This window comes from Leptonychotes weddellii, chromosome 6 (assembly GCF_054177405.1).
Source record: "Leptonychotes weddellii isolate Sample4059 chromosome 6, ASM5417740v2, whole genome shotgun sequence".
Lineage (NCBI taxonomy): Eukaryota > Metazoa > Chordata > Mammalia > Carnivora > Phocidae > Leptonychotes > Leptonychotes weddellii.
In genome coordinates, this window is record NC_138374.1 from 6,657,352 (window position 1) to 6,729,210 (window position 71,859).

The 71,859-nt window shown below is 40.0% G+C and overlaps 2 protein-coding genes and 1 long non-coding RNA gene across 7 annotated transcripts in view; 2 read left to right on the top strand and 1 right to left on the bottom strand.

Moving 5' to 3' along the window:
• Positions 1-2,981: 2,981 nt before the first annotated feature.
• ABRAXAS2 (abraxas 2, BRISC complex subunit) lies at positions 2,982-31,201 on the bottom strand. The gene is made up of 9 exons (XM_081823321.1): positions 31,085-31,201; positions 26,637-26,727; positions 22,615-22,651; positions 19,928-19,994; positions 10,816-11,006; positions 9,897-10,016; positions 9,086-9,170; positions 7,404-7,518; positions 2,982-5,181 (listed from the first exon to the last, which is right to left on the bottom strand). The coding sequence occupies exons 1-9, from the start codon at positions 31,181-31,183 to the stop codon at positions 4,712-4,714; spliced, it is 1,275 nt and encodes a 424-aa protein (XP_081679447.1). The 5' UTR covers positions 31,184-31,201; the 3' UTR covers positions 2,982-4,711.
• Positions 31,202-37,393: 6,192 nt separating this feature from the next.
• Positions 37,394-71,859, top strand: part of EEF1AKMT2 (EEF1A lysine methyltransferase 2) — a 69,236-nt gene continuing 34,770 nt past the window's right edge. For 2 of the 5 annotated variants that reach the window (XR_014146138.1, XR_014146139.1), the window contains exons 1-6: positions 37,397-37,577; positions 38,545-38,610; positions 39,614-39,728; positions 53,867-53,974; positions 56,231-56,447; positions 59,957-60,143. Coding sequence is in view for 3 of the 5 variants with exons in the window: in XM_081823322.1 (XP_081679448.1) it covers positions 37,441-37,577; positions 38,545-38,610; positions 39,614-39,728; positions 53,867-53,974; positions 56,231-56,447; positions 59,957-60,051 (738 nt within the window). In the remaining 2 variants the exon portion in view is untranslated. Of the gene's footprint in view, positions 37,578-38,544; positions 38,611-39,613; positions 39,733-53,866; positions 53,975-56,230; positions 56,448-59,956; positions 60,602-71,859 lie in introns of those variants that run through there. The other 3 variants (XM_081823322.1, XM_081823324.1, XM_081823323.1) reach the window with 3 other exon arrangements.
• LOC145722112 (uncharacterized) lies at positions 41,768-43,186 on the top strand. The gene is made up of 2 exons (XR_014146140.1): positions 41,768-42,428; positions 42,868-43,186. It is a non-coding gene; the product is annotated as an uncharacterized LOC145722112 (long non-coding RNA).

Sequence of the window (71,859 nt, forward strand, 5' to 3'; positions counted from 1 at the left end):
AAGATGGAGAACGTTTTAAGGATTCAAGTTGCATAAATCTCACATGTGCCAGCTAACTACCTTGGACTTACTGTTTCTAGAGAGCAGTTAGGTATGGCCTCCAAATTCCTCCTACACACCACACCCTGAAACTGTCTAAAAGGTCTTTTACATGGTCCACATTTTAGTACAGCTAAAGCGTATCTGTTTCTTTTTCAAGATTTATTTATTTGAGAGAGAGGGAGAGAGAGAGTGTGTGTGCACACATGGTGGGGGGCAGAGGGAGAGGGAGAAGCAGCTCCCCGCTGAGCAGGGAGCCCAGTGCGGGGCTCAATCCCGGCCCCAAGACCACGACCTGAGCTGAAGTCAGACGACTAACCGACTGAGCCACCCAGGTGCCCCTAAACCACATCTGATTCTAATCAATCAAGACCAGCGACTAGGAGCCTCGAGCTCTACCGAGCGGTATCCACAGCTGGTTGACCACAGCAGATGTGTCAAGCAAGCATATATTTGCTTTGGAGTCAAACACCTCCAGACCTGTTTGTATGTATGTCTACACCTGTTAATACTCAACACAAGGTAAGGTTACCCGAGCAGGAAGGATACCACACTGAAGAGTAACAGCAAGCAGGACACGTGAATCTAGTTCTCTGCAAGATCAAGGAAATCACTCTTACAGTTTAATACCCCAAAATCCAAATTGGGATTGTAGGAAGCACATTTGCCTTAGAGAAATATTATCATAAATAACTGCTTCAGTTTTGAATCACTTTCAACCTCCGAAGGCCTTTCTTACGTGCTTCTTAGAAATTTAGGAAATGGGTTCCCAACAAAGAAAAATAGAATTGGCTCTAGTTGTATTAGGAAAAAACTCCGTGCCAATGCAAAACAAAATGTAAGTACGTGATTTCATCTGGAAATGAGATAAAAGTTGAATGCAGGGGTGGGAGGAGCAGGATGGCAGAGGAGGAGGAGACCTGGATTTCGTCTGGTCCCAGGAATTCAGCTGGATAGGGATCAAACCATTCTGAACACCTACGAACTCAACAGAAGATCAAAGAAAAGAAGAGCAGCAACTCTCTGAACAGAAAAGCGACCACTTTCTGGAAGGTAGGACGTGTGGAGAAGTAAATCCGAGGCGATATTCGGGAGGATAGACGGCGGGGGAGGGGCCTCCATCGGTCGCTTCTGGCAAGTGATAGAGCCGCGGAGCACAAAATCGGAACCTTTAGAAGTCGGCTCCGCTGAAGGACGTCGCTCCAGTGGTTAAGCGGGGGGGTGGAACCCTCGCTGGGACAGTGTGGACTCAGGACCCTCAGGATCACAGGAAGACTGGGGATGCCTGAGTGCAGCAGAGCTCCCAGGTATCGGAGCGGGGATACTAGAAAATACAAACGGGTGGGGAAAAAGTCACCTGCATTGCCCTGACATCGGGACAACACTGTTGATACTTGGGTGAATATCCTTCCAGGTTGTTTTCTATCAACAGCAGTTTACCTATTTTTCCCCCGTAAGTTTCAGACCATGACTTACACACCACTTGGAAACCTGACTTACTTCACATTCCTAAAACCTATCTTTCCATGGCAAGACATCTTTTTGACTTCTACATCTGTATTTTTAATGGCTATTTCTTCTGTGGGTGTACTACATCTAACCATTCCACTACCATTAGCATTAATTTCCAGTTTTTTTGCTGTTAAGGCAAATACTATGGTGAATGTCCTTTTGCTAAATCTGAGCACACATAGAAAGCCACTTCTCGGTATACATTCTGGACCATGTGTGGCACCTGGCATTCGAGGGCACATCTCCCTGGTGATGTTCTAAGGCCTCACTGCTAGAGAGGGGGTGCCCCTTCCCCCATCCCCAGGGGTCAGAGTAAGTCAATTTGGATGTGCCCTACGTCCGGACTGTCCTGCTTTATTTAGGACATCACGAAACGCACTGTGAAAAGAAAGACAATTTAAGCGAAATCCCAGAACTTTTCCAAATCTGTTTGCCATCAAGTTGAAAAGTAAACATTTTCCATTATTTATTAGCACCGCATTTGCAGAAGCAATTTCCCTTTCAGTCTCCCTGTCTGGCAGAATTACGGTTTGCCGTGGGAAAGAGGGATGCAGAATCTCGTAGGACGATCGTTTAGTAACTGAAATGAAACGTATGCTCAAGGCAGAACACAGCTAATAACCATTACTTCTTTCTATTGTATTTTTATTTTACGCTCCCCAGGCTTTTTTTTCACCTCCTTAAGATCCGGATTCACAAGACGGTACATTGAAATCTTTTTATTAAAGCAGTTATTGTCACTGTTCCACTTTGTCTGGAATTTTAAAACCTACATCCTTAGGGTCTGAATGTTTGGGGAGATTTCCATTTTTCTGTTTTGATCCTTCTCCAGAAAAGCCAATTACAGTATGTTATTAAGTATTTCCAGACTTCTAAGTTAAAAGAATCCAGTCTTCTCTTCTCTCAATAGCTGGAGGAGACAGAGTAGAATCCCACATTTTAAAATCCCCCTGAAAACAGACTATGGCCTCAGATTTTGGAAGAGATACATTACTCACTGGGAACGGCCTCCACGGAATCCAGAACTCTCTTGTTAGCCAGCAGAGCATCATCCTAAGGTGGTTCTGTCACTCCAAAGACACTCTAACAGCACCAAGTTCTCTCAGCTCCAGATGGTTGACTCAGGCTGAGCAGTCTCTTCAAACAAGCTCAGCTCTTACTCGAAAGTTGCCTTTGGGGGACTTTCTAAGACTATGTGTTGTACTCAATACTCCTCTCTCTTGATACTCAACACACGCTCCTTGAAATCAAGAGAAACATTTTAGTAAATTGTGTTCTTTGATTTCCCCCGAAACCAGCCTTACCAAAACTCTGCGTGCAGATGAGTTTTTGTGACCCTTACAACACCGTATCAAGTCTCCTGAGAGTGGCCTGAATGAGAACACCGAGGCGAGACCTTTCTGGGGGCGCAGACACACAGGAAACAATGGTACCATGATTAAATAAGTTTTTATTGTCACATTGAACTGCTTTGTCAGATATACACTGTAGGTTTCAGTATGGCATAAAAATAAAGATATTTTCCTGAATGTCAAAATCTGAACAGAGAAGATGGCAATGGCACTTAAAAAAAAAAAATAAATTCACACTGGCGCTGAATTCAGCCGCTAGAAGGGAGCTGATAAAAACCGGAACACGTTTGCAGATAAAGTGGTCTGCAACCTTTCAAATCCAATGGCAGTGGTGTAAGGCCAACAAAACCATGAGAGCAGGAAAACACAGACCCCACAGCGTGGCTCTCTGAAGAACGGCAGTTTGAGTATTTCATGTTTCAGTCTACACTGGGTAACTGTGCATTGGAACTGAAGCTCAGGGAGTAAACTTCTTTCCAACAAAATGAAACTACTTTTTTGGAACCTGGATTTGAAGCCTCTTTGACACCTTCCTTATTCTCACAGGTTTTAGCTAGTTCAAAGGAAAGGCAGTTATGTCCCAAAGCGTTAACTTTGTGGGCTGACCTCATCACTGTATGGTGGGTCTTGTCATTTCCAAACCAGGAGCCTAACGTGCTCACGAATGTCTTTAGTGGTTTCACACATTCTGGGCAAAACTAGAAAACAAGCAGTAATTAAATAAAAATATAAGTGCAGCCCAACAGAAAGCCTCTACACATTCTGCAACTATCCTCCAAATAGCAATTAAAAAAAAAAATAAGTATGGTTATTTGGATTTAAAATGAATCTTTATTCACCAAGATTCCCAAACAGTTTATTAAATGTCTTTTCCTCCACAAATAAAACTAACACTAGGATTTGTCAGAAGAGCTAAATGAATTATATCCCTTATGTATGAACTCAGCTAAATCCACTGTGTCTGGAATCTGTTCATCATAAAACTCAGGTCTGGAGCGTAACTCCTTTTTGTTATCCACTGCTGTGCGTCCTTCATCTTTAAGACTCCAGAACAGAGACCATAAACGTGGCTAGTGCAACATAGCAGTCACTGTAATTCCCCGAAAGAAAAATAAGTAATTTATTTTATGACATACTTATTTGGATGATTACTTACTGGTAATTAGTATTTCTACATTTTTTTTTAAAGGCAACCATTTTAAGTGACAATATGTATCAGGCTAGTAGAAAAAAGTTGAAACAAAGCCCTCTCTTTTGATCTCACAAAGTCATGCAGACAAGAGAAGGTACATCCGATTTGTTCCAATCAGGCTTCTTGGAATTAACAAAATTTCTTTCTGGCAAAGATGAATTTGGCTCATCATAGAAAGAAGGTTCTTTGAAGGCTGCTGCTAAAGTCGTTTCCCTTTGAAAAAGTAAATTTCAAGGCATGATAGTGCAAGAGGTAAGTTTTTGATTTATAGAACATTTATAGACTAATTGTGCTTAGTCTCTAATTTCCAATTTATTTTAAAGAACAGAAACTATGTTGATAAGTTTCACTTTGCCTAAATTTACCAGTACATCCATGAATCGCACCAGAATTAGGACAATCTGATTATCTTAATGATTCTGTCATGAAATCTGCACACTGTGTCTGCAGGTGAGAATCGGCGACGTGAGGCTCCCACCAGCTCTGTGCCCGAGTACCCTCCTGTGGGGTGGCCAGGGTCTGAGAACACAGTTCTCCCCCCAGATTAAGTCCTCAAAAAACTCTCTCAATAAGCAATTAAGAAAAACAGTGCTAAGTGGAGAGTTTCTTTGTTTAGCTAAATCTGGGAGGTCTGAGTGTTCCTGGAGCCCCCGTCAGGATGTGTCATGGGTCGAGAATCCCTCGAATGGGAGTATTCACTATTAGAGGGTTCTGTGGGGTCAATCAAATTTTCATAATCACTGTCATCTGATTCCTCAACACTGTCTGCAGCTGCTCTTTGGGAAGGAGGAAGGTCTGTGCCACTTCCAGGATACTTCAGTCCGGCACTGGTGGAAGCATAATTGGAAGAACCCACGGCTTGAGGTCGAGGCATAAAGACACTGGTTTCCATGCGCGAATGGCTCAAAGTACTTTCTTGATTGTTTGGGTGAAAATCAGAATAAGGGGGAGGAGGATCAGAGGCCTCTGCATCTCCAAGTGTACTTCTACCTTCAGCTGCAAGCCCAGAATAGGGCATCCGAGGGCTGAACGCTGGCCCCAAACTTTCAGATGGCACCTGTCTGTTGATCATCGCTTGCTGCAATCCTGGACGAAACAGAAAGAAAATCGTAACGCTTTCTCTATTTTCACAGCTTTGCATCTCAACGCATTAAATGGTCAACTTGAATGTTCTGGAAAATGGCAACAAAGAAGTGAAACTGATGATGACTCTTAATTATCTTACATTTGCATAGTACTTCATAACTGACAAATCCTGTTGCTATACATTAATCCATTTAAGCCTCAGAAAACCTTCTGAAGTATTATTGTGATCATCATTAATATCACTGCTTCCAAATTATTAGGCAAAGAAACCAGAGTTCAGAAAGGTGAAGTGACTTCACTAAAGGAGTGGCCAGAAGTGGGGCAGATGCGGGTCTTTTAAATGCAGGTCCCTGTGCCATTTCCCTCCCATTAATCACTGTGCTCCCAGACTGTGGGGATGGAAGGATGAGATACACAGTCCTTACCACACTTGGCACTCATCTGAATGTGAGTTTCTTCTTTGACAGGCCTCGCATCAAAAAAGTATATTTCTTTACAACTACCAGCCACAATACACTCATACACCATTTTCTTTCTTTTTTTTTTTTTTTTACACCATTTATTCCTTAAAAGTTTGAAAGCCCTATGGTAGGTGGCCAATTTTCCAGGTTCTGGACCATAAATATAGCACTTTTTTTTCCCTTTCTTTTTTTTAATGTAAGCTCTACACCCGATGTGGACCTCAAACTCACAACCCCGAGATCAAGAGCTTCACGCTCCACCAACTGAGCCAGCCAGGTTCCTGATATAGCGTATTTTTATGCCTGCTCTGGAATAGTTCAGAGCATATCTGGACTCATATCTATATGAGTCCCTAGCCTTGAAAAATACTGGTACACAGCGCGCCTGGGTGGCTCAGTCGTTAAGCGTCTGCCTTCGGCTCAGGTCATGGTTCCAGGATCCTGGGATCGAGCCCCGTATCGGGCTCTCTGCTGGGCGGGAAGCCTGCTTCTCCCTCTCCCACTCCCCCTGCTTGTGAATCCCTCTCTCGCTGTGTCTCTCTCTGTCAAATAAATAAATAAAAATTTAAAAAAAAACGAAAAGAAAAGAAAAATACTCGTACAAAATTTAGAAGAGAACAAGGAAAATAAAATCTTCCACAATTCTATCATCCAGATAACACCATCAGACTTTTGGTGAAAAGAGCACAAGATCTGGGGTTAAAAGATATAAATTTTAGATGTCGGCCCCACCCTCCTTTTCTGAATTCCAGTTTTATTATCCAGCCTTGTGTGTGTGAGAGTGTGTATTTTAAACACAGCTGAGATCATTTGTTTATGTCATTTTACATCCTACTGTCTTCACTTAAGATTATATACTGAGCATTATCCCATGTCATTAAAAACTCACTTCAATGGCTGTACAATATTCCACCATATAGCTATGCCATGATCTATCAACTATTCTACTGCTATTTATTCCACTCCTCCAATAGGTTGTTTCTCAGATTTTAGAATTATAAAGTTGTGATGAATACTCTTGTATGTAAATCCCTGTCTGCATTTCTGATTGTTTCTCGAAAAATATAACACTACAAATGAATCAGATTATCACCTACCCAGAAATATAAATTACATTTTAATTGGTTTGCAAGTATTCTTATTAAATTAGAAAAAGTTATAAATTTAACGTACAGATGTTAAATCTGGTGGTATTATAGCAAACATGTCTGTTCCCATGCTGGAATCAACAGATTCTTGGGCCTCATTCTCATTCAACCAGCTGGTTCCTTAGCTCAATTGTATCCATTCATCCACAGCTACCAAAAACCAGACATTTAAAGTCTTTGCTGTGACCCTAAGAACTAAATCTGAAGTGAAAAGAATATTAGGTAGCTCCTTTTTTTGGTATGTGATGAACACAGGACGTGGTCCCTACACGCTAGGTTTGCCGGGGTTAACTCAGAAACATCACAGCCGCGGTAAACAGATCACAGTAGTCGACTCAGGCATAAGTCTGCAGTAATCACTTCTCGGGATTTACTCTAACTTGCTTCAGCCTTTCTACGGTTAGTCTTCTTTCTCTTCTAGTTTCAGATATTTGAAAGGGTACCATGAAAAAAGAGTACTTCTCTTCTGGAAGTACGAGTCAATGCTCTTTCGCCAACAGCCTCACGGGGGACTTGACGATTGCAGAGGATTCCTATGATTCATCATATGGTTTGATGTTTGAAACAAGACATTTCCCCGATACTGAACAGTGAAATTAGTAGGAAAACTCACTTCTTTCTTGCTCCTTTTCATTTTTCCTCTGAGTGATTTGTCTTCTTAATTTGTTCACTTCTGCCTGACAAGATTCAACAACTCGCTCACTCTTTTCTACATCTGCACACACTGCCTGAGGGAAAAATGACAACAAGAACAATCAGTTTCAAATCCAAGCACAAGGCATTCCATGAAGATAGCACGGATTGCAACCCTAGGAAGAGCCCAGATGCTTTATCAAGTTAAAAAGCAGACAGGTAAGGTAAAACAAAATCATGAAGGTCCAAGGAACCAGTATTGTTCACTGACCCGCTTTCTTAATTTTGTTAAGATGATTATCTATTTAGCCTGTAAATTCTTGAAAAGTTAGGGTGAGGTGGGAAAGATTTAATTTTTTCCTTCGATTATGCTTTTTTTATTAAACTGAAAGAAGGATTTTTGATACCAGTCTAGCACACAAAGGACAAACAAAAGATAAGACAGGAATGAGATGCTTTCAACTTTAATTTATAACCAACAATCAAAAATCAGATGTCACAAATAGACTTATTTAACAGAAAATATTTATAATTAGGAGGAGTGGAAAAGAAAGTAAGTTTCAAAGTCGAGACGCAATAAAGGCGGCTAGTGAGACTACATCTCTGCCATCTAATCACCCGCATCAGGGCACTCTACGTCAGACTGGTGTTTGCAGAGCAGGCCTTATTCAATAGGCAGTGAAATGCAGAACAGCCACTTTGAAGTCGGCTAGACAGTCTGCAAAGAGCATGGTCATGAATTTAGGACAAAAAGTTGTTTTTCACTGCACGTTCCTTCCATAGCAGAAATCCCAGAAACTATGGAAAGTAGGCTGGTCACCAGTGAGCCTCTTTAAAGTTCCCTATATTGCTAGGTGGGCCGTGACCTGACTGTGGAACATGGACACTGGAAACTGCCTGTTGTAGGCTTTCTTCTTCTTTTTCTTTTTTTTGTAGGCTTTCTTCTTCAGTCCCAGGCAGATCCCTCTGCTTTCTTCTTTTTCAGCAGCTGCCTACATTCCCTTCTCTATTCCTTGGGGCTTCTTCAGGCGTACCACCCTCCTTCTTGTTCTCAAAGCCTCTTTTGTTCTTAGGGTTTAGGGCAAATGACTCCTAAGAACACACTGGGGATGATGAAAGATCCTGGGAAAGTACTGTTAGCACCTAGCTCAATAAGTGGCTTGTAGGAGATGTTTCCATAAATATTTGTTGCATGAATGACTAGGAATGAACAGGCTCCAGTGCAATCCTCCCACTTGATGGAGGTAGCTGGGGGCAAAGCAAGTGACCCAGAGCGAGGGAGCAGGGCTGTACCAATTATGGGTGCCCTGTGATGCAGTCTCAACTTCGAGTGTACTGATGGAGACAGCTGTGATCTTAGGAATCCTTTAAACTCGGAATAGATTTCCCGAAAGAAAACACTGTTATAAGTGGGGTCACAAGTATTCAGAATAGTAATATTAATGCTGTACTTCAGACTCTCTACTTCAGGCACATAATGAGACAGCCTTTTGTAGGCCAGCATGAGTAACCACCCTGCACATAGGAGATTATTTTGGGAAAGCACATTATTACTTTTGGACTATGATTCATTTGTTAGTTGGGAGATTATTAAAAATTAAAGTAGAATTAAAAGCACTTGGGCATATAAAAAAGACAAAAACTAGTAAATAAATCAGTTACCTGCACTTTCTCCTGAAGTGCATTATAAACCTGATAAATCGCCCTGATGTCTTTCATGACTCCATCCTTGTCAAAGAAGTCAGTACTGGAAGACAGGAAAAAGAGGTCACAAAATTATTATAACTGCTATGGACCGAAAAGGCACTTTCCTATCACTTCCGCCTCGACCTATTACATAAACGCTGCAACTCCAAGTGACTGTCTCAGCAACAATGCCCACACTACTAGAATTACAGAAGAGAAAAAAAAGAACCCATGTTACCAAGACAACTTAAAACATAATAAAAAGCTATACATTTTTCAGTGGCCACATTTAGCTTTTGGAACCTCAGAAATATACATACTCCAGGGGCGCCTGGGTGGCCCAGTTGGTTAAGCGACTGCCTTCAGCTCAGGTCATGATCCTGGAGTCCCGGGATCGAGTCCCGCATCGGGCTCCCTGCTTGGCAGGGAGTCTGCTTCTCCCTCTGACCCTCTTCCCTCTCATGCTCTCATTCTCTCTCTCTCAAATAAATTAAAAAAAAAAAAAAATCTTTAAAAAAAAAAAGAAATATACATACTCTGTCCAAACTTTTATATATATATAAAAAAAAAAATTTTGTCGCAAATGTTTAAAAAAAATTATTGGTAAAAGTAAACTATCTGTTCAATCAGCATAAAATTCTGACATACAGTTGCAGTGGTCTAGAGGATGACCCGACTGCATTTTTCAGTTTCAATCACATCAAATTCGATTTCACATGTCTCCATAAATCTGTTAAATACCCTTCACAAAAGGCAGGAAGACATTTTCATTTCACTTTCAACTCACCCATGCTCTTTGATAACTTTGGCGTAACTCTGAGAAGTATTTGGCACTGATGACACTTTATACTCCTGCTGGCTAGTATTGCCTAGATTGGGGATAGCAAGGGATATCCTTTGATTATACCTGTAGGAAGATCAAGAGAGTTCGTGTTAAAGGCGCTGCTCTTCCTCAGCCGTGGGTCTTGGCAGGAGCAGTTGGAGTCTCTGCACTGCTGAACTAACAGAAAGTCTCACAGCGCAGCTACTTGCACAGACAACCCAAGGATGCCTGAGGTAGTGGAAACTCGGCTGTAACTCCTTGAGAGCAGAGGTCTTGTCCCCACAGCAACTGGCAGAGTGCTGAGGAGGCTGCAAGAGCTCAGGAAATACCTGCTGATTGATTAATTAATGAAACCTTGAGAATGGCTATTTAACAATTTGTTCTCATTGATGTCGATGTAATATAGTCTACAAGTGAATTTCCAGAAGGAAACCTTTCTGTTATTTACAGATAGACATCATTATCATCTTTTTTTGTTTTGCTTTCAAGAGTTCACAATGCAAAACCCTCATTAACCAGTAGGTGGATCAATTTGACAATTTTTCTTTGAAATCTGTTTTAAAATTACTTCCAGAGCAGTAAAACTGTATTTCTACATAATGGATTATGGAGAAGCAAATGATGATTTCCAGCTGTTTATTCCTGTAAGGTTTTATGCATAATTAACATATCTTGCTAATGCTTCTTGATTCAAAAACAATTTTAATTTATACAACTGACAGGAAAATACCTTCTCTCAAACAAAGAAAACTAGCTGAAAGAGAATTATAAAAGCTCTTCTTTAAAGATGCTATAAAATGCACATTTTCAAAGTCATAAATCCCAATTACATGTACCAACATCTTTACTATTTATTTGAGGCTGGTGGGAACGCTTTCTTTACCTTCGATTTGGTCTAAAGAGAACGTATTCTAAAGCATGAGTGGAATTGTTGGCGGTGGAGATGAAGCTGAAGAGAAGGAAGACGAGGTCGGGCACCCCAAGGATGCGGGTGAGCTGCTTATGGATAACCTGCTCTCTGTACGACATCTGCTGCTGTGTGTTTCGCCGGAATCTGTACCATCCAATAACTTTCTGCAATAAAAACAGAAGGAAAAAAGGATGAAAAGTTGCATGAAATCTTACGAATTTAATTCTGAATGTATCCATACAAACACTTGTACACATACTCGTAGCAGCTTGACATGCAACAGCTCAAAACTAAAAACAACCCAGTTGTGGGGCGCCTGGGTGGCTCAGTCGGTTAAGCGTCTGCCTTTGGCTCAGGTCATGATCTCAGGGTCCTGGGATCGAGCCCTGCATCAGGCTCCTTGCTCAGCGGGAAGCCTGCTTCTCCCTCTCACTCTCCGTCTGTGCTCTCCCTCTCTCTCTCAAATAAATAAATAAAAATCTTTTAAAAAATTAAAAAAATAAAAATAAAGTAAAAACAACCCAATTGTTTATCAACAGGTGAATGAATAAACAAACAAAATTCCTAGAAGAAAACACAGGCAGTAATCTTTTGAGATCAGCCGTAGAAACATTTTTCTAGATATGTCTCCTTTGGCAAGGGAAACAAAAGCAAAAATAATCTACAGGGACTACATAAAAATAAAAAGCTTGGGCGCCTGGGTGGCTCAGTTGGTTAAGCATCTGCCTTCGGCCGAGGTCAGGATCCTAGGGTCCTGGGATCGAGTCCCACGTCGGGCTCCCTGCTCAGTGGGGAGTCTGCTTCTCCCTCTGCCCCTCCCCCCTCTTGTGCTCACTCTCTCTCTCTCTCACAAAACAAACAAAAAACAAGATAAAAAGCTGCACAGCAAAGGAAACAAAACTAAAAGACAACCTATTAAATGGGAGAAGATATTTGCCAATGATGTATCCCAATAAGAGGTTAATATCCAAAATACATAAAGAACTCATACAATTCAACACGAAAACCCAAATAGTCCAATTAAAAAATGGGCAGAGGACATGAATAGATATTTTTCCAAAGAAGACATACAGATGGTCAACAGATACATGAAAAGATGCTCAACATCACTCATCATCAGGGAAATGCAACAAAACCACAATGAGTTATCACCTCACACCTGTCAGAATAGCAAAAAAAAAAAAAAAAAAACCCAAACCAAACCAAACCAACCCACAAGAAACAAGTGTTGGCAAGAATGTGGAGAAAAAGGAACCCTTGTGCACTGTTGGCGGGAATGCAAACTGGTACAGCCGTTGTGGAAGACAGTGTGGAGGTTCCTCAGAAAATTAAAAATAGAATTACCATATGATCCAGTAATTCCACTACCAGGTATTTACTCAAAGAGGGGCGCCTGGGTGGCTCAGTCCTTAAGCATCTGCTTTTGGCTCAGGTCATGATCCCAGGGTCCTGGGATCGAGCCCCGCATCAGGCTCCCTGCTCAGCAGGAAGCCTGCTTCTCCCTCTCCCACTCCCCCTGCTTGTGTTCTCTCTCTGTCAAATGAATAAATAAAATCTTAAAAAAAAAAAAAAAGAAAATCCTCACAGTATTAAAAAAAAAAAAAAGAACACTAATTTGAAAAGATACATGCACACCTATTGTCTACTGCAGCATTATCTACAATAGCCAAGGTATGGAAGCAGCCCAAATGTCCATCAATAGATGAATGGATAAAGAAGTGGCATATATATACACAATAGAATATTACTCAGCCATAAAAAAGGATGAAATCTTACCATTTGCAACAACATGGATGGATCTAGAGAGTTTAATGCTAAGTGAAAGAAATCAGTCAGAGAAAGACAAATACCACATGATTTTACATATGTGGAATTTAGGAAACGAAGAAAGAAAGAAAGAGACAAAAAAACCCATACTCTTAAATACAGAGAACAAACTGGTGGTTGCTGGGGGGGGGGGGTGAAATAGGTGAAGAAAATTAAGAGTACACTTATCATGACGAGCACTGAGTAATGTACAGAATTGTTGAATCATATTGTATACCTGAAGCTAATATAACATTGTGTATTAATTATACTTGAATTATATTTTTTTTTAAAAAGGGCACAAGGAGACTTACAAGGATATGTTCATCATCTTATTATGCTGATGGTTTAATGGGTGTATGAATATTTCAAAACTCACGAAAGTATATACTGTAAATATGTGTAGTTCACTGTATGTCAATTATACCTCAATACAATGACTTAAGAAGTTTAGCTTCATCAGCTCTAACTGTAGGATAACTAAACTGCCTAAGTGAATTAAACTGATAGGTTCTCTGGAAGAATATCTCTTATAATGTGATCTGCTGGACATCCGGGAGCTTACTAAAATGCTCCTGGGCCCACCCAAACCTGCAGAATTAGAATGTCCAAAGGTAGAACCAGGAATCTGAATTTAAGATAAGTTTCTTGAGTTTTTTTCTTGTGCACATTAAAGTTTGAAAAATCTGTTGCAGAGACAATTCTTTATCAGAGGAATAATCTTCATATAGCCTCTTTTGTGAAACATTTTAAGTGAAAATCCTGTTTTAAGAAGTAAAGGTAGCGGGCGCCTGGGTGGCTCAGATGGTTAAGCGTCTGCCTTCGGCTCAGGTCATGATCTCAGGGTCCTGGGATCGAGTCCCGCATCGGGCTTCCTGCTCCTTGGGAGCCTGCTTCTCCCTCTGCCTCTCTCTCTCTCTCTGTCTCTCATGAATAAATAAATAAAATCTTTAAAAAAAAAAAAAAAAGAAGTAAAGGTAGCTTAAAATTGTTAGCGTCATATTAAAATTAACAGTAAAGGGGCACCTGGGTGGCTCAGTTGTTTAAGTGTCTACCTTCGGCTCGAGTCATGATCCCGGAGTCCTGGGATTGAGCCCCACATCGGGCTCCCTGCTCAATGGGAGCCTGCTTCTCCCTCCCTCTCCCTCTGCCCCTCCCCCTGCTTGTGCTCTCTCTCTCTCTCTCTCTCTCAAATAAATGGATAAAATCTTAAAAAAAAAAAAATTAACCGTAAATTTAGGGGTGCCTGGGTGGCATAGTCAGTTAAGTGTCTGACTCGTGATTTTGGCTCAGGTCATTATCTCCAGATTGTGGGGTTGAGTCCGGCGTCAGCCTCCACGCTCAGCATGGAATCTGCTTGAGTTTCTTTCTCCCTCTGCCCCTCCCGTTCATGCTCTTTCTCAAAGAAAGAAATCTTAAAAAATAAATAATAAATAAATAAAATTAACAGTAAATTTAGATTATCTTTTGGTACTTTCATGTAGGAAGGGAGTGAACCAATCTTTGCTGAGCCCCTGTGCCAGGCCCACAGATAGCTATTATTACAAATATTTTCACTAATTATTACAACCTTGGGAGGTAAGTAATGTTTATTCCATGGGGTTCACATCACATGCAAGTAAATACAGGGACCAAAGAAATAGTTACTGCCCTCATGTTCATGTTACTGAACATAAAGCATAACTTCCAATTATATTAAAGCAATTAATTCTGATATTCTTTATTTTTTAAATTTTAAATTTTTTTTAAAGGTTTTATTTTTTAAGTAATCTCTACAACCAACGTGGGGCTCAAACTCACAACTCTGAGATCAAGAGTTGCATGCTCTGCTGGCTGAGCCAGCCAGGCCACCCCGATATTCTTTAAACAAAAAGAAAACCCAAACGTTTCTGACAATATAAATCTTATAAAAGAGATGTTTTGTCCCAAGTCACTGAGCTATTGAGTGACAGCCAAGCTGTGGAACCTGTCTATCTTTTCCACTGTACAATGGTAACTCTGCAATTCCAAACTGGTCACATGATAATGGTCATGAAAAAGTGAAGAGTAGGGGTGCCTGGGTGGCTCAGTCATTAAGCGTCTGCCTTCGGCTCAGGTTGTGATCCCGGGGTCCTGGGATCGAGTCCCGTGTCGGGCTCCCTGCTCAGCGGGAGGCCTGCTTCTCCCTCTCCCACTCCTCCTGCTTGTGTTCCCTCTCTCGCTGTCTCTCTGTCAAATAAATAAAATCTTTAAAAAAATAAAAAGTGAAGAGTAGGTTCTAACAAGTTCCCAGGTGATGCTGATGCTGCTGGTCCAGGGACCACACTTTGAAAACCAAAGCTCCAGCTGAAGCCCCTCCACATATAAAGATGAGGAGGGAAACAAGGGCACCCTCTGAACACTTACCTTCATTTAATGAAACATTTAGATTAAAATACCATCCTTAATCCTTTCACAGTGGGGAAATCATAATGAATCATTTCACAATGTATAGGTATATCAAATTAACACAATGTTAACCTTACAGCTTTATGTGTCAATTGTACCTCAGTAAAGCTGAAATAAAAAATAAAATACCAAAAAATACCAAAAAAAAAAGTGAAGAGTGGTTTTCTTCAAAAAAAAAAAAAAAAAAGTGGGTAAGAAAAACCATCACCTGGCTGGAGGTATTGATGCCTGAGAACACGGCACATTACACTCTGAGCCTGAGGAGTATGTCGGGGGTATGAGCAGTAACACTAGAGTTCGCTCCTTTGGAGGATGGGGGTGTCTCTCTACCCCCTCCCCCACCTCCCTGCAGAGACCTGAACATTGCTAGCACGTTGGCTGCTCTCACGAAACACTCACTGATGAACAGAACCTTGCAGGTGGCTACTGGATGAGTCATAATGCTTTTCACTTACGCGGATTCCAATTGTTTTATTCTATCTGTATTTTCTGAGGAACAGGAGCCTTATACATTTATTTTGGATATCAACTGATAGTAATCAACTTATCCATTTGTTATCTGCTAAAAGAATAACCCCATTATTCTTATCAATGAAAGATGAGATGCCAAATTAATTCACATTCGTGACACCTACGATTCTACCTTTTAGAGCTAACAAGCTAGTTGCAAGACTACTGAGAAACTACCTCCTTGACGCTAAAAAGCCCATTTCTGACAACTATGTCTGGGCCATGAAGAAAAACTGTGGACATTTTTCCCTATAACCTTATTTCTGCTGAAGTTTCTTAGACAACTTTTCACAAAGACTTTCCTCTCTACTCTCAACTAGACATTCACTTATACTTTTTGGAGCCAAAGCAATCATCCCCAATACTGGGCATGCTTGTCATCTTCATGTTGTGAGCCTTTTGGCCTTACGATGATATTAAGGTGGAAGTTATGTTTATCATCATCTACTGCAGAACAGATGCTTCCAGAAGGCAGAAACTCCCCTCTCACTTGCTTTTTTGGCCTTAGCCCAAAACCTGAGGCTTGTACAAACTTCATAAACACAAAATGGATTCTGCCAGGGCAGTAATTGTGCATGTTGCAGTAGATGACCATGTTATACCTCCTGGGGGATTCTTGTATCAAAAACATTAGCCTTGGGGCGCCTGGGTGGCTCAGTCCATTAAGAGTCCAACTTTTGATCTCAGCTCAGGTCTTGATATCAGGGTTGTGAGATCGAGCCCCATGTTGGGCTCCACACTGGCTGTGGAGCCTACTTAAAAAAACAGAAAAACATTAGCCTCTATCTTAAGCCTACCATTAAATAAAAATGTTTTAGCAATGTTGTGGAGTTTCTATGTTTGAGACCACATGCTCTCCAGATAACAACCTATGGCAAGTATACTACAGATCAAAACAGCAAGTCGAATTTTATTTTTTTATTATTTTTTATTTTTAAGATTTTATTTATTTACTTGAGAGAGAGCAAGTGCATGAGTGGGGGGATGGGAGGGAAGAGCAGAAGGAGAGAGATCATGACCTGAGTGGAAATTAAGGGTCAGATGCTCAACTGACTGAGCCACCCAAGTGCCCCAATTTTATTTATTATTATTTTTTTAAAGATTTTATTTATTTATTTGAGAGAGAGAATGAGAGAGAGAGAGCACATGAGAGGGGGGAGGGTCAGAGGGAGAAGCAGACCCCCTGCTGAGCAAGGAGCCCGAACTTCAAGGATCCCGGGACTTCAAGATCATGACCCGAGCCGAAGGCAGTCGCTTAACCAACTGAGCCACCCAGGCGCCCCCAATTTTATTTTTTTTAATAAGCTCTATGCCCAACGTGGGGCTTGAACTCACGACCCAGAGATCAAGAGTCACACATTCTACTGAGTCAGCCAGGTACCCCCCCGGCAAATCCGATTTTTAAAACCCCAAATTAATTTAGAAATGTGTCCTTATCTACTGCTAAAAAAACTACCTGGTAGAGTCCTTTTCTTTTTTTCAACTTATTTGCAATCAGAAAACACTGTTACAAAGAAACTCCTCACATAAAGTTCCTCTTCATCAGCAGCATCTCTCCACTCCCCTTCCCAAAGTAAACACTTTTAAGTTTGGTTGCCTTCCTTCAAGATCTTTTTCTGTACACCTGAATACTCATTCAGATTTTTCTTTTTACATAAAACAGGCTCAAATTATAAGACTACTTTTTTCCTGTAACACCACTTTGAAATCTTCCTAGGTCACTACCAAGAACTCCCCTCATTCTTTTCAATGGCTGCCTCACATCCCACAGTACAGAGGTGCCAGAACAACCTACTTGACCATCTCCCACTGGTGGACATGGAGATTTCTTTCAAAACCCTCACTATTAAGCAAAGACTCAACAAACATACTTGTTATGCTAGGTTCAGAGGCCAGGCTGCTGGGTTTAAGCGTGGGCTCCACCATTACACCCTGGGGACCCTTCAGCAAGTTACTCACCCTTGTTGCCTCAGTTGTAAAATGGGGATGGTAAGAACAGCAATTTACCTCCTAGTTCCAACACCCAGAAAATGCTTAGAACGTGGCCTGGCGCAGAGTTAAACTATTCATTAAGCCAGCCTTTCATATCTTTGTGCCTAGATTCAAATGTTTACTTGGGCCAGATTCCTAGAGGTGGAACTGCATATTTAAAATTCTGTTATTGCAGGGCACCTGGCTGGTTCAGTACGTGGAGCATGTAACTCTTGATCTCAGGGTCAGAAGTTCGAGCCCCACGCTGGGCATAGAGATTACTTTAAAATAATAGTAATAATAAAGAAAATAAAAAATAAAATTCTGTTATTGCACAACTCTTCTCCTAAATGTTTATCAACTTACATTCCCACCAACTACAGCTTCCCCATTTCTCACAGTCTTACCAAAGCTGGGTATTAGCAATCCTTTTACACTTTTGCTAATCTGATGGGCAAAAAAAATAGTATCATGCTGTTTCGACTTGCATTTCCTGACTGATGATAAACATCTTTTCATTTATTTCTTGGCCATTTGTGGATTTTTTTTTCTTTTGTGAATTTCCTGTTCATATTCTTTATTCATTTATGTCACTTTAAATTTTTTCATCTATTTAGAAAAAATACTTCGGGGCACCTGGGTGGCACATTCGGTTAAGCATCCCTGTCTTGGTTTCAACTCAGGTCATGATCTCAGGTCGTGGGACTGAGCCCCAAGTTGGGCTCCAAGCTCAGCGTGGAGTCTGCTTAAGATTCTCTTTCTCCACCTCTCTCTAACCCTCCCACTCATGCTGTCTGTCTCTCTCTCTCTCTAATAAAATCTTTAAAAAAGGCGCCTGGGTGGCTCAGTCAGTTAAGCGACTGCCTTCGGCTCAGTCATGATCCCAGAATCCCGGGATCGAGCCCCACATCGGGCTCCTTGCTCAGCGGGAAGCCTGCTTCTCCCTCTCCCACTCCCCCTGCTGTGTTCCCTCTCTCGCTGTGTCTCTGTCAAATAAACAAATAAAAATCTTAAAAAAAAAACAAAAACCTTAAAAAACTTAAAAAAAAAAAAAAAGAATACTCCCGTTACTTTTAATGTGTAGTGAGTGCTCTAGAAAACTGTGCTCTGATGAGAATTTTCATGGAATAAATTTCAGTTTTAGAAAGTGTAATAAAAGTTCATTGTCTAAAATATGAAAATAAATGGAATGAGGAGATAGGTTAGTGGTTGGGATAGGAAGGATGGACTCCCGAGAGATTCTAGAATATATGCTCCTGGGCAAGTCATTGAAAAAAAGAGCACTGGACCCCAATGCCTGTGACTGCTCTAACTCCCTTTCCCAGGCGGACAGCGACGGGGTGACTCTACGGAGACTGAGCACCTCCTGAGCTCATCATCATCCACAAAGCTGTCTGTCCTTTCTTCCAGCCTTCCCAGTCTTCCTTCCATCTTACCTGCTTTGCTTTCTGCTTTTCCAATTGACGGTCCTACTGAGGCAGCCCGTAGATCAGAAAAGCTGCTGACTTACTCTGACTGCACTGTAACTTACTCCTGATGCCCTTCTTCAGACACCTTGGGGACCAAGTCCCACAGTGCTGATTCTTTTTTTCCACGAGTAATCTTTTAAAAGCTTTTTCATAATACACGCTTCCAAACAAAGGCATTTTGTTTTCTATGTGACAAACTGAAAATTTTTAATATTTTTTTTCCTCAAGGGATGGTTTAATAACAAATCTATTTTTCTGGAATTAATATTTCAAGGTAGAAAAGTAAAACCCACACATGGTACAAAAGAGTAAATTATAAATGAGATCATCAGACAATGCTGCAGCAATAAAACTGGTTCATTTTCAATTCTATTCAGACTTGCTTACCATACATAATCAGAACATTATATGCATATGTTGACAGAAATAATGAACACATTACCTTTTGGAAAAACATCTATGTTTGACATTAACTGAACTTGAAAGGGTAACATCCAGAGATGTTTAATTATGACTTACATTTTTTAGAAATATTTTTCCTGGTTATAAAATTAATGCATGTATATAAGATATTTGCAAAATTATTTTTTAAATAACAAAAGAGAAAAGCAGAACCACCCAGAATCAACTCAACTAATTTTTAACTCTCTATAGTTCTTGTTTTTCCTTCTGATTTTTACATAATGGAATCACACTATAAATATCTAAATTTTTTCTATTGATAGGTTATAAACATCGTCTCAGATCTGCAATTTACCCTTAAAATCTACTTAAGTCAACAGAACTTTCATACATTAATATCAAATCATATTGTTTCATTTTACGTTCCTGTCTGGTTTTAAGTTTAGGTGATAAGATAAAGAGTGATTTCCAAATCAGACTGGGCAACAAATAGAACATACCTTTCTCCGATCTTTAAGAATCCTGTCCAAACTCTCTTCATTAACTTTGCTTGCATAGTCATAAAAACTGTTTTTTTTTTAAAGAGAAAATATATTTTATTAAAATTGCGTGGTATTATGGGTCACTGAATCCTAAGAGTTGGTAATCAAGATATAAAGATATAATTGCTTATCTTCAATAGATAACCAGAGAAATCAATCTCAATGCTTTACTGATGATATAAGGTATCTTTTGCATCAAAGAATACTCAAGAGACTGCTACATTCAAAGGGTATTACTTCCACATGTGGGAGGTACTGATAGCAAGTAATTAGGAAATGTGTGGTTTCCAATGGCTGCGACATCTTTTCCTTGTTTCTAAGTATCAGTTACTTATGGAGAAAAGAGAATACAGGCGCTCATTTTCTGAGAAATGCAGAAGGGAAATGAACATCTGTTAAATGCTTAAGAGGCTCAGCTGCATGCTTTCTCATCTTATTTCATTTCATTCTTGCCTCAATGCTGTTAAGTAGGTAGAGTGCAGCCCAACATGTCCCAAGTTTTATTCCCATTTTTGTAGATAAAGATACTTAGGTTAAGTGACTTGCCTCAAACCAAACAGGTAGTAGATGGGAGAGCTGGGATTTGAAGCCAGGTCTGCCCCTCATATAGACCTACCTGACCAGGATCCTACGGTGAGCAGGCATAATGATGCGTGGGCTTTCTTACCACTGATTGTGCTTTTAGGAATGCCATCCTTGGGACACCTGGGGTGGCTCAGCTGGTTAAGCATCTGCCTTCAGCTCAGGTCACGATCCCAGGGTCCTAGGATCGAGTTCCACACCAGGCTCCTTGCTCAGCCGGAGAGTCTGCTTCTCCCTCTCCCTGTGCCCCTCCCCCTCTCATTCTCTCTCTCTCAAATAAATAAAATCTTTAAAAAAAAAAAAAAAGGGAATGCCATCCTTCCTCCCTCCTCCCACCAACGTTAAGCCCAGGCCTTATAAAGCAGTAAGAAGGGGCGCCTGGGGTGGCTCAGTAGGTTAAGCAGCTGCCTTCAGCTCGGGTCATGATCCCAGGATCTGGGATCAAGCCACACGTCGGGCTCCCTGCTCAGCAGAGAGCCTTCTTCTCCCTCTCCCTGCCACTCTGCCTACTTGTACTCTCTATCTCTCTGTCAAATAAATAAATTAAAAATCTTAAAAATAAATAAAGCAGTAAGAAGTTCAAGAGATAGTAAAAAAACAAAAACAAAATAAAACAAAACAAAAAAAAACCCCACTGAACTGAGAGTCAGGAGATACCAGCCTCAGCTCAGCTCTGTTTCTCACTGTATGATCTTGGGCAAGTCACCTAACCTATGTGGTCTCCACTTCCCTTTTCACAAAAGAAAGAGTGTGGAGTAGACACATGATTTCTAAGGTTTCTTTCAGCTCTAAGAATTATAGGTGTATGATTTAAACTTAGTTAAATCCTTCTGGGACACCTTTACTGACAGTGTTGTAAGGAATTCCTCAGAAGGGCAAGGCAGGGCGCACCTAGAAGAGCTTTGAAGAGTCAGGGCTAAATCAGACACTTGCATGGACCAAACACAGCCAATGTGTGGACCAGGGCCTGAATCATTTCATTTGCTCTGAGATTCTTCTCAAATGCACTGCTTGTCTGGCTTCCCACTCCTCTTTCAGTTACGTATAAATCCAGAAGTGATGAGAATCTTGGCTGTTTTCAGACTTTGTCCACAGGTAACCATGCTGCATGAGGACAATCCTCTAAAATAATCAGTGGATAGGTGTGTGTGTGTGTGTGTATGTGTGTGGTGGGACGGCGGGGGTCCCCAGGAGTTCTTGGGTGCAAGGGCCTAGGTGTTTGGGCCAGCTGAGACTGGGACAGGGGTCAGGGTGAAAGCAGCAGGGGACATACAGCAGTAACAGCTGGGCACCAGGGACTGGCAGGTGTTAAAGAAGGGAGTACTGACCAAGAACGCTGAATCCTACTACTGTGGGCAGCTCGGAGAAGGGAGGTACTAGCTTCTGGGAAGGTAGAACACACTCTCAGGGGGGTTTAAGAAAGAGCTGAAATCATTATACCAGCCAGCAAGTGGAGGGCTCTGGGGCTGAGAGCAGACAGAGGGCTCTGGGGCTGAGAGCAGACAGAGGCCTGCATATTGTCTGGGGAGAAGTCTGGTGGATGGGGGTTACTGGCCCTTGTCTCTCTCACCCCCCACATGTCTGTCATTTGCTCCCTCCCTTCTGAATGTCACTCCTCCCATTTCTTTCTCTTGCTGTCCTTTAGTTGGTCTTAGTATGCAACTGGTGTATGTTAACTTACATACACACAAAAAGAAAGTTCCATGTTCCCTTTCCTTACATTTTAAAGTTGAACACTGAACATTTTTTATTCTTCTTAAAAACACCCATTAAATTCTTTTATCTGTATGTGATTCTTGACTAACTTCTTGCTCTGTAGCTGCAAAGCCCTTGCCTGGGAGGCTGCTAGAGTAGACTTTCACTGTAAACCACTGAGGCCACGACTTCTACCACCCCCTCCCCTTTCCATGACCAGCACACACTGACCGTACCAGTGAATCTGGATGCCCCCAGTTATACCTGTCACTTCAGAGCCACAGTCAGTTACAAGCCTACATTCACTAGTTTTTAATCAATTAATCTTTTAATAAGGACTCAAAGTGACAAAGAAGGATGTGGCTTACCTAAAAAGTTTTGAACACGGCTGATGATTATGGATTTCTGTAATTAGAAAGAAGGAACACAGCTTAGTTGATCATGTAAGACACAGGCAAGTATGAAGTAGCCCGCTTGTTTGTTTACCGAAACCTCAAACAATATAAAGACAAGTTTTCCTCTCCCAAATAGGTGCCGTGTGTACACTACTGAGGGCAGTGTGTCTTCTTAACACTGAAACTCAGGGACACCTCCTCAGGATAAAGTAAACTGGAGAACACGTTCTGTTTCCATTTGTCCACGTCTGATGAGCACACATCTGAAAGCTTTTATTCAGGAACATGCAGCCATTGTGCACCCTCATGCAATCTCAACAGCTAACTGGAAACATTTAATCAAAGTGGACAAGCAGTGTGAGGGCAGCCTGGGGAGAGGAGGGCCTAACCACCCTACCATCAATAACCCACTACTGGTTCAGGACAAGTTGGGCTAGGTGTTTTGAAGGGGAAGGGAGGAGGAAGCTCTGGAGGCCTGTTAACCCCTTCAAAGATGGTCAGCACCAAGGGAAACAGTCCTTTATAGGCAGATCCTAACAGCTTCTGGAAAGACTGCTGTGATTAACCAGAGTGAACAATTCCTTCAAGCTCATCAGGGGGCTTAGGATCTGGGTTGCTTTCTAAGACCATGAGACTAATTAACCACTCGATCCTATTAATAACATTCTTCTGGACAGAGACTCATCACCTGTTGTTTAAAAAGCCACAGCCACAGAGTTCCAGGCTGCAATTTTAACACAATTAAAACGAAACCACGACCCTGGAGGCCATGGGACTATGCCCATTAGCTTCTGTACTGATGTCAATGCTGCCAAAACACACACACAGATGCAATCCTTCCGCTAGAAAGATGAGTTCATTGCCTGGCATGGCTGCTGACACAGTGATGCAAGTAAGGAAACCTCATCCAGAAATTGTCCCTTCTTTTACCAACAATAATACAGTACACCATCCTACATTATTTCTGCGATACTATTAGTAAAGCAATTAGAATGTGGAACATTTGTAGCAAAAACTTTACAGAGGGTTCAGGAAAAAGAAAGAAAAGCTCATCTTCTACTTTAAAGGAACGAGTATTTTTTAAAAAACCCTAGAGTCAATCTGAACCCCAAATACACACTGCTGTCATCAACTGCCCCAGCAGACTTCTGTCATGATTTACAACTGGGATTAGAAGCACACTAAAGAGGGCGCCTGGGTGGCTCAGTTGGTTAAGCAACTGCCTTCGGCTCAGGTCATGATCCTGGAGTCCCTGGATCGAGTCCCGCATCGGGCTCCCTGCTCAGCAGGGAGTCTGCTTTGCCCTCTGACCCTATCCCCTCTCATGTGTTCTCTCTCATTCTCTCTCTCTCAAATAAATAAATAAAATCTTTAAAAAAAAAAAAAAAAAAAAAGAAGCACACTAAAGATATGACCTAGATATCATGTAGCATTTGCTAAAGGAAGTTGAACCTTTCTCTATAAGACTTTTTGCAATGCCTAAACACTCCATGGAGAAAACAGGGTGAAGGCCTCAAACGTGATTAAGCTGCAGATTGGAATGAAGCTGGCTGGCACACTGACTGATAGATAGACCTCTGGAAACAGGCAGGAGCAGGGCAGCCTCACCTGGGATTCTAGAGTTTGCCATGCCTCTAGAGTTCATTCACATGGCAGATTCCTCTTCATGTATATATGGCGTCTCTGCACTCATTTCCTTAGAGGTCTTCCCCCACCCCCACCCCACCCCTACATCTGGCTATTCTCACTGATCTTCCTACCTCTGCTTCCCCTTCTGGTGGAGACTCAACAGTCCCACTACTCCCTCCTCCATCCTTTCCAATAACTGCAGTGGTATCATCTAATTAACTAAGGAAGCTCTTCGGTGGCTGCCTGCTCCTTCCCCTTCTAGAACTAAGGGTGGACAGCTCTGCTTAAAGTGAGTCAGCCCAGCTTTTAACACAGAATGCCACACTTCGTGCTTCAGAATATAGCACTCTATATGAAGTCCTTACTGTATAAAGTAAAAGTGTCTGTGCATGGATTCAGACATTTGCAACAAATAACAACTTTGGTCGATTCATTTTATTTAAAACATCTTATTCTGGAGGTTAGGCTATGCCATAAAATTTCTTGATACCACTGGTCTGGAATACTACTAACGGCACTTTACCTAATATTTGGCCTTTCAACCCAGGTTTGGAGTCCCTGTTTCTATTTCTAATATGTATTTATTTTTAAAAGAAAACCATTATAATGATAACAATACATTTAAGATAATACCAGCAAACACTTTGCCCATGAGATCCACAACCGTTTCACACAGTGAACTGAATATAGCTAATAAATTACACATTGTGCAGAAGATGGTTGTCATGGCACTGCCTTAACTGGGACTCTATCAATTGGTAATTCTCTGGATCTACAATACCATGGAAACGTATTTACTGCAAGAACCAGAAGGTTTATGAATCAGATACGGCGCATGAAGCTATAGAATTTGAATTACTTGCCATTCTATTTCTTTAAAATAAATAAATAGCCAGAATATTCATCAGAAGTGCTATTTTTATGGTCATGCCAGGTAGGACAGCTCTTTTTTGCATGGTTTGCAGTCTGTTAACTGTCTGGCATTTTAACCTTCATATACCAAATTAGTTTTGAAAATCCAAGTGCAAATTATAAAACTACACTCATGTTCAATGAAACCAAATTCTCTATTTTAGGATTTTAAAGAGTTAAGCAAAACAGAAACAAAACCTCAGTGAAAGAAGAGCCTTATACAGCATATCAAATCTTTATTTAACAAGTCAGTATTGTGAGGAGTGGGTTTTATCGTTTGGGTCCTTTAGGAAATGAACTGTTTCTTGTTTTCCCCCAATCCTAACTCTACCTCAATCCTCATCTTGTCCTAGAAGGATATCAGAACTAGAAGGCTTGAAATTGATGATGTGGCCCCAACATAATCTAACCTGCCAGCAATATTTCAAACCAGAAACCACTCAACTTCACACATTCTGTATTTCCATCACATAGAAACAGGCCAGATTCCCTGTATATCTTGTGCACTCCTTGCTCTCTGTTCCTCTGAATGCACCGCCCACTGACCCTAAGTTCACCTCCTTCATGACACCTTTACTCTCTACTGCTTTCACTCACTAGCAGGTTTTTTTTTTTTTTTTCAACTGATGGGATTTTCTCTGTTCCTTTCTTAACAGTACTCATCTCTTATGATTGTCTGGGACTTCTGTGCACTTGTCTTATCCTCCCCACACGCCAGGAATATAGGGATGCATCTGGGTATTCCTCTCATTGCCTGGCACACGCCTCACACACAGATGGTCAGTAAATGGTGGTGGCCTAAGTGAAACGTCCCTTGCTGTGTTCTGAGTATCAGGATATGCTGTTTGGAGACATGCTCAGGGTGCAGCTGAAAGGAGTTTGATCCCTATTTATCAAAAAGAGACTGATCCAAACAGAAAAAAAAAGAGACTGATCCAAAGACAGTGGGCGCATCTATAAATACTCCTTCGTCTTCCCCAGCAATCACCCCAAAATTGACTGTTTGGCTTGTTCTTCAGAAGGCTGTGTAGATTTAGCAAATAGCTCATAAAAACAAGTGTGAACATCTTTGCCAGATCCCTCCAGAAAGGACCAGCCCCAAAGATGCTTGCATTACAGTATGTGGTGATGCTGACAACGGGGAATAGCCCAATATGCGAACCAGGGGTTCACTGTGGTTTTGAAGAGACTATCAAGAGAAAGCACACAGCAATTCAGTAAAAGACCAGCTGGTGGATACGAGCTTTATGGACTACCTACAGCCAGCACAGCAAGTTCACACTGACTTATAAAACATTTCATACTAGCTATCAGTGCAGATGATTTGCATTGTGATTTTAGCTGCTTTTTATGTACTCTCTTTATCTTTCAGATTAAAACCAGTTAAGGACCAAAGAACAAACCAAACAGCATTGATACAGAAAAAGAATTTTTCTGCTCAGTGACAAACTCACCAATTACTTGCAGAAATTCTGTGTTGCTGATTTGTGAGTCACTGATGCTAAAGGTTTCCTCTTGTCTTACCTCTCCCAGCAGAAATCCTTCCTAAAAGTAATAAAAAAAAATAGTTGCAGACTAAAAATAAAGATGATTTTTTTACTGGAATTAAGAGGAATTAAGGGCATTATAATTTTATAATAATTTTAATAATCCAAATAGGCTTGCCATATAAACTACTATTCTATAAACCAACAAGACTAAAGCAATCTGAGATGTATCTATTAACTGGATTGTTTGAAAAAAGGATTCCATACACGATGAAATATTTTAATCCCTTCAAAAAAACCCTGTTTTTTTTTAAGCAAAAATAAGGAGAGTGAATTCATTTCCTAAATCCTACTGAGTGTAGTAACCAATATCAAAAAAGCTCAGGAAGCAGAAATATTCCAAGGTTGTTTTCTTGAAACAGCATACAATTTATTTCATTGTCTTAAAAGCACTGTTAACAATACAAGGATAAAGAAGTTAACAATGCACAACGAATTGCTCTTGTACAGGGTGCGGGAAATGAGGATTTCAGCAAATACATCACTCACATGAACGTTCTTCCTTAATAAACGCTGAGGTTAGTTTCTTTACAGCTTTGGAGAACACAGGCCATCAATCCTGGCTTACGCAGCACACAACCTACTGTGGCCGCACTTGCCGTTGTGCTGAGCACAAGCACGGCTGGAGAACATTAATTCTATGTGCCTCAGTAACTTCCCTATAGAGGGTGAGCTAACAGGCTGCCCTGCCATCTCCCTTCCTGGGTAACCACACGGCTTGCTCCTTCCCTCTGTGTGGCTCTTTACTCAAATGGCACCTTATCAGAGAGGCCTTCCTCGGCCAATGAAACAGAAACAGGGCGTGCCAAACACTCTGTCCCCTGCGTTTTCTTCCCAGTCTTCTCCCAGTCTGCCGTGGCACATCCTTAAATTAACAAACAGGGGCGCCTGGGTGGCTCAGTCATTAAGCGTCTGCCTTCCGCTCAGGTCATGATCCCAGCGTCCTGGGATTGAGCCCCGCATGGGGCTCCCTGCTCAGCGGGAAGCCTGCTTCTCCCTCTCCCACTCCCCCTGCTTGTGTTCCCTCTCTCCCTGTCTCTCTCTGTCAAATAAATGGATAAAATCTTTAAAAAATAAAAAAAATTTAAAAAATAAATTAATTAATTAACAAACAAATGCCTACACCTATTAAATTGTAAGCTCCAGGAGAGCAGGGACTTTGTGCTTGTTCATTGCTGTATCTCAGCAACTAGCACAGTGCCCGCCACAAAGGACATGCTCAATAAATACTGGCTGAGGACATCTGTGGAAACAATGACCTTGTACTACATACCTTCCTATTCCAGGCTGACCCTTCGAATCAATTAAAGAGGTTGTCTAGCTTAAAAACATTACCAGTTGGAGGGGCGCGTGGGTGGCTCAGTTGGTTAAGCGACTGCCTTCGGCTCAGGTCATGATCCCGGAGTCCTGGGATCGAGTCCCACATCGGGCTCCCAGCTCAGCGGGGAGCCTGCTTCTCCCTCTGACCCTCTCCCCTCTCATGCTGTTTCTCTCTCTCTCTCGCTCTCTCTCGCTCTCTAATAAATAAATAAAAATCTTAAAAAGAAAAAAAAAACATTACCAGTTGTAATCTGTGGGAGTGAGGAGGAAGAGACAGACGCTTTACAGCATAGCTTTTGTATTGGATTAGGGGAGGAGTGTCCTAAATTCCCAAATCATGTATGGGGCATTTCACAAACTTGAGTAATATACAAATCCTCTTTAAAAAAAAAAAAAATTCTCTCAAACCTGAAAGAATATCTATGACTACTAGTTTGAGAAACAGTGACTAAAGAAGCTTGTTTTATCCTATGAAAGTCTTTCAGAGAAGATTTCTCTTTGTAACAAGTCAATAAAAATTAAAATGAAAGCAATTTTTTTTTAATTCCTACAGAACTATACATTTTAAGAACTGATCTCCAGATCCCTAGTGTTCCAAAGCCAAAGGCTGCCAAATTTAGAAAATAAAAATATAGGATACTGTTAAATTTGAATTTCAGATAAACAACAATTTTTATGTAATATTTAGGATATACTTACACTAAAAAATTATGTCCTATTTATCTGACATTCAATTTAACTGAGGGCCCTGTATTTTATCTGGCACCTCTATCATAGTCCTCGGTTTGAAAAAGTCAACAGTGACAGCAAGACATTCTAAAACTAAGTTAAACGAATGCTTTTTATCTGCTGGTCTGGATTATGGGAGCCACTGTTACTTTATAGCAGGAAGAAACAAACATGGTGTGTGGGATAAATCCAGCCTCCTGCCTATTAGTGTACAGTCCACAAGCTAAGAAGAGTTTCTACTTTTAAATGGTTGGAAAAAAACAGGACATGTGAAAATTATATGAAATTCAAATTCAGAGTCCATAAATAAAGTTTTATTAGAAACTGTCATCCTAATTAATGTATTGTCTATGGTTGCTTTCTCTGTACAAGAGCAGAACTGAGTAGTTGCTACATAAACCACATGGCTCACAAAGTCAAAAATTTTACTTCTCTGGAAAAAGCTTGCTAACCCCAGCTCTATAGAATGAGTGGTTTTAAACTAATTTCTTGCCTGGACAAAACAAGAATGTGCTACAAAAGCAAATTTGGTTCCTCAACTTAAAAATATATAAAATTGACATTAAAGTATTCCACATATATAATTGTGGCAAGGTTAACATAACCAGCTATGGTCATATAAAATACACTTACAAACTACCGTCATGGTGAAAATTTCCATGAAGTCTAGCACCATGCCTGGCACAGCATAGATATTAAAGGAATAGTTCTTGAATTAAATTAATAACAATCTAAGTAAAGTAGCAACTCCCTGCCATTTGCAGAAAAACTATCTGCTTTTCAACAGGTAGCTGCTTATTCTTTTTTTTTTTTTTTTTAAGATTTTATTTATTTAAGAGAGAGAGAGCATGAGAAGGGGGAGGGTCAGAGGGAGAAGCAGGCTCCCTGCCGAGCAGGGAGCCCGATGCGGGACACGATCCTGGGACTCCAGGATCATGACCTGAGCCGAAGGCAGTCGCTCAACCAACTGAGCCACCCAGGCGCCCGGTAGCTGCTTATTCTTACAATAACCTTGCTTTTTACATAAACTGTGATATTACTAGGTACTCCAAAAACTAGAGATGTTAGAAAGCCATTATTGAAACCATATTTAACACTTCCATGGACATTAGGAGTATCACAAACCACCTATATATGGAACTTCATTACATTATTAGATAGCTGGCTGTAGTATCAAAGGCCTTAGCATCCAGAGACATCTGCTAACTCTGGAAAAACCCACGTTGTGTGTATTCCTATCATTAATCTCTACCATCAACACTATAGGAAAAGTAGAATAAAATTTAATGCCATCCAATTTACTAACAGAATCCCCTCTATGAGATCAGTTTTTATTAATGGAAGCTAAAGTTGCAGACATCAAACCAAATCCAGTTCCTTATTCTACAGTGTATCATTTTGCTTTGTAATGATAACCTCAAAACCCCCACACTTATTAAATGAATTTGAATAACTCACTATTAATGTCTCTTAAAATCATCTCTCAATTTGGTGGACAGATTAAATATGGACTTAAAGATAAAAATTATCTAGTTTCACAAAGAAACTTCCATCTAGGCGAATGACATTAAAAGACAATTAGTAAAATAAAGACATTGAAGCAGACAAGCTCTGCTCCCTCCGAGCTCCGAAGCCTATGCATTTCCGATCACTCATACGTAGGCCTGTCATTTCCCTATTTCACTACGACTAGCGCCGTGGTTTTGGAACATTCACCAAAGAACTAAATATGCAACTTCAAGGCAAGCAGACCCTACACCTAACACTCCTGTTTACATTCTCCATATTCCATCGAGGGGAAGAAAACACACGAACGTATCTAACAAGCATGAATAGTGACAACCATGGTTTCCCTCGTCGCACCCCATGACAACCTGTGAGACCGGCGGGCGGGGCTGGGTGCCCCGGCTCCTAGAATAAAGCTCGGTCTCTCCGCGCTTTGCTGACCCCGGGAGCCCCTCGCAAGTCCAGAAGCCTGACTCTCAGGGAGGGGCAGGCGCTTGGTCTCCACTAAGCGACTCCTGACACTGCCGGCGGCCAATGGAGACAGCCTTGCTAAAAGGGAGACGGCTGTCCTGAGAAGGCCAGGAGGCGGCAGGCACTAAGTGAGGGAGCCCATCCCGGGGGCGAAGGAGCCCTAGGTAGCAGGAGCTCGCCGGGGGCGGGAGCCGCCCGGGTCACCAGCCCCTCGGGCCCGCCCGGGAGCCCGGGGGACGAGCCGCGAGTGGTCCCGTCTTGGCCGCAGGCACCGGCCGGGGACGAAGGCTGGAGGTTCCAGCAGCCGCGGCGGGGGGCCCGGCACCTACGTGGTCGGCGTTGCTGTTGGCGCTGTGGAAACACACAGCGCTGAAGGTGTAGCCCGAAATGGAAGCCGCCATGATGGAAATCTCCGACTCCCCCATCATGCCCTGCGGAGGAAACACAGCCTTCCGGCCGGCCCCGCCCCTTAACATCCTGGGAAATGAAGTCTTCGGCGGGTGAGGCCAAGGGGTCGAAGCGCCAGCGAGCGAGGGCTGAGAAAAGCAGGTTTGCACGATCGGAACCGACCCCGGGGACGTGTCCTCTGCGTGGGTCTCGCGCCCAGCATACCTCAGACACTGCCTCTTCTTTATAGCCCTTGATAGTTCCCCAAATCGTCTTGTCTCTTTGCAAATTAAACTCTTACTGATAAAAGCCAACATTGCCATGTTCAAGGATGAAAGGAAGGCGATGATTCAAGAAATTGTATGGTTTGGATTCGACATAGAAGTAATATGCTGTGATTTCCATTTTCATATGACCACTCTGGCTGCAGTGTCGAGACTAATGTGGGGGAGGGAGACGGGGGAGGGGGAAGGGTGGTACTCCAATAGCCCGCAGCGGGGAAGACTAAGGTAGCTTGGGGGTGGTTGGAAGGGAAATGGTGGCAGCCGGGGAGGTGGTAAGAAGCGATTGGATTCTGGGTACAAAAGAACACGAATTTAATGAAAAATCATGGAAAGAAGATAACAACAACAACAAAATAACAGTGAGAATAAAATATAACAAAGTTAGGAAAAGAAACTCAGGGATCATTATTCTTCAATTCGTTCAATCTTTCAGGTTTAAAACTGGACTCCTGATCTCCCACAAGGCTCCTTCTACCACACTCTTTCCAAGTTCAGCAAATGGAACTGTTTTCTGACAGTTGCACAGGCCAAAAACCTTGGAATCATTATTGACACGCCCCCTTTGAACTGTCAGCACATTCTTAAAAATACATGTAGAGGCTTACAACTCACCACCAGCACACCTCACTTATCATTGTGGTCAAAGCCATCAACTCTCTCCTGGATCATTATTAACAGTCTCTAACTCAAGAGGCCTGAACTGGGAGCAATATTACCCCTTAGGGGACATTTGGTAGAGTCTGGAGATGTTTTTAGATGTCACAACTGGGGGGAGGGTGCCACTGGTAATTTAGTGGTTAGAGGACAGGATGCTGCTAAACATTCTACAAAGCATAGGAGAGCCCCCCACCCCCATGTCAATGGGATGATGTTGAGAAACCCTACATTCCAGCTTCTGTCTTTAACCCCTTCCCTGCCAAATCTGTTCTCAACATAGCAACTAAACTGGTCATGATAAAATCATGTTGCTTCTTGATCTAACCCCAAACCTTGTAATGATCTCGTCTGACTTCCTTTCCTGCTGCTGCCCTCCTTGTTCACTCTGCTTCAGCTACACTAGTCTTTCTGCTTCCTGGATATCCCTATCTCATCCTACCTCAGGGCCTTTGCACTTGCTGTTCCCTTTACCTAGAGTGCTCTTCTCCCAGATAGTTGTAAGGTTTCCTCCTCTATCTCTGCTCTAGATGCTGTGATGTGTGACCCATACCCACCCTTGTGGGATTGATAGATTTATCATCCCAGTCGCTGGAGAAGTTGTTTGCTTTCTCCTGGATTACCCTCAGTGTAAGAAAGAGACATTGCCTAAGGTCATTCCCCCTTTTCTGGGCAACCAACATTCAAGGCTTTATCCATGTAGATGGATAAAGGTCCACCTCCTTCCCTCCAACTTGGGGCAATTCCAAAGGGTCACCTTAGCTCCAGAGTGCTCTGTGAGGGAAAGGGGTGCTAGCTGAGGTGTTGTAGTGGTACCCCAGCCCAACCACTTCCTCCACCCAGCCCTGTTTCCTTCCCTTCCCCAGGAGGTGGTGATCCTGAGAGCACTCCCTAATAAACTTCTTTCATGTTCATCTCAGTGTTAGACTCTGCTTCCCTGGGGATACAACCTATGACAACCTCTTGTAGGTTTTCACTTGGTGCCACCCTGTCAGAGAATCCTTCCTTATTACCCTAACCAGATAGCAGCCTTCACCTGATGTTCTCAGTCTTCCTCCTCTGTTTTCCCTTCCCCTTTCCCACTCATCACCACTTCACATCAACTCTATTTTATTCATTTCTCCAGCACATTGCCTTTGTTCCTCGCCTGGCATATTCTGAACTGCATGAAGACAGGGATTCATCTTTGATTTGCTTCCTGGCGTATCTCCAGGGGGACTCAGTCCCAGGACCCTGGGATCATGACCTGAGCCGAAGGCAGACGCTTAAGTAACTGAGCCACCCAGGCGTCCCATATTGCCACAATGTTGTTAAGTTAAAATGCAACTTGCAAACAATGCAAACGGTGAGCTTCCATTTCTATATATTTATCAAAACAAAACAATGCTTTCTGTAAGCGCATATATGCAGGCAAATGCCACACTCTGCTATGATGGGTCTGAAAGTGGAAACAAGAAAGTCCAGTTTCATTTGGATTATGCCCATTGGGTAGTCAAGGAAACTGGGACCTAAAAGGTTTAAATTAAGTGACTTGCGCAAGGTCACACCTGGTAGGAACTAAGTTGTGATTGAAGTTCAAGGTGGCTTGACTCCATAGTCTATGGTGATCTGGCAAGAAAATGCAAAGGGAAGGAATGGGTGGTGTCCGGCATCGAAGGAGAAAAAAACCCGGCTGAATTTTGGGGACCTCTGTGGGGGGAGAGAGGGGAAGAGAGGATAGCTGGGACCAAAGAAGTGGCCTAGAGCTGAATGGTGTGAGGGAGATCTACTGGGAAGGGGCTGCGGTGGCCCCAGTGAGCTGTGAGCCTGAAGTAGCCCAAGAGAAAGCAGAGCAGTGGCAAAAATGCCCCTGAGCCCTGAGACCAGGAGGAGCTGTATGTGGAGGGTGGGGGAAAGACAAGACAAGGATGATGCTCTGCTTTGGCCGATGGTAGGATGGTCAGGGGCCAAATGAATGGAGAACACAGGGAAGACAGGGTTTGGAGGCATTGGAGCTGGGGGAGAAGGCAGTGCAAGAAAGTTCAGTTTGGAACAGGTTGAGTTTCACATAACAAGGGACATCTAGGCCACTGAAATAAAAGCCTAGAGCAGGGGATAGATGATGAAATTGGAAGTCACTAATAGTAAGAAAAATACCTAACATTTACTGAACACTGACCATCTGTCAGGCTCTGTTCTAAGCTCTTTACGTGTACATTCTATGCACTTATTCAATCTTCCTAACAATGCTCTGAAATAGATGCATTTTCTTTATTTTTTTGATTTTTATATTTTATAAAGATTTTATTTATTTATTTGACACAGACAGAGAGAGCACAAGCACGGGGAGCAGCAGGGAGAGGGAGAAGCAGGCTCCCCGCTGAGCAAGGAGCCCATGCAGGGGCTCGATCCCAGGACCCTGGGATCATGACCTGAGCCGAAGTCAGACGCTTAACTGACTGAGCCACCTAGGCGCCCCAAAGAGACCTATTTTAAACTCTATTTTATAACTGAAGAAACCGTGCTGGCATTTATTGAGCATTTACCATGTGTCAGGCACGTAAGATTTCACAAGAACTATCTCATTTAATCTCCACAGTGGCCCTACGCCAGGGGCACTATTCTGAAAGGATGGGCAAACTGAGGCCCTGAGAACTTAAAGAACTTGCCTGTAGTCCCACATGATAGGGTCAGGGCTCAAAACCCGAGTCCAACTCTAGAGCTGCGTGCCTACCTCCCTTTTTAAAAGGCTCACTTAAGAGCAGGTGGTGCTGGGAAAATAGGGAGGGGTTTTCAAGAATGGCGTTCTAAGCGGTGTTGATCTCTACAGAGGATCAAGGAAGTTAAAGCCTGGAACTTGACCCTTGGTTTGCCAAATGGGAAGTGTGTGAGAACTCTTGAAAGCACAGTTTCGGGGAAGTTGTAGGTAAGCAGGGTTCCGGGCTGCAGGGATTGGTAACATGAGAGGGAAACGAGGCAACCCAGAGCACCCGAAGAGCCTCCCCCTGCCTATGTAATGGACACCTGGTGAGAGGACTGTGTTCCTTGGCACATTCCACCTTCTCCCTGGTGATGGGCAGCTCCCCTCGGCTTGAGCTTCTCCACCCTCCACTAAGAATCCTGTTGCCCTGGGTGATCAGAGGTGGTGCCCCACACAGCCGTCAGGACTAAACAGCCAGAGTAATCCTGGAGCCAGAGCAGGAACTCTGTATAAACAGAGGGTTTTTCCAGGGCTCCATACAACAACTGTTTATAGCGTTCATCACACACAGCAAAAACATCTTCAGTGTTGGCAAGACACCAGATTGAAGATGGCCTTATCTTTCATTAGAACCTAAAACTTTTTAAGACTTAGTCACATTGAAGCTTGCTTTCTCTAGCATCTAGAGCCTAGAAAAGATCAAAACAACCATTTGCCCAGGGCAGCACTAATTGCCTGTGGCATTTGGTGGTTTTATTACACTGTAATAAGGTTACTTATGTTCCTTCTTGAGTCCTTTAACACTATACACATGGATCCCCATCTGTCTTTTACTGTATTCTATCACCAGTGGTTGCTGGAATATCTTGGACCATCTTGTATAGGAGGAGATGCACATTCAGTCCTAACTGGAGTTTCTGTGAACTGTTGGTGCTGTTTACCTCTAGGGACTTATTGGACTTCTGTCTGCTGAGTCGACAGAAACGTGGCCTAGGAAACATTCCTTTTGGTTGGAAGGCAGCCTTCCTAGGGGCTTTTGAGAGCCTTGCCTAGGACATTGGACTGTCAGTAGTTCATTGCTGCTACAGAACACCCCCCGCCCCCGACCTTCGGCCCATAAGATTTCTCACATTATACTGCAGAACTCCCAATGGTAGTCAGACCAAGAGGCAGATGAATCTCAGGTTCATTGGTTGGGAGCAACCTGGTAGAACCAGTCACCGCCTATTTCAGGCATGGTGCAGGTGAGGAAGTTGAAGCACACAAAGGTTAGGAGTCTTGAACAAGGTCAGGTGCCTGGTTAGGGGCAGAGCTAAGACAGGCATCCAGGCATCTTGACTCCCAGCACTTTCTTCCACAACACTCTGACCCCCATGATTGGAGTATTTTGGGGGGATGGGGAGGATGTGATGTGGTGTTGTTGTAAGGCAATCATTTCTCTGGGCATAAATTCCCATGTCCAGCAGTGATGTCAAGAGGGCAGGATGCTATTTTTAAGGCAGAATCCCAGCTACAAATTAAATTTCTGACCAGGAAGCCAAATAATGCAGTGGACTGCCCCATCCACTTTCCAGATCCTACTACCACGTGCATACATGAGGTGATTTGTGCATTTTCAGTGAGCAGTGTTGGCTTCAGGTAGTGTGGTTTTCCCATTGTCAGCCTTTTCCAAAATGCAGTACATTCATTAGTCCTGTTTTAAAAAAAAAATGCAGCTAACTTTTTTTTTTTTAAAGATTTTGTTTATTTATTTATTGAGAGAGAGCAAGAGTGCACGTGCAAGCTGGGGCGGGGGAGCATGGGTGCAGAGAAAGAGAGGTGAGAGAATCTCAAGCCAACTGTGAGTTGAGGGTGGACCCTGATGCCTGGCTCCATCTGCTTACCCTGAGATCATGACCTGAGCCGAAATCGAGAGTCAGTGGCTTAACAGACTGGGCCACCCCGGCAACCCTACTGCTGAGTAACCTTAAATATCTAATTGACTTTATTCAATGATTCATGAATTGGGCAACACCCAGTCTAGCGAGTAGAAGGGAGCTCTGTGGAGTTGTACAAAATGGAAGGTTTTTATAGGCAGCAGAAGGGGGGGGCTAGTATGTTAAGAATGGACTATTTCAACATCTCAAACGAATGTAACATTGTCAACTATACTTCAATATAATAATAATAATAATAATAAAAAGAATGGATTATTTCAGGCAAGATCACTTTCCCTTAAGGGAAGGCGGGGGTTTTATCAGGCAGATTACCTCACTAGTGCCCACGAGAAAAATTCGACTGATTGGTTTAAAATTCCATTCCTGGAAGAGGCTCAAACTGCAGTTAAGTAGGATATTAAGTCTTAGTGAGGTTTAGCAAAACTGACTCCATTTTGGACCTGTTTCTTTTTCACAGTCCCTTACAAACAGCAGTCCCCAAATGTAGTGGCGCTTAGGCGGGCACCTCAGGAAGGGGGTGCATCTGACTCTGGCGTTGGTGGGCAGAGAGGGAGGCGAGCCCCCTCGGTCCACGCCTGGGTTTGCGAACCTCCACTCAGGACCAAAGACGAGCTAAGGAAGTGGAGGCCAGGAGTAGTAGAGAGGGTGGCCTCCCGCCGCCTAGAGGCGCCCACCCACGAGTCCGCTCTGCCCGTGCCTCGACTCTATGGTGGTCCCAACGGCCCTCCGGGGCGCGGAGCGGGATGAACTCGGGCGCCGGCGGTAGCGGCTGCAGCGGCGGCGGCGGTGACAGGGACGGCACTGGGGCCGCGGAGCGGTCCCGAAGGGGCAGTCCCGGAGAGGATGGCTTCGCCCCATCGGCGCTGGGGACCCGAGAGCAGTGAGTGTGGCATCGGGCAGGGAGCGTGAGCAGCACCGCCCGGGCTGGGCCCCGGGGAGGGGATAGGAAGGGGGAAAGGGCCCCGGAAGATGGGGACGACCTTGGGGGCGTGACGCGAGGAAGCTAAGAGGGGACTGACGGGCTGGAATCCCGAGGCTGGAATAAGAGGCATTTCAGGGAGTCGACGTGTAAAGGGCTCGTGAGGTGCGGAACGGGCTCAAGCTCTTGGGGAGGCCTTGAACCAGAGGGGCAGGCTTGGGGAAAGGGCGAGGGGGTGGGGTCGACGTAGGGCTGGTGGGCAAGGGGACATGGGAGCTGGAAGGGGTGGGAGTAAAGGATGACCTGAGGAGCGAGCGAGGAGAAAATCGATGTTCAGTAATTATGAACGAATTAATAGATGGGTGAACGAATGACCGGGAATAGGTAAGGACGAGAGGTGAGTTGGAGGACTGAGAGGGAGCAGCGATTCTAGAGAGGTGAAGTAGGAAGAGAAGGCACATGATGGGGAGGGGAAACTACTTACAAGGAGTAAATCCTAAACTTTAAGGCAAAGCTTGTGTTTGTTGAGTTCCCTTGCGAGTAACCACTGTATTGGCAGGAAATCTTTGTGTCTGCACGTTTTAGACTGAAATGTGCTATAACAACACCATACCTGTACAGTGAAAGTTTGGACTTTGGGATTGAGGGATCCTTGGACACATACTTGTTTGTGTTGTTTTTTAAGCTAAAATATATAGTATTTTTATGTGTCAGGTATTGTACTTAGTGCTTTACACGTGTAAACTTATTCTGCTTATCTGTCTTTCATTCTTTTAACATAAGGAGGTTAAGAGATTGATCTACGTGCACTTACTGAAAATACTGATAATGTTTTAAACTTGTCCTAAAAACCTACAATGTATTAGACACATATTTAAATCGTAATTCAGTTTGATTCAAGAATCTTGCTTTGCATTTGATTATATAGTTGGGATGCTGTCTATGAGAGAGAGCTGCAAACTTTTCAAGAATATGGAGATACAGGAGAAATCTGGTGAGTTAGAAAAAATAGTGGAATTATGATTCAGAAGAGTGAGTGAGTGTGTGTGTGTCTTTTAAGTGGTTACCCCCAAAGAAAGACAACCTGAAAGTCTTGGGAACCTTGGACTGATTCTGGCTTTAGCGGGTAGATTTAAAGAATCTCTCTCTTCTCTCTCTTTTAATGGTCCAGACTTAAATTTGATGAGAATACAGATATCCCCTGCTTTTTGAAAATCCACATTACGCCTCTTGGCTTTTATGAAAGACTTACAGTAGTACCTGTTTTTGCTAACTAAAAGAAATCCGAAGATTTTCGCTTCTACAAAGAAAGGTGAAAAGCAAAAATAGCGTTCACGGTTTGTTTTTCAGGGAGCCATTAGGGAGGCAGCGCACACCCCTAGCAGCAAGAGTGCTGCTCCCAGGCTCCTTCCCTGGGGAACTACACTCAGCATCCCAGCATAAGGCTGCCATAGCTTTGAACAGTGTCTGTGAGCGTTTGTGCTTTATCTTGATTTATTTTGTGCCTCTGTTAGCAAGATGTGTCTTGCGGTATCACGCGTAAGAGAGGTTTTTGGGGCCTGGGAATGCTCAGAAAATTTCACCACATAAATTACTGGTCATTGCTTCTTCGCTTTGTGCCATTTTGCCTTAGGAAAGATTTCATAGCGATGCTCTGCTTGCAGTTAGTGGGGGAAACCTGTATTAGGAAGTTGCTGTCATCCTGTGATCGTCCTTTTTCAATAAGCAATAAAATTTTGAGCCATCAACATATACAAGTGTTAATGCTGATGTAGTGGAACATTAATAAGTAACGTTGACCTTATCTGTTCTATTCTTGGGGGCATTCTCTCCTAAATAATAGTAGAGGTGAAGCTTAAGCAGTCACAGATGCTACTTCTTTCTTTCAAAAAAGGCTTAATTGAGCATATTGAATAAGCTGCTTAAATGGAATATAGTTGTAATCTTTGCTCTATATTCCTCTGGTATTTGATTAACGGATTCTCTGTTTCTAATAGGTTTGGAGAAGAGAGTATGAATCGGCTAATAAGGTGGATGCAAAAACGCAAGATTCCATTGGATGCTTCAGTGCTTGATATTGGAACTGGAAATGGTGTTTTCTTGGTTGAACTTGTTGGTACTTTTAGTATTCATGTATTAAAGCCAAATTTTGAAATGAAATTTTAAAAAAATCTTGGAAATGAGGATACTAACCGTGTTAATCTAAAGTAGAAGAGCAAAAAAAAAAAAAAGTAGTAGAGCAATTGTACCACTTACTTTCAGAAGTCACGTAGTCTAAAAGGGAGGCTGCATGGATTGTGAGAAAGCATTAAATGAGAAGCCAGGGGATCTGAGTCCTAGTCTTGGCCCTTTGGGCCACTTAATTCCTCTGGGGGTAGTGTAGGTTCTTTCCTAAAGCCTTCGACAAGATGATCTTAATTGGTTTCTTTAGCTCAGAACTCTGGAAATGTGTGTGTATGAAAGAAAGATGACCTTTTTACACTTCTGGTAGGACATGAATACCTTACCTTAGGTGAGCGTATGATTTGAAGAGAGTATTTTGTCTGTGGAACTGAGTTTTGGCACAGGTTCTACTGACTACACCATCACTGTTGTGTACCTGTTGTGTGCTCATTGCTGTGGCATGTACGTACTATGGAGAAGATTAAACACTTAGGCTTCCTTGTGGAAGGCTTTACTGACTTGATTTATAAGGATATATATATATAATGGTGAAATTTATTGAGTGGCTTCCACGTGCCAAGCGGAAAACGTAGACCTTGTGCTTGAATTGTTCTAATATAATAGAGGATGGACAGACATATAAACAATTAACACAGTAGGTTGATATGTGCAATAATAGATCACTGAGTATAGGAAAGAGAGCCGTTAACTTTGGGCAACAGAGATAGGAAGGGTCTTGGAGGAGCTAATATCCAAGTTGGGTGGAAATTGCAGGGGCAGGGTGTGGTGAGTGTGGGTGGGGTGTAAAGAGGGAGAGAATTTCAAGCAGTGGAAACAATATTTAAAGGCTTGGGGGGTGCCTGGCTGGCTTAGTTGGTGGAGTGTGTGACTGTTGATCTCGGAGTTGTGAGTTCAAGCCCCATGTTGAGTGTGGAGATTGCTAGGAAAAAAAAAAGTTGACGTGAAGATTTGAAGCAGCATAGCACATACTGGGCCTGTAAATAATTTGGTAAGTTAGAATATAAAGTGTATATGTGGGATGGACAGAGGTGAGGATTAAGTTAAAGGTAGGAACCATATCATATGCCATGCCTAACAGGTTAGATTTTACTTTTAGGCTATGGGAGGCCATTAAAATGTTTTAAGCAGTGGAGTATGATTAGAAAAATTTTTGGTAAATGTTTTTGAAACTTAAGGTATAACATATATATGTTAAGTGCACAAATCGAAAGCATGTGGCTCAGTGAATTTTCACAAAGTGAACACACCTGTGGTCACCTATGAACTATCACCCTGGTCAAGAAGTAAAAAATACTACAGACTCTAGAAACTCCCCTGAACTCCCTACCAGTCCTTTCTAAATTACTCTTTCCTTGCTTTCTAAAGGTAACCACATGGCAAGGAGTTTTAACATTAGAGATTAATTTGCCTGTTTTTGAATGTATAAATGGAGGACTCCAGTATGTATTCTTTCTAGTGTGTTCTCCACTTTCTGTGAGATTCACTCAAGTTGTGTGTAGTAGTAACACATTCATTTTCATTGCTGTATAAGATTTAATTCTACTCAGCTTTATTCATTCTCTTGTTTACCTGTAGATTCTTTTGGATTTTAGTAGTTTATTTGTAGAGGCTAATGATTTATCCTTTGAGACTAATAGTTTAAGTAGAGTATTTCAGATTTTTTACATATACAGTTGAGTCTTGAACAACACGGGTTTGAACTATGCAGGCCCACTTATTTGTGGAATTTTTTTTCTTTTTTTAAAGATTTTTTTTTTTAATTTATTTGACAGAGAGAGACACAGCGGGAGAGGGAACACAAGCAGGGGGAGTGGGAGAGGGAGAAGCAGGCTTCCCGTGGAACAGGGAGCCAGATGCGGGGCTCGATCCCAGGACCCTGAGATCATGACCTGAGCCGAAGGCAGACGGTTAATGACTGAGCCACCCAGGTGCCCCTGTGGAATTTTTTTCAATAAATATATGTATGTATAGTACTGTAAATGTATTTTCCTTGTGATTTTCTTAATATTTTCCTTTCTCTTTATTGTGAGAATACAATATGTGATACACATAACATACAAAATACATGTTAATCGGTTGTTATGTTATCAGTAAGGTTTCTAGTCAACAATAGGCTATGGGGTGCCTGGGTAGGTCAGTCGGGTAGGCGTCTAACGCTTGATTTTGGCTCAGGTCATGATCTCAGGGTTGTGAGATTGAGCACCATGTTGTGCTCCGTGCTGAACATGGAGCCTGCTTAAGATTCTTCCTCTCCCTCTGCCCCTTCCTCCCGCTCACGAGGATGCTCTCTCCCTCTCGCTCTAAAAAAACAAAACAAAACCAACCTCCCACCCCAAAATCCCAATAGACTATTAGCAAAGTTTTGTGGGAATCAAAAGTTAAATGCAAATTTTTGACTGCAAGGGGTGTCAGCACTCCTAATTCCTGTGTTGTTCAATGGTTAACTGTATAATTATGTAGACTGTGAATAATGGCAGTTTTCTTTCTTCCTTTCCAATCTTTTATAACTTTTCTCCTCTTATTACGCTGTCTAGGACTTCTAGTAGAAAGTTGAAAAGAAGTGGTAACAGAAGACATCCTTGTCTTTTTCCCCCTTTCCAGAGATTACTTTGAAAGTTTCACTGTTAGGTATGATCTTAGCTTGTAAATTTGTTTTGTAGATCACTCGGTATCAGACTAAAGTTTCTTTCTATTCCTCCTTTGCTGAAAGCAAGTGTGTTTCTTATAAATCTTGTTATTTATCAAATATTTTTCCTGTTATTGAGATAATCATATGAACTTTCTTCTTTAGCCTGTTCGTGTTGATGAATTACATTGATCATTTTCAAATGTTAATTGCATTTCTGGAATGAATTCCAACTTAAATACATCATTGGATTTAGTTTGTTAATATTTTGTTTAGGATTTTTGCAACTCAGCCCATGAGAAAGACTGTCTCAGTAATTTAACTTTTTTGTAGTGTTCTTGTCGAGTTTTAGTATCAGGTTATGCTGGCATCATTAAATAAGAATGTATTTTTTGAAAGAGTTTATTAATGATTAGTGTTTCTTTCTTAAATGTTTGGTAGAATTCACTGGTGAAGCCACCTACATGTGGAGTCTTTTAAGGGAAGTTACTTTCTTTTTTAATGTGTACTTACTAAATGGAGTGTGATTTACATATAAAAAAATGGTCATTGGGGCGCCTGGGTGGCTCAGTTGGTTAAGCGACTGCCTTCGGCTCAGGTCATGATCCTGGAGTCCTGGGATCGAGTCCCGCATCGGGCTCCCTGCTCGGCAGGAAGTCTGCTTCTCCCTCTGACCCTCTCCCCTCTCATGTGCTCTCTCTCTCTCTCTCATTCTCTCTCTCAAATAAATAAATAAATAAAATCTTTAAAAAAAAAAAATGGTCATTAAGTATATAGCTTTTACAAAATGAACACCTTTGTGTAACTCACCAAACTGATCGAGAAATCAAAAATTGTTAGCATCATAGAAGAAGCCCCTTTGTGCGCTCCCTTCACCCCCATTTCCCTTCTAAAGTTAACCACTATTCTGATGTCTATCATCATATGTTAGGCTGTTTTTTGGTGTTAGCTGTGCTGGTTTCTCACTGTGGTTTTTTTTATTTATTTGTCAGAATGAGAGAGCACGAGCAGGGGGAGTGGCAGGCAGAGGGAGAAGCAGACTCCCTGCTGAGCAAGGAGCCCGATGTGGGGCTCAGTCCCACAACCCTAAGATCATGACCTGAGCTGAAGGCAGATGCTTAACCAACTGAGCCACGCAGGCTCCCAGATTTATGATTATTTTGGAGTTAATTTTTCTGTAAGGTATGAGATACTGGTTGAGGTTCTTTTTTTTTTTTTTTGGTCATATGAATGTTGAATTGTTTCCACCATATTTTGAAAAGATTATTCTTTGTCCATTACATTGAGTTTTACCTGTTTTCTTTTTTTGGTAAGTTTTTTTTAAAGATTTTATTTATTTTTGTGAGACAGAGAGAAAGAGAGTGCAAGCTAGTGAGCATGAGTGGTGGGGAGGAGCAGGGGGAGAAGCAGACTCCCCTTTGAGCAGGGAGCCTGATGTGGGACTCGATCCCAGGACCCTGGGATCATAACCTGAGCAAAGGCAGACGCTTAACTGACAACCACCCAGGCGCCCTACCTGTTTTTGATATGATTTGAATGATGTTATGGTTATGCACGTTATTTATTTTTGATCTTCTGCTGAACATGGATTTGTGAAGTTCCCTCTTTTCAGAGATTGCTTTCAGTATTTCACTGTTAGGTGAAGCAGTAGGTTGCTTCATTTAAGTGTGATAGAGTATTATACAGGGCGCCTGGGTGGCTCAGTCGGTTAAGCGACTGCCTTCGGCTCAGGTCATGATCCTGGAGTCCCGGGCTCGAGTCCCGCATCGGGCTCCCTGCTCGGCGGGGAGTCTGCTTCTCCCTCTGCCCCTCCCCCCTCTCATGTGCTCCTTCTCTCTCTCTCTCTCATTCTCTCTCTGTCAAATAATAAATAAAATCTTTAAAAAAAAAAAAAAGTGTGATAGAGTATTATACTATATGAAAATACTACAGTTTATTTAATTATGCAGTCGTTCCCTCATTTATGCATTTGTTCTCCTGTTGATGGACATTTGGGCTGTTTCCAGTACTGGAATATTACCAATACTGCCAAACAATTTTCCAAAATGGTGGTACTAGTTTATACTCCTACTGGCAGTGTGTGAGAAGTCCATCCTTGCCAACACCTCGTCTTGTCAGTTTATACGATTTCAGTGACTCTGGTAGGTGGGTAGTGGTATCTCATGGTTTTATTATTTCCTGATGACTAAAAATGTAGAACATATTTTCATATGCATTTTGGCTATTCTTTTTTGTGAAGTGCCTGTCCAGGTTTTTGCCTATGTTTTTCTTACTGATTTGTAGGAGTTCTTTATATATTTTGGGTATATGACCTTTGTATCACAAATACTTTAATGCATGACTTGCCTTTTCACTTTTATAATAGCATCTTTTGATGAATAAAAGTTCTTTAATTTTACTAAAGCTTAATATATCATTTAAAAAATTGTTGGTGCTTTTGAATATTCTATATTAAACCTTGCCTGCCCAGAGTTACAAAGATATTTTCCTTTGTGCTCTTCTAGAAGCTGTATTGTTTTCTTCACATTTAGGTTCTGATGAATTGTTGTGAATGTTGTGAGGTAAAGTTTGAGGTTTATTTTTTCCCTTATGACTGTCCACTTAACCCAGCACCATTTGTTGAAATGTCCATTCTTTCCCCCACTGCACTTCTGTCATGAGCCAAGTAGTGGTGTGTGTTTGGGTCTGTGTCTGGATCCTCTGTTCTATTCCTTTGGGTCTGTTTGCTTATCCTTATGCCAGTATCTTGCTGTCCTGATTACTGTGGCTTTATGTCTTCATACTGGTTTTTTTTTTTAAATTTTTTAAAGATTTTATTTATTAGAGAGAGAGAGAACGAGCACAAGCAGGGGGAGCAGCAGAGGGAGAGGGAGAAGCAGGCTCCCCGCTGAACAGGGAGCCTGATGCAGTGCTCGATTCCAGGACCCTGGGATCATGACCTGAGCCCAAGGCAGACGTTCAACGACTGAGCCACCCAGGTGCCCCTTCATATTCTGTTGATGTAAATTCTCCAGCATTGGTCTCTTTTCCATTGTTGTCTTGGCTGTTGTTAGTTAGCTTTTTCCATATTTATCTAAATTTTAGAATAATCTTACTTCTTTTCAGGAAAAAAAAATACCCTGGCATTTTGATCAGGAATTTACAGATTAATTCAGGGAGGATGCATATTTATTTAAATTTCATTTATTTATTTTAAGATTTTATTAATTATTTGACAGAGAGAGAGACAGCGAGAGAGGGAACAAAAGCAGGGGGCAGTAGGGGAGGGAGAAGCAGACTCCCCACTGAGCAGGGAGCCCGATGCGGGGCTCGATCCCAGGACCCTGGGATCATGACCTGAGCCGAAGGCAGATGCTTAACGACTGAGCCACCCAGGTGCCCTTTATTTAAATTTTAGACTCATCACTTCTCAGGGAAAAAAATCCTAGGATTTTGATTTGGATTGCCTTGAATTTGAGGAGGATTTAGTTCTTTACAATATTGAGTCTCTGAATCCATGAACGTGATAATGTTCCATTTATTTAGTTCTTTATATTCTTTCAGTAATATTTTGTAGTTTTCTCTGTAGAGATCTTATTTATCTTTTCTTAGATTGGTCTCTAGATGTTTGTTGTTGTTGCAGTAGTTACTGTTATGCTTTTAAAATTTTATTTTCCAGGGGTGTCTGGGTGACTCGGTTAAATGTCTGACTCTTGCTTTCCGCTTAGGTCATGATCTTGGAGTCGTGGGTTTGGGTTCAGCACTCAGCGTGGTGTCTGCTGGGGATTATCTCCCTCCCCTTCTGCCCCTCCCCCTCTGCCCCTTCCCCAGCTTGTACTCTCTCTGAATGAATAAGTAAGTTTTGTTCTAAAGATTTTATTTATTTGACAGAGAGAGAGAACACAAGCAGGGGGGCAACAGACAGAAGGAGAAGCAGCCACCCCATCCCCCTGCTGAGCAGGGAGCTTGATGTGGGGCTCCGTCCCAGTACACTGGGATCATGACCTGAGCCAAAGGCAGACGCTTAACCAACTGAGTCACCCAGGCACCCCTAAATAAATAAGATCTTAAAAAAAATACTATTTTTTAATAGTTCATTGCTAGTAAATAAAAGTACAACAGATTTCTCTATTAATCTTGTATCCAGTAATTCAGATATTAATTCTAATAATTTATTTATAGATTCTTTTGGATTTATAATGTAATGTCATGTAGTTTTATTTTTTCAATTTCAGCTTTGATGTCTTGTTTGTTGAAATGCTGTGTACTCTTGAATACAGTGTTGAATAGAAATTATGAAGGCAGATAGCCTTGTAACACTGCCTAGTATAAGAGGAAGGCTTCTGCTGTTTCACCATTACATATGATGTTAGTTCCAGGTTTTTATAGATAGTCTTTTTTTTTTTTTTTAAAGATTTTATTTATTTATTTGACAGAGAGACACAGCGAGAGAGGGAACTCAAGCAGGGGGAGTGGGAGAGGGAGAAGCAGGCTTCCCGCCGAGCAGGGAGCCCGATGCGGGGCTGGATCCCAGGACTCTGGGATCATGACCTGAGCCGAAGGCAGACGCTTAACGACTCAGCCACCCAGGTGCCCCTATAGATAGTCTTTATCAGATTGAGGGTGTTCCTTTATATTCCTAATGTAAGTTTTTAATCATGAATGGGTGTTGATTAGCTGCTTTCTTTGATAGTCATTGAGATGATTAGATGATTTTTCTTCTTGATTTTATTAATGTTGAATTGATTGTTTTGGGGATAGGGTGTCTTTATTTTTTTTAATTGACATTTTTATTAAAAAAATTTTAGGAATTGATTTTTTTTTTTTTTTTTTTTTTTTAAGTAAGCTCTACACCCATTGTGGGGCCTGAACTCTCGATCTGGAGATCAAGAGTTGCATGCTCTACTGACTGAACCATTCACGTGCCCCTGATTGTTCACTATTAAACTTCCATTCCTGAAGAAAACCAAGTTTGATTGCTGTGTATTATCCTTTTCATATATTAATGGATTTCATTTGGTAGTATTTATTTTGTTTATGATTTATTTAGTTTCATGAGAGAGATTAGCCAGTAATATTCCTTACCTGAAACTTTCATGTAAGGTTTTTGTATCAAGGTTATGCTGGCCTCAGAACAAGATGGGAAATCTCTCTCCTTTTATTCTTTGGGAGAATTTGTAATTGGCTTTGTTTCTTCCTTAAACATTCAGAAGAATTATTGGTGACATCCTCTGGAATGTGGGGGTTTTTTTTTGGTAGAGCAAGAGTATTGTGTTTTTCAAGAAATTTATCAATCTTTCTAAATGTTAAAATTTTATTAGCATCAAGTTATTCATAATTTGCTCTTAAATTTAAAAAATTTACATATTGTAAAATTGACTTTTTTGCATAGAGTTCTATGGATTTTAATACATGTACAAATTGATGTAATCACCTTTACAGTCAGGATACAGAATAGTTGCATCCTATGTAACCATACTTTTTTCCCTGGTAGCCACTGATCTGTTCTCCATCACTAGTTTTGTGTTTTTGAGATGTCCTATAAAATGGAATCATGCAGTATTATAATCTTTTGAGATTGCCTTCTTTTGCTCAACATAATGCTTTTGAGATTCATCCACATTTTTGTGTGTATCAGTAGTCATTCCTTTTTATTTCTGAAATATATCTGCTGTATGGATATATTGCATGCAGTTTGTTTATCCACTTACTTGTTGAAGGGCATATGAGTTGTTGCTAGTTTTTGGCAATTATGAAGAAGCTGCTATAAACATTTGTGTAAACATTTTGGTGTGAACATGTTTAATTTCTCTAATGTAAATATATGTTTAATTTTATTAGAAACTGCCAAGCCATTTTTCTGCCTGGTTGTACTATTTTGCATTCACATTTCACATACATGAACAAGGTATGATAGTTCCAATTGGTCTGTATCTTTGCTGACACTTGGAATTGTCCATATTTGCTCTTTTAGCCATTCTAATATGTGTATAATGGCATCTAATGATGATTTTCGTTTGTAGTTCTCTGATGGCTGATTATGTTGAACATATTTTCATGTACTTATTTACTCGCTATCTTTGTATCTTGTTTGGTCAAATTTCTGTCCAAGTCTTTTGCTCATTTTCGGATTGAATTGTTTGTTTTCTTACTGTCAAATTTTGTGAGTTCTTTGTATATTCTGAATACAAGTCTTCTCTGAAACATGATTGTAAATGTTTTCTAGCTTCTCTTCAGTCTGGCTTTTCTCTTTTTATTCTCTTAAGAGATGAAAAGTAAAAGTTTAAAATTTTGATAAAGTTCCAGTTTATCGAGTTATTTATTTATATTTTTTCTTTTAAGTATCTCTATGTGGGGCTTGAATTCACGACTTGCTTGCTCCACCAACTGAGCCAGCCAGGCACCCCTAATTTTTTTTTTAAATGTATCCTGTTTTTGGTGTCCTGTCTAATAAGTCTTTGCCTCATCTACTTTTTCTCCTTTCTTTTTCCCTAAAAATTTTTATAGTTTTAATTTTTTATCATGATCCTTTTTGAATTAATTTTTGTATAAGATATGAGGTTCAAGATTCTTTTTTTTTGCATATAGATGTCCCTTTGTTTTATTTAAAAAAATTTTTTTTGAAGATTTTATTTATTAGAGAGCGCACACAAGATGGGGGAGGGTCAGAGGGAGAAGCAGACACTCTGCTGAGAGGGGAGCTCGATGTGGTGCTTGATCCTTGGACTCTGGGATCATGAGCTGAGCCGAAGGCAGATGCTTAACTGACTGAGCCACCCAGGTGCCCCAATGTCCCTTTGTTTTAATACCATTTGTTAAAAAGACTGCCCTTCCTTCATTGAACTGTCTTTCACTTTTGCCAAAAATCAGTTGGCCATATTTTTGTATATCTATTTCTGGACTCTGTTTCATTGATGTGGCTATCCCTTTGTAACTCCACATTGTCTTGATTAATGTAGCTTTTTAGTAAACCTTAAAAGTTGAATAGTGTGATTCTGCCAATTTTTTACTTTTTTCAAATGTTTTGGCTATTCCAATTCTGTTGCCTTTCCAAATAAATTTGAAAATCAATTTGTATTTATCTACAAAAGAATCCATGCTGAAAATTTGGTTGGAATTGAACTAAATCTGTAATTTGAGGAGAATTGACACCTTTACTATCTAGAGTCTTCCAATCCATGAACATGGTATATCTCTTCATTTATTTAGGTCTTCCTTGATTTCTTTCATCTGCATTTTTTCATTTTCAGCATATAGATCTTGTACATATTTTTATACTTGTATCAATATATATTTTTGGAGTATTTTAAATGGTATTGCTTTTTGAAATTCAGTTTCTAATTGTTTATTGCTAGGGATATGTTGATTTTTCTGTATTGAGCTTGTACTCTGTAACCTTGCATTTATTAGTTCTAGGAGTTTTTTGGTGGGTTTTCCGGGATTTTCTATGTAGACAATCATTGTTTATGAATAGAGGCAGTTTTAGCTCTTCCTTTTTAATTTGTATGCCTTTTATTTCTTTTTCTTGCCTAATTACACTAGATATGGCTTTCAATACAATGTTAACTAGGAGTGGTAACAGCAGGACATTCCTGCCTTGTTCCAGTCTTAGTTTTCCAATCTACGTGTGCATTTCACCATTAAGGATGTGTTGGCTTTAAAAAAAGGGGGGTTGTGTGTGTTAGCTGTAGGATGTTTTTTTAGATGTCCTTTATCACGTTGATGAGATTGCTTCTTATTTCTAGAATAGATGTTGAATTTTGTTGACTTTCTTACAGTCCTCTTACGGGTATTTATTTCATTTGAGTGAGTTTGCAATTTTTGAGGTATTGGTCCAGTAATATATAAACAGAATTAGACACTATGACCAGATGGGGCTTATTCTGAGAATGTAGTGCCAGTTCATTATATGAAAATCATATAACCTATCATATTAACAGTCTAAAAAAGAAAAACCTCATGATTATACTCATCAGTGAGAAACAACTTTTTTTATATCACTCTTCTTTCTTTTGGGAGTCTGGAAATAGCAAAGTTAGAACTTTTCATATTGGGCGCCTGGGTGGCTCAGTTGGTTAAGCAACTGCCTTCAGCTCAGGTCATGATCCTGGAGTCCCGGGATCGAGTCCCGCATCGGGCTCCCTGCTCGGCAGGGAGTCTGCTTCTCCCTCTGACCCTCCTCCCTCTCATGCTCTCTGTCTCTCATTCTCTCTGTCTCAAATAAATAAATAAAATCTTAAAAAAAAAAAAAAGAACTTTTCATATTGTTCCACAGGTCTGTGAGGCTCTCTTCATTTTTTTCCCCCATTTTTCTCTGTTGATCAGATTTGATAGGTCTTCAAGGTCACAGACTTTTTTTCCTCTTATTTCTATTCTGCTGTCAAGTCTACATGTTGCAGTTGGTTGATAGTCTCTTAAGGCTTTTTTTCTCCCTACAGCTTTTCCTTACTTTGGGATATTTTTGTTGTAAAAGGTAGCTTATTAGTCCCAAATGATTTTCCACATTTTCTAATTGTACTTCTATCATTTAAAATGTTTTCCGCGCCCTGTATTTTTTGTAGGTTGGGAGTTAGATCTAGAATAAGGTTCAGTAAACTACAATTTGAGGGTCAAATCTGGCCTTTCTCTGTTTTTAAAAATATTGATTGAAATGTAGCCACACTCATTCATATACATATTGTCTGTACCTGTATATGTGCTGTGGTGGTAGAGCTGAGTCGTTGTGGCAGAGACTGTGTGGCTGGGAAAGCCTAAAATATTTATGCCCTGTTCCTTTATTGTTTGTTTGTTTATTATTTATTTATTAATTATGAGTAAAGTGATAGAAATTTATTAAGCAAGGAAGCAGAAAAATAAACCTCTCGGGAGTGAGAGGGGTCCCAAAGCCTAAAATATTTATGCCCTGTTCCTTTATTTTTTATTTATTTATTTATTATGAGTAAAATGATAGAACTTTATTAAGCAAGGACACAGAAAAAAAATCTCTCGGGGGTGAAAGGGGTCCCAACAGGGTTGCCCTGCCCTGTTCCTTTAAAGTAAAATTTTGATAATCTCTGATTCAGGCTTTTACAAATTCAGTTTGCTTTTTTTTTTTTAAAGATTTTATTTATTTATTTGAGAGAGAGAGAATGAGAGACAGAGAGCACGAGAGGGAAGAGGGTCAGAGGGAGAAGCAGACCCCTTGCCGAGCAGGGAGCCCGATGCGGGACTCGATCCCGGGATTCCAGGATCATGACCTGAGCCGAAGGCAGTCGCTTAACCAACTGAGTCACCCAGGCGCCCGCTTTTTTTTTTTTTTAATGAACTTAATAGATGGTCATTTATATTTGCCTCTGTGGCACATAATGTTTTATTGTCTGTATTTTTGTGATGTTAATAGTCATTGCTTATATTCAGGGCTTTTTAAATGATTCACCTACATTTTTGATGGATTTTTTTTTTTGCTGGGCATATAATTTTAGATGGCTGTTTTTCCTTCACTGTTTTCTGGCTTCCATTCTTTATGACTTATTGTCAGCTCTCAGTCTAATTGTTAGTCTTTGAAGGTAATTTGTTGTTCCTGTATATCTCCCTACCCTCCACTCCGTGGATGCTTTTGAGGTTTTCCTGTTTTTGGTTTTTATCAGATACACTATACTGGTTTTCTTTTCTTTTTCAATCTTCTTTAGGTTTATATTGCTTCTTCAGTCTGTGGCTTGGGGTCCTTCGTTGGTGTTAGAAAATTCTCACCCATATGCCATTTTCTCTTCTGCCCTGTTCTCATTTCTTCTCCTCCTCAGATTCCTATTATATATTTTTTAGATCTTATACTCCATTACATTTTTTTTAATGTTCTTTCCTGTTTTTAATTGTCTGTGCCTTTTGTTCTGTGCCTAATAGTGTTTTCTTTTGACCTTTCTTCCAATTCACTAATTTTGTTTCTTTGTTTAATCTACTGTCAAGCCCACCCTTGAATCTGTTTAATTATTGCTTTTTTCATTTCTGTTATTCGTTTGGTTCTTTGTTACAGTTTTCATTTCTCAGAATTCTCCATGAACTGTTATTTATTTCAGTTGTTTTAAAATTGGTTTCTGATTATTATTTTATTTGGGTCTCCTGTGGTCTTTTCTAATGTCAGTTCTTCCCCCTTGTTTTCTGGTCATTTGTTGTTTCCTTGAATGTCTGCTTATTTTTTACTAAGTGCCAGAAACCAAATGTGAAAAATATTGCAGATAGTTTGAGGTTTTGAATGATTGTTCTAGAAACCTAAAACATCTATATATGATTTTTTAAGTTCTGTTGTAAGAATAAATAGCAATAGGAGAAGAGGGAACTGGTAAGAGTCAATTAATAGGATTATCCTGGCTTCCTGATAGAGCAGGAATTTAGAGAAACTGGGAGAAAATGAAGATCTCAAAGAGTATGGAGTGAGACACCTACAAGAGTTGGAGGTTGGCATCAAAGTGGGGATGTTAGACCTTGAGATTAAAATAAAAATAATCAAAGGGAACAAAGTCTATGGAATATAATCGGTGTGTTACTAGAGTTTAGAATTAGTCACATAGTGAAAAGTCAAGGGAGTCTTAATGGGAAGGTGTAGATGTAGGTGTAGGCTTAGGTTAAGTTTTGAAGGAAATAAATTGAGTAAATAGTGAAGAGCAGGAAGAGAATTTCAGGCTACACTGTAATTTTCAACTGCTTTTCTTCTTCACATTTCCTTGGAAATTACTTTAGCCTAATTGTTCTAAAAATGTTTGGCATAGTGTTAGGGGGTAGAGGTGAGGACCAGAAGCCATCATACTTTTTCCACAGGTTCCACACACTCTGGGTGGGTTCATATGACTAGTAAATAGCCAGAACTATAGCTTTAGGCTCAAAACTCTTAATGTCCTATGCGCCTTAATTCTTTGGGGATGTTAATACCTGCCCAACCTATCTCACATAGTTTTTTTGTGAGCATTTCAAAAATAAAATTACTATACAAATGTAACGTGGTTAATAATCACATGGCTGGTGAAAAATTATGGTTTGTAATTACACTGAAGGAAAATTTTTCAAGAACTTACTACGTATGCATTTCATTTATTCATATAACTTAATTGTGCTAAGTAAAATTTGTGACAGATTTATGTGTGAATTAGAGCATGTCAACATCAGAAGTTAATGTTACATTTTTCTGCTTGAGGGCAAAAATATTATACATACATTCTCATTATCTTTGAGAGAATGAATTTTCTTTCGAAATAGAAATCAAATACTACAAAAGCAAATGAATTGTCACTTGATATAAATTTGAACTCTTAGTTTCTATTTAGATTCTGCAATAAAATTAAAACTGTAGATTATTGGATAGTATATGTCACTTGATCTATTAAATAAATAGAACAGTCCCAGTGCTAAAGGGATGTTATAATTCATAAACAAAGCAGTATGTTAAAACCTTATTTTAAACTAAAGTATAAAATTGTTTCTCTGTCTCTAGGCAAAATTTGGTTTCTCTAATATTACTGGAATTGATTACTCTCCTTCTGCAATACAGCTTTCTGGAAGTATTATAGAGAAAGAGGGTTTATCTAACATTAAGTTGAAGGTAACTATTATATTACTATTAATTTTTTTATAATAAAAGTTATAAAGTTTAAGCATTTCTAAAGTATATTTGCTAACAATATCTTTTGAACTTATAAATTAAGGATTAATTATAATCCAAATTGAAACATTTTTAAGTAACTTAAAATTTTCAGTCTAGTCAACATGGGGAAGCTATTTTCTCCTCTTCTTTGTGTGCAAATGTGTTCATTCTCCCATGTTTGCGAACACTCACAAATACTAGCTAATGACTTTGGATTAACTAGGTCAAAAAGTTGTAAATACGTAAAGTGATGTAGTGCCACCAAAGATTACTTAGTTTACATTTGTGTCCTATGATCCATAAGGAGATGATGACTCTTGGATTTAATATCTAGCCCAGACTTGTCTGAGCTCTAGAATGATTTAAAAACTGCATATTTTACAGTTCTGCCTGGATAACGATAGTCTCTCATTTAGTCTGAAAGGAAACTCTTAGTTTCTCTATAAACCTGCTTTACCATAGTCTTTCCCATTCACCTGTTGTACTACCTAAAACCCAAGGAGTCATCCTTCATTCTTCTCTTTTCTTTAAGTCCTATGCCTCATTCTGTTGGTTTTATCTTCAGAGTGTATCAGGCGTGTGATCATTCCTTGCTGTTTCCAATGTGCCCTCCTAAGTCCAAGCTGCCATCATTTCTTGCCTCCCATGGCTGCAGTGGCCTTACTTGGCCTCTCCATTTCTCCTCTTGCCACCCACTGTTTGTTACCACAGGGCAAGCAGAGTGATCACTGCCTTGCTCACAAGCCTCCAAGGGCTTCCCCGTTGCACTGAGAATGGAATCTGAATGCTGACCCCACCTTAGAAAGCCCCTCATTTCTCACTGTTTTCCTCTTTATCACCAGTATTCCAGTCACACTGGGTTGCTTTCTGCTCCGGAAACATGTCTAGCCTGTCCTTTTCCAGTTTTTATATCTGCTGCTCTCTGTCTCGAATATTCTTGCCCCAGATCTGAGCTTGTTTGGATCAGTCTTGTCAGTCAGATCTGTGGTCAAATATCACCTCCTAGACCTTTCCTGACTACCTTTTCCAAAATATTTCTCTTCCCAGTCACTCACTGTCTTTATTATTCTGTTTTTATTGTCTTCATAGCACTTCATCTAAAATTATTTGTTTAACTTATTTATTTGTTGTCTCTCCCTTTAGAAAATATAAGATATATTCTCATACAGGGACACTTTCTTTTTTGTTTACTCTTATATTCTCAGTGACTGAAAAGTCCCTGCATATAATAGATGTTCATGACATACTTGTTGAATAAGTGAGTACTTTGATACAGGCGTTTCAGATAGGAACTTCTCTAAACTTAGCTCTTAAGAATGGTAGTCATCTTTTGTTTCAGGTATAATGAATACTTTGGTGTGAGGGAAGAGGGAAAAAACACATGTTCTAATGTAAATAAACATAAAAATCCACATTTTTAAATCAAAGGGTTTTAGGTAATATACTGTGGTTACTGTATTAAGTTTATATGAATAATCATGAGCTAATTGCTTAATTTTTCAAAGTAGTTTTTCAGAATTAAGTACATTGGCAAAGTATTAAATGAAATTGAGGCAGATCACTGTTTCAGATGCTTACAATGTATTAGTAGGTTATTGAAAATGAATGATAGGCTGATGTATGATTTCCACAACCTAAAGTGCATGATCTTTATAAAGTTAAGTAACTGCAGTTTAAATAGTCCTTTGATTTCTTAAGCTTTATGCCATTCATTTTATCCGTTAGTTGCTTTGTAAGCTGCTGAGTCAGGGCTTGAGGGACTTCCGATTTGTAGTCACACCACTGGTAATCATATCAGCTAAAAATCATCTTATTTATAATGACCTTTTTGAGTTCTGCATAATTTTTGTCATCTTTGAGAACATGTCAGATATTCTATTTTTTGGCAGAAATAACTTTTCCGTGAGCCAGGCTTGCAGGCTCCATTACATGCTGGTGTTATCAGGCAGTACACCTGGCTTTGATTTGTTTCCAAATTTGTAGAGATTCGGAATGTCCAGGAAACACTGTCAGTCTCTCCACCAATCTTAGCTTTAATGATTTTGAAATGAAGCCCGTGAAAGTTAGCTATAAAGTTGAAAATATGTTTATTATATGTAAAATGCCATCATAATTAATTGGTCTTTTTATCTATAATCTTTTACAGATTGTCACTTAAATTCAGGAGAGATTGTGTGTTAATTGTTCTCATAAAAACATTGGTTTTTAATATAGGTAGAAGACTTTTTGAATCTTTCCACAAAGCTGTCTGGATTTCATATTTGTATTGACAAAGGGACTTTTGATGCCATAAGCCTTAATCCTGACAATGCGATTGAGAAGAGGAAGCAGTATGTGAAGTCCCTCTCTGGGGCGTTGAACGTGAAAGGCTTTTTTCTAATAACCTCGTGTAATTGGACCAAGGAAGAGTTGCTAGATGAATTCAGTGAAGGTAAATGGCTGTATGTTGTTAATGTGTGCTTACCTCAGGTTTCATATACTTAAATGGGTTTTTTTTGTCCCGTGGCGTTAGTGTTTTACTGTTCCGTTTGTGGGAATTGCCTGTTTTTCTTCTCTTTTAACTATATATGCAAAGGACAAAGAAATAATAGCCAGAGATCCAGAGTCCTTTCTAAAATTTTCCAAGAAATCCTGGCAGTTAGGTACTAACATTTATGAGCCTATAAAAGTTAAGTTCTTCATTTAAGCTATGTAATCTCTTATTTAGAGACTCAAACAGAAAGCACGTATATTGTGCTTCTGACTTTAGTGTACTGATATACTGGTGATCAGTAATGATAGTATTCAGTAATATGCAAATGGAAGTAGTATTTTAAAAAATCTTACGTGAGAGTTTTAATTCTATAGATGTTTTCTGGGTCTTGAAAATGGTCATTTAGGTATTTAGGATTTATCTTCTTTTTAGTGTATATAGAACAATTATTCTTAACATTGCACAGAAACAAAAAGTAGGGACTTTGTAGTAGAAATAGTCCCTATTAATTCTTGAGGAAATATCTACCTTTTTTCAAGGTTTTGGTGCCAAGACAGGATCCTTTCTGGCCCCATTAGGAAAGTATAATCTGTAAAAGCTGTATCTACTACATGGGGATCTTGTGAGAATTGAGAATCTGTAATCTATACACAAATATTTTGAGTTCTTTGGCAGACTGTTCCTTGCATGTTTTAAGGAATATTTTACCTGCCAATTTGTTCATGCAGTGCACAGGCATTTCTGGGAAAGTACCTTGAGAATCCAGGACTAGTATTTGCTTGTTTTTTTCACAGACTCTTTTTTAGATTAGCATGAAGTTTTTTTTTTTAAAGAAATGGGAGGAATTTTTAGGATGGAGTATTGATAAATGATATGGTCTAAATTTTTGTTAAATTTTGAACTTCAGTTGCCACAAGCTGATGGGAAATGAATTTATAACTATATTGCATGCACTTTATCTTTGTTTGTTTTCTTTTTGGTAATAAGGGAATAGGCAGTAGGAGGGAGAACACTTAACACATGTCCTTTTGTGTGCATTCAGTGACTTTTCGGCAGGTTATATAATGTAAAACTCGAAGTATTTGAGGCTTGGAATGTGAGCTTGTGGTTTCATTACTATTGCCTATGGAAAACAAGAATTACATGTGATTTATTGTCTTGTATTTCATGCCATTAATTTTACTATCTTCCATGTTAAATTTGTTTCCTTTAGAACTGTTGAGGCCCTGTATCCATAGTCTTTCCTTCTTCCTGAAGCTTGACAGTTTTAATAAATGCTCGAAGTTAACACTGTGTAGGGCAAGTTTCTTTCCCGGTTTTTAAATACAGGTGTTCTCTTTTACCCTTGGAACCACCAGACAAAAACATATTTGTCTGTCTTTGATAATGAGGAACAGACTTTAGCCTGGTAAAGAGTGCTTAAAATTGTGTCTGTGTCTGAGAACTACTTTAAGTTGTTCAGTTTTAGAGTTTAATACAGAATTTAAGCAAAATGTTACAACAGGAAATGTTAAATACATACAATTGAAGACATTCTTTAGGCATGTGTCTCTGAGAATATGGTGTTTGGAGTTGGATATAGAACACTAACAGAATACTTGCATCACTGCCCGGGGGCTTGTCAGTGGCTTCTCACGATTGGCTTCCATGGTCCCTTTGGTGTAGGGTGAAGCTTGCTTCACTGGTCTTTTAAGGTTCTTTGCTTCTTTCCTTATTGAAACATAAAACTGTTGAAATAAATCTTGCATTTTTCCTTTATAGCCCTATTTATATCAACATTTTGTGTTGTCATTTGCCAGATTACTTGAATCATTTGCCAGATAGTGGGATGTTCTAATTTGATGTCCAAGGAATTGGACTTTCTTAAAACTACTGAATTAAAAACAACTCCAGAAAACCTATTTTACTGCGGAAATAATCCAGATTCGTTATGAAAAAGATTGAAAAATGTCAATAACCCCAACAAAGATAATTTATTACTTATCACTGGAATACAACCACTTTTAAAATTTTGGTGTATTATTTATTAAAATATAAGCACTTAATTCTGTAGGGTTGGTCCAAGGAGTTAAAAGATTAGTCCTGGAAAATTCACACAGACAGTTCCATTTTCTCTTGAACATTTTTATTAAGTACTTTAAGCATGTGTAAAAATTTCAGAAAACAGGTAGGGTTTGTACCCATGTACCCACAGTGGCTCCATTTTCCAGCATTAAGATATATCCTGTTATTTAAAATCCCTCTTTGGAAAAGTTTTCTTAAGATCAGTTTTAATGAGCATTTTAATTTATAGCTATTTGTTAAGATTTGGTGAAGTTTGATTAAGAATATGAATTAGAATGCACAATGAAACAGTATAAAAGACCAGTTGATACAGTAATATATATTCTTTTATATTTTTTCTTTTTGTAAGAGTTATTTCAGCTGAAGCCCAAGGCATAGAAGCGTAGAGAATGCAGACACCCCCACCTCCCAGGGAAAAAAATCTACCCTTCAAACTAATAGTCCCATCACTGAGGGAAACCATGGTTAACTTCCCAGCCTTGCTTGTCTTAGTTTTTAAAAACAAAATAATAAAATGTTAACTTTCCATTTTATTTTATAGTTCAGGAAAATGCCGTGTTATCTTATTTTGATCTTTACAAAATCACTGCGAGGTAGGTAGGGGCGTTGGTAGGTGTAACCTCCTTGCATAGAACCTGAGGGTCCTGGCAGCGTATCTTTCACCTAGTAAGTGGTAGAGCTGGAACTTGAACCCAGGACTCTTGAATCCACATTAATTTTTAAATCACGCTGTGCTGCTTTGAAAGTTACTACTTCCTTTTCTTCCCAGATCCTTCGTTAGTTCAGTCTGGGTCTTGATCTTTGGTTACAAACTCTTTTTTGTTGTGGTAAAATATATATAAGGTAAGATTTACCATTTAACCATTTTAAAACGTACAGTTCTGTGACATTTAGTACGTTTCCATTGTTGTTCAGCTGCGGCCACCATCCATCTCCAGAACTTTTTCATCTACAAATTCATTTTTATTTCCACATTGTTTGACTCTTCTGTATTAAGTACTTTTATACGTGTGGTGTGGATCGAGTTACTACATATAAAGCCCTCAGAACAGTGCCTGATTCCTGGTAAGACCTCAGCGCATGATAGCTGCTACCTGCAAGCGAGGTGGTGCAGCAGGCTGAGGGGTGTAAGGGATCGTAGACAGAAAGTGGGGGAAGGAGGGATGGAAGGAAAGCTTCTTTTCTGCAATTTGATTTTGGGCTTGTCTGTTCCTTGTTCAATTTAAAGTGTTAGTGGGTATGCACACTCTGTGCACATACAGTAGATCTGAAAAATTACCAAGTGAAATTCAGTCACAGCTTAATAAAGTTTTATAAAAGGTTTGCAAGTACATTGTTTGTACAGATTTCCCTTAACTGTGGGATTCAGTCCCTATTAAAAGTATTTTAATCTTGTCTAACAGGATTTGAACTTTTCGAAGAGCTGCCAACACCCACGTTCAGCTTTGGAGGCAGATCTGGAAACAGTGTAACAGCATTGGTTTTCCAGAAAACGTGAGACTTTTCACTGGATAAATTCAGTTAGCTTTGTTAAGAAGCTCCACATCAAAGTTAACCTGACACAGAAATGCAAGTGCAAATAAATGCTTAGTAAGTACACAGGATGCACATGTTGAATAGATGTAATGGGTTGGTAAGAATATGAACATGTGAGCGGTTGAGTTTTAGAGACCAACCAAGAATCATTTTAAAGTTTTCTTTTGTATTTGAAATGTAAATATTTTTCTCTTCGATTAAAAAAAATTTCCTGTAACTGCTAAACAGTCAAAAACTTTAAAGCAGTAATTGAATTTATAGAAAGCATGTATTCTTGGTTTTTGTGCTTTGGTAAAGTTGAATGGAATATAGCTGCTCGTTAAGATTTGACGAAACTACTCCAGGGCCAGAATAATAAACATCAACTTTCTTAGTGTTTTATTAGACTGTCTATGAAACATAATAAGTATAATATTTTGGGTTGAATGGTGGTTCTTTAAAAAAAAAACAAAATTAATACCTGAGAAAAATCCCCTAGTTTTCATGTGTATAATCAAACAAAATCAGATAAATGTATGAGTTGATCAAGAAATATTTATTGAGCTTGTATTTTGCTGCTGATGGCCTTTACACACTGTGAAGGATAAACAGGAAGTAGGAAAGACAACTAAGAGATCCTGTTATCTGCTAGCACTGTGTTAAGTTACATTATGGTAATTAAGTCACTGAATCCTTCGAATATCTTCTCAAGGTATGTATTAACTTATTCCTGTTTCTACATATCAAAGGGCTAGTATTGGGGCACCTGACTGGCTCAGTTGGTAGAGCATGTGACTTGATCTCGGGGTTGTGGAGTTCGAGCCCCACATTGGATAGAGAGATTACTTAAAAATAAGATCTTTATGTATTTATTTTAAAGGTTTTATTTATTTGTCAGAGAGAGAGCGCACAAGCAGGGGGAGCGGCAGGTAGAGCTAAGCAGGGAGCCCGATTCGGGACTCAATCCCAGGACCCCGGGATCATGACCTGAGCCGAAGGCAGACGTTTAACCAACTAAGCCACCCGGGCATCCCGAAATAAAATCTTAAAAAAAAAAAAAAAAATAAAGGCTAGTACAGGATGGAGCCAGGATTCTTTGGGTCTGACTAAAACCCGTTCTCTTCCCCTAGAATATTCTGCTTCCCAAGGTGCTAAGTCTCTGCCTTATTGGTACTTAAAGTTCAGTAGGGGAACCAGGACTGGTCCAGAGAAGTTTAGTAGTTGAATTTTCAAGAGCTCTGCGGCTTCTTGTTAGTGACAGTGTTGGTCTGTGGACTGTGAGTTAGTAAGTCTTCCTTCACCACTTTTCTCCATCTCTCTTTTGTCCTAATCGAGAACTGAATAGTGTCATTCTTTTGTGAAAGGGTGCTGTAGGCTATATGTATATATAAGCCTTCAGAGACATGGGGACAAAGATGTTTTAGTTAGGGCTAATTCAGAAGAGAAACAGTTTGTTTATTAACGTTTTTGAAGAGATATGTTAATATATGCCATTTTTCTATTTGGGCTAATATTTTCATATTGGAGCCACAATACAAATTTTAAAGTGATACAATTTTTTATGATTTTCAGCTTTTTGGGTCTGTTGAATTTTTGTTTGATAAATGTTAACCTAGTAATGAGTAAGTCTAGCATTACAATCCTTTTTCTTTTGTGTGTGTGTCTGAGTGGGGGCAGGGGGTGGAGGGAGAAGAGGGGTTTGATTTAAATCAACATTAATCAACTATTAAGATTACTACCTGCCTTGCACAAGATGACTGAAGACATTTACATTAGCTTTCAACACAAATAACATTGTTTGAAAAGCTTTCATTTTTAACATGTAAAGAGTGAGAAGTTACTTCAAAATATATGTGATTTAAGTTTAAGAAAAATTGTGTTGATTTTACAAACTAGGCAAAGGATCTTAAACCACAGAAAAATAGTTTATAATTTATTGAGGCGATCTGGTCTTTGTTGTTTTTTCATGTTACTGTTCCTTGATATCAAATATGATAGTAGTGTGGAAGTACTTTTTTTTTAGAATTTTGAGTTGTTACGTATGCTATTTTAAAGCACCACTCTAACAGAATGGGCTTTCTGTGCCACCAGACTGACGCATTGGGTTTGATTCACTGATAGCTTGGAGCGGGCCTTTGTTGAAAAGCTCTGCAAGTCACCCTCGTGGCGGAGTATGTATGTTCCATTTGCAAAGATGGAGGATTTGGGGGAATCGTGGAGCTGTTGCTCAGGTCAGGAGAAGGGATTTGTCATCTCTCCTTATCAGTTAATCCTCCTGGAAGCCGGCCTCTCAGAGGTTGAAATTAGAACAAATGGAAGGTCTGAAAATCAAACAGTAAATTAGTATTTTCAAATAATACCACACTTTAAAAAACCAGGCTAGTAAATGGCCCCAAATTACTGAAGCAAGTCGTAAATATGTGACTTTTAAACTGAGTTTTGTTAAAGCACACGACTGTGTGGGTGACTGGAAGGAATTATACGGTTATAAAAGGGAGCAGTGAGTTATGTAGTGAGCGCTGGTTTCTCTGCATAAGAAGTTGGAATTGTAATTTTATTTCATCAAAAGACACTCTTATTTTGAGGAAACTTGTTTGAAATGCAAACGAAGTTTCTCTCCAGAGCCTGCACGCCATTGTTGCTTCTCATTACGATGTTATGAGCCGGCACTTCGCTTCTGTGTGGAGGAAGCGCACAGGCCAGTCCGAAGGGATTTGAGGCTGAATGGGTGGGTTACACCAATTAACAAATAGAAAGTTTTCAGAACATTTCGTCTTAAGCCAGGTGCACAAGTTAGAGTTGCTTTTTGGGGCTGGCATTTATGCATATGAGGATCAAACCTGACACTACTCTTGGCAGCTTGACTGAAGCCATTTTAAAATAAGTACAAACTGTCCTAGAATTGATTTTCCCCCATTGTAGTAGCAGCAAGTTGGCCTTTCTTCTTCGTCTGTGACACGCATGCAGTTTTCTGTTATTTGGGGGGGAAGAAGGGAGGTAAACATACACAAAAGACTTCTAGTTTTTGAGTGAATAATGTGTTTCAGTTCACTTACTATTTTTAGTTTTCTGTGACTCTGTAATATAGTACTGTATGTTGGCCTTAATTCACGTTCACCTGGAATATAGTAGAAAGCTTCATTTTTAAGGAGCCTGTGTTAGCCTCCAACCGTTGAAATATTTTTCCCTAAATTGATATGCAAAGAAATAGAGTATCCCTGCTTATGTCAATCGACTCTGATTTGTTTTCTTAAATAATTTTATTTTATGTATTTATGCATGCATGTATGTGTCTGTCTGCTAGTCCATAATGAAAATATATACAAATGTGAAAACTCAGTTGCTCTCCAGGCTAGCATTCTGCTGCTGTGGGGAGGCCTGGGTTTGATTTCCTGTTGTTGGCACTGTGAACTAGAGTGTACGTGCTCCAGAGACAGCTTTCTGCTTTGAAAGCGAGAGACCAAGTGTCTTGTGTTCCACCGTAGTAACCTCTTTAGCTAATTGTGTGTGGGGGGGGGTGTGTTGATGGGCTCTGAAAGGAGTCTTGTCTAGTACACTCCACTGGAAGGAGGCTGCCCATGACCTAGAGCTTGATTGTGGGAGACCAGGAGCATGGTAGGTTGAAGGACAATTGCTTAGTGGGAAAAAATTAGGAAACCCTTGTCATTTCTCTGTTAGGCAGGAAACAGAGATGTCCTTAGATGAAGGGGGAGCACATGAGCATGTTTTATTAACAGTTAATGGAAGAAAATTAATGCTAATTTATTCTTCATACACATCATGCAATTTGTTAGAAAAGTAAAAGAATAGTTTGAAATTCTTTGGTCAATTGATGGATTCCTATGTTAGGGGCATAGAAATGAAACTCAACATTAAGCAGACAAATACCCAAGCCCACAGGCTACATAAATGCTGAATAAAACCAGCTCTACAATGGAACTCTGAAAAGCGAGGGGTAAGAAGCCTAATGAATGATTGAATATGACCTTTGCAAAATCCCTGGAGTGTTGTTGAAAGATCATTCATTTCCAGCTTAGATGTCAAGATGGGCTCCAGTAACCAGGAAAAAAGAGAGCTTGAGTCGGTACTTACTGAGTTTTAAAAATCTTTACAACTCAGTGCATTAGACTAATCATTAAAAGGGCTTCTCTAACTGAATTTTGAGCTGTCACTGTGTAGACCTGTAGTTTAGGCCCAGGGAAACCAAATTAAAAAGATAGGAATAATTCGCAAGACATGAATGTATCAATATCCTGCTTTTATGGAGTAGAACTTCAAAAACTGGATGTAGAGGCTGGCCGAATGTACTTTTGTCATGCTGATACCATTGTAAGAAAGACTTACAACCAAGAGATCAATTGTGCCTTAGAGTATTTGCAAATTACTTGCCCAGTTTATTAGAGGAAGATAGGGAAAAAACCAAAATGTACTTTTTTCATTTTTAAGTGGCCCATTCTGAAGAAGTGATAAATTCTTTTATGTTATATTTTAAAATATGTATTGTTATTACTGCATCAGAAAATAAATATGTTTGTGGGTGATCTTTATTGTACATGCTATCCAGAAGCTTTGTAAGAAAAGCCAATCTAACACATTTGTTTTCCCAAATACCTAAAAATTTACACATGAACCAGGATTAGCATATCCTGGATGTTATATGAGGAGCTTAAAAAGAAATATGAAAACACTCCTGTTGAATAAGGGGACCATGAACTGTATTTCTCATTCTTCATCAACATACTTACAGATGTGAAGCTGTTTATTATTCTCTGTGACTCTAGCAGAATAGAAGTGCTGTTGGGATGGTCGCAGCTCTCCTGCTCAGGCGGTCCAAGCTGCTTGTCAAAGATGGGCGGAGTCAGGGGGAGGGAGCTAAATGGAGCAGAGAGTGGGTGCTGCCGGCGCACGTTTTCTCCTCACCCCTCCTCTAGTATGAAAATGTCAGTCCTTTGTTCCCATCTAATTTTAGTACATCCTGGCTTAAAAAAAAAAAAAAAAAAGTTAGGATGCTTTCCAACCTTGGAACTTGGAGGGGTGGGGTGGGCGGGGAAAGAGGAGAGGAAGGAGCAGTTTACATTCCGTATCCGTCTGCCTTTCTGCGACAGCATCTAGCCCCTATTCTGTTGATTCTGGTAATGAAATAAATTTAGATGCACTGAAGCAGCAATAATTAAGTTTTCCTTCCATGTCCTCAACAAGAAGCCTAGTTGGAGTCTGAATGGGGAAAATCATAATGTGGCATTTAATAAAACATACTGGGCTAAATTAAAGAGCTGTGTGCAAGTTTTGGAAGACAGGCCTGAAATTGTGAATGAAAAACTGCATGTTGTCTTATTTATAAATATAACCTTTTGAGGCCCATTTGTGATTCAGCGAAACTGCTTTTATGCTGTTGTTTTGAATGAGAATAATATTTGTTGATTTTTGAGAAGCCATCATAAGCAAGGCACACAAGTCAGAGGTGTTTATTCCTTGTGGAAACCTTCACAAGTGTAGAGGGAAAGCTCAGATTTCGTGAAGAGAACCAGTTGGGTCAAAGAATTGATAATATAATTTGTTCAAGAGATAGGACTGAATTCCATATGGTTTTGTAGTTGGAAGTGCCGATTGTTATGGTTATTATTTAATTAAAAAGTAATTAACCAGGGGCGCCTGGGTGGGAAGCCTGCTTCTCCCTCTCCCACTCCCCCTGCTTGTGTTCCCTCTCTCACTGTCTCTCTGTCAAATAAATAAAATCTAAAAAAAAAAAAAAATTAACCAGATTAAGCTATGAGGGGAAATCCACATATTGGACCCCACTGTGAAATAAGCTGGTCTTTTCCAGAGGTTTGTTGCTTTAGTGCTCTGAGTTTTCCTCTTGGAATCTCTGTATGGTAAAGATGTTAGGTAGCCAGAAGTAAGAGGGATCATTTTGTTATTAAGTCCATTTGATTAATGATTTAATTTGTGACACATGCAGTATCACATTATTTTCTGAACTTGAAATTTATTTTCGTTCCTTTCATTTTATAGTAACCTAGTGTTGAAAATCTGTTAAGTAATACAGTAAATATCAAAGAGAAATGATTTTTGGGGGGGATTTGGTAGGAAAAAATGATGGGAATATAGGCAGGTCGCTTTCCTTTTCTGGGCTTCAGTTTTCCTCTCTGTAAAATGAGGGCGTTCAGTAGGTGATATTTAGTTTTTCTCTACCCCTGTACTAGTCAGCTTGGGCTACCATTGACTGTGTGGCTTAAACAACAGAAATTTACTTTTCATAGTCCGGAGACTGGGAAGTCCAAGGTCAAGGTGCAAACAAGGCAGGCTTCATTCTGAGGTCTCTACTCTTGGCTTGCAGGTGGCTGCCATCCCCCTGTATGTTCACATGGCCTCCTTGTGCATGCTTACAAGGGAGAGAGTGTGGGAGCAGGCTTTCCTGTGTCTCTTCTTAGAAGGGCGATAATTCCATCAGGAGAGCCCCACCCACATGACTTCATCTAACTCCGATTACCTCCTAGAGGCCCCACTTGCAAATACCATCACACTGGGGCTTAGGGCTTCAACATGTGAATTTGGGGGCAGGAAACAAACATTCAGTCCATAATACCTGCTGAAATTGATCCAAGATTTAGAGAAGGGCTTATGATTTAGGTTAGAAATACAGGTTTCCACGATATATGAAAAGTTTAAATGCTCCCATTAGCTAAATATCAGTTGTTAGGTCACTTTACCGTTCTGTTAAGTCACGGTGTCTATGTATATGAGAAATAGATGTACATAAAATAAAACATTTGGAGCAAAAATCATGTATTTTTCCATCTAAGACATCTTTGCGCATTCATTGGTAAACTTTAGATTTTGGTATCGTTTGTCTCTCATATATATTTTTGATAATTTAGTTTGTATTTGTTTGACCATGTTTTATCCAAGAAACTCAGAAATTTACATCTGATTGTTTAGTCTCCTTCAATTTTACATATAGAAAGAGATCAAGATTGGGGTCTAAGCAAACACAAAGGAATCATACTCACAGATGATCTAATTTAGAACCATAAAGTCCCAGGGCTCTGAGACCTTCTCATGCTACACAGAGACCCGTGCTTGAGTAGATAGTATATGGGTCTGCCCTTCTCAGGCCTTGTAACCTCTCTGGGTTACTGTCTTTCTGCCCTCTACCTCAGGGATGCTGAAGTATGTTAAAGGTGCTGGGAAAATGCCTAATGGACAGTAATACTTACTTAAACGTGGTTTCCCTTCGGAGCCTTTCTTCAGAGCAGTTCCAGTGTAGTGGAGAGAGAAGCAGTTGTGGAGACCTTCTGTAACAGGGTCAGGAATGTTAGAAGAATTAGTGTGAAGCAGCTTAGCATGATTCCTAGCACACAACAGTCACTAGTCTTTTCTCCAAAAACTCCTTCTCCCCATTGTAGCTAATGTATTGACTTGTTGGAAATTGTATCCTTCAGTGCCACTGAGTTAATATATTCAGTTCGACTGTATTCTAAGAGTGTTTAGATGAGGGAAGAGAGGAGGAGTGGTAGATAAGTGAGTAAGAGTGAACATTTGCAACAGGTGGGCCTTCCAGAACCTCTTAAAAAATCCTACTGTGTAGCTCCTCCTTGAGTCTATAGATAGGGCTGGTGCTGAAGCACCTTTTTATTTAGCTAAGAAATGAGGATCAGATAGAATGCCAGATTTTCACCAAATGTTCTTTATGATGTGTTTCAGCAGACTCCTTAAGAATACTCAGATTTAAGATCATTGTCTGCTTAAGTGATAATTATTTAGTAATAAATGTAGGTACAGTGGGGAAAATGTTCATGTGGATGCATTGGAATTGGTCAAGGACATGGTGCACCTTTCTTCATTAGGTCTGCATACTAAGGCATTATTTCCAGTGACATGAAACAAGGGAACTATGAGCAGGTCCCTTAACTAACCATGCATTAGGTTTAATGAAAACCGAGTTGGATTTGGGTTTTCCTGGGCATTTAGGAACCAGTGGGCTAAGATTTTATCATTGATTTCCACCTTTGCATCATCTAGATTTGATTTCTTTGATCAGTGAATCATATTTATTTTCCTTGTTTTAAGTTGAGTTAATGGTGCCATTCACAGTGACATTTCAAAGTTTGATGTTGGATAATACTTTAAATAGTTTATCTGATATGACCTTAGTTTATACTGGAACTGATAGTATCGTATATAATTTACAGTGAAACAGTTGTTTATCCTAGTCTAGAAAACATTTGATTTTCAGATTTGTTTGTTTATTTAACCTTTTTATTGGCGGTTAAGTGACTATCTCAGTGCCTGGGCTGCTTAGTGTGACTGGAGAAATGCTGGCCAGAGCAGTGTCACTTTCTCTGGTCAGCCTCAAAGAGCTTAAGTCTTTGAACTATTTTTAAAAAGTTCTATAGATGGGGCGCCTTGGTGGCTCCGTTGTTGAGCGGCTGCCTTCAGCTCAGGTCATGATCCCAGGGTCCTGGGATCGAGCCCCGCATCGGGCTCCCTGCTCGGCGGGAAGCCTGCTTCTCCCTCTCCCACTCCCCCTGCTTGCGTTCCCTCTCTGGCTGTGTCTCTGTCAAATAAATAAATAAATAATCTTTAAAAAAAAAAAAGTTCTATAGGGATGAGGTCAATATGATGATAATGTATGTCCGTAGGATAGTTTACTAAAGTTAGGTAGTTTAATAGTACTATGGTTAAGTAACCTGGTTTTGATCAAGATTTTTGTTTGTTTGTTTCTTTGTGAAAGTTAAGAGAAGCTGTAAAGTAGTATTTAAAATAGTAAGCTAACTTATCATATCAGTTCGTCTCTGTTTTAGATCAGGTGCAGGGTATGTGCATACAAAATAGGCAAGGCTAGTCCCTCAGAAACAGTAATGGGTACAATAAAACAAAACGTCTTTGCTTTTGGTTAAAATAGAAGATTGACAAACTGCTGAGTGGAGTTAAGAAGTTCACAGACTAACATACCATGTAGGGCACATGTTCTTTTCATACTGCTCCCAGGGATGTTCTACCCCTTGGAGCCGGAGACTGATTTTTTTTCTTGATATTTTAAATCCAAAGGATTCAGTCTTTAGATTGGGTATTCAAACTCTGTGAAATCACAAACTGTATGTAGTTTCACAGTTTCCTTTCTACCTAATGAAAATGAAATTCAGTCTGTTTAATTTTTATGGGGATAGGCAGGATGGCAGTAGCTTTGAGCATATCACTAGGGATGAGTTAAAAATAGATTTTTCTTGAGGCAGTGACTTATATGGTAGATAGTTGACAGGAGAGAAAAATTAAGTTAAATTTTGGGCTTGTATCGTAAATACTAAATCTGAATTCCACTTAAGGATATATAAGAAAAAAATTGAAATGGTTTTCATTTGAAGATGATAGCATAAACATTTAGTGTGGGTGTGCTGTTGAAATATTTTCTAGATAAAACTTAATGTGTAACAATATGAAAATATTGTAACTTGTTTTTAGTTACGTATTTGGTGGAGTAACTGAGGCCAGGCTAGGTTATAGGTGACTAACCATGTTAATAGTGACATTAGAGTACTTCAGCTCAGATCATAAATAGATCGGGGAAAGGTCAAGAATGAATTATGCTTTTCAGTGTTACTAATAAAATAGTAAAATAGGTTTGATAAGTTTTACATACACCAGTAACTTTGACTGTAGATTGTGAAAAGCCTTCATTATACTTACTTTTGCTTATTTACCATGCATAAACTTTTCAATGTCAGTTTTTTTCATGTTTGTGTTTTCTGGTAGCACATAACACCAATAGCTACTATTAACTTGCCAAAAAAAAAGGAAAAAAAATAGCAAATTGAAATAAGTTTTAACTGTTGCTCTGTTCTTTTTAGCTTACATTACCCAGTGTTCTTCCATCCAGTGAGTTGCAAGCGTGACATTTGCTGTGTTTTCAGCACCTGCCAACTTGGAAACCAGGGTTTGTGCTCAGGACTTAGGCTTACAACCCACACTTTGTGGTGCACAATGCTGTCCCAGCTGGCAGGCTTCGTACCTCAATGGTGCTAGACGTTTGGTTACAAAGCTGGGCCGATTCACGTGCACTGATTTCAATAGGCATTCCGCTTCAGGCTGCTTTCAACTCTCATTTTGTATCAAAGGAGTTAGATTGGTATCATTAAATTCACTGCCATGGTTATTTTTCAATGAAAATAAATTTGTTTTCTTTAGTTCTTGAATCAAAAAGTAACTGTCTTCAAGAATCAAAGTACCTCTTAAAAAAGATATGCGCATAGATATGGGAGATACCCCTGTCTCTCTCTCTCTGTAGATATATCTGTCTATATGGAAGAGATTCCAGCCAGAGCTATAATTCATTTTCATCAGTGGAAGGGTTTCAGAACACAATATAAAAAGGACAGAAAGGGAAGAACAGAAGGATTAGTGTGTTATCACAATGCTTATGTAGGTAGGGCTGTTAGTTGTAGCTGGCTCATAGATGTGGGAACAATTATAGAACTTATTTTTCTGAATAAGATCTATGTAAGAAAATTGTTCCTATAGTAGATTCAGATTTTTGGCTTTCATCTGTAACCAAAAACTTTACATATTATTCAAAGAAATGTATTTTGCTAACTTGTTGTCTTTCAGTAACCAATTTCTTTGAAAATGGTTCAGGTGGACTTGGGTCATGTCTGTCTTCCCATCATCTGTTATAAGCTTCTGCTTTATAAAAGATCTTTTCAGTTTTAGAAAGGACAGTGTGAAATGTGAATGACTGGCTTTTAATACAACAGTTGTGACAAAGAGGCAGTGGCTTTTGGAAGCTGAATAAAGGGGTTACTACACACATCTGCATACTGTGCTGTTGGGTCCAATGTATAACAAGTTTGATGTTTGTTTCACTCACTTTATTCTAAAAAGAATACTATGTTACTCTCAGAGACAAACTAGTTTATCACTTTTTAGTGGTGAACTCTTTACAGCCATAGGCACACATAGGTTTGTTGGGTAAAACTGAACAACATTGACTGGTACTTGCTAAGACTTCAAAGCTTAGCTCCTTGTTGCTTGAATATCACATTAATCTGGTTCTAAAGGCACAAAAATAAAACACCCACTAACTACCTAGGACACTCTTTAGTGCGAATTAAAACCCAACCTTTACCCTCCTCTGCACAAATGTGCTTAGGTGAATACTTGATTAGCTTGTTGATACAAGTTATAGTTGGTTACACCCTTTCTTAATAAAATACACCCTTATTGTCTTCTGTTGCTTAAGAGCTTTACACTTGGAAAAGGGGAACTCTCTAGTATAGAGTGATCCTCAGTTTAAATTCTCCCAGGTAGTTTTGAGTAGACATGATGCGTGCCATGTACACAAGCATTCCTCCATTTGGGGTGTCTGCTTCGAGCGGGGCCAGGAGGGCCAGTATTGCTGTGCTTTATCCCTGGGTTTCACACGCTGGTCTTGCAGTGAGACTGTATGTAATCCCTACATTTTATATTTCCCACTTGTTCATGGTTTACCCAAGTTAGTGTTGTTGATCAATGATAATGGAAAAGTTACAAGTGATCATTTTTGGATTATTTATGGATTTATTCCTAAACTGGCTTATGAATTTGTGTTTAGGTGCCTGGTTGTACTCTGAATCTGGTTTTGATTTGGCTTTGACCTTTAAGGATTGAACAAAGGTAGACAGCTTAGCCCCCCATCTCCCGATTACAGCTTACATTGTTTTACATCCAGAGTGGGACTGAGTTTATATTTGTTCTTCTGAATTGAGCAAAACTCTCATATACAACCTTTTGGGTAGGACTTTTTAAATAATAAATA

Bases quoted from the DNA above. Each gene is read 5' to 3' on its own strand.
- ABRAXAS2 (XM_081823321.1), bottom strand. From the start codon at position 31,183: ATGATGGGGGAGTCGGAGATTTCCATCATGGCGGCTTCCATTTCGGGC. The intron at 19,995-22,614 runs GTAAGCCACATC...AAAAAAAAACAG, and splicing joins CCGTGTTCAAAACTTTTTAG to TTTTTATGACTATGCAAGCA. The intron at 10,017-10,815 runs GTAAAGAAAGCG...ATCTTCCTACAG, and splicing joins CTCTTTAGACCAAATCGAAG to GTATAATCAAAGGATATCCC.